The sequence below is a fragment of the Solanum stenotomum genome, chromosome 10, assembly GCF_019186545.1.
Source record: "Solanum stenotomum isolate F172 chromosome 10, ASM1918654v1, whole genome shotgun sequence".
Taxonomy (NCBI): domain Eukaryota; kingdom Viridiplantae; phylum Streptophyta; class Magnoliopsida; order Solanales; family Solanaceae; genus Solanum; species Solanum stenotomum.
The window spans coordinates 18679469-18751557 of NC_064291.1; the positions used below are offsets into that span (position 1 = coordinate 18679469).

At 38.1% G+C, this 72089-nt stretch overlaps 1 protein-coding gene across 1 annotated transcript; it reads right to left on the minus strand.

The window, feature by feature from the left end:
* Positions 1 to 3156: 3156 nt before the first annotated feature.
* LOC125842313 (chlorophyll(ide) b reductase NOL, chloroplastic) lies at positions 3157 to 33143 on the minus strand. Its single transcript, XM_049521597.1, has 13 exons — positions 32835 to 33143; positions 31198 to 31266; positions 22641 to 22702; positions 21727 to 21825; positions 17028 to 17095; positions 16905 to 16953; positions 16749 to 16834; positions 14811 to 14872; positions 12788 to 12834; positions 3903 to 3953; positions 3767 to 3808; positions 3465 to 3575; positions 3157 to 3350 (listed from the first exon to the last, which is right to left on the minus strand). Coding segments are annotated over exons 1-9 (762 nt in total). The 5' UTR covers positions 33100 to 33143; the 3' UTR covers positions 3157 to 3350; positions 3465 to 3575; positions 3767 to 3808; positions 3903 to 3953; positions 12788 to 12832.
* Between the last annotated feature and the right edge of the window lie 38946 nt (positions 33144 to 72089).

Below are 72089 nucleotides of genomic sequence, written 5' to 3' on the forward strand. Positions count from 1 at the left end.
ACGGGACACTTTGCTAATCACATTTGGCAATATCATTCAGCTATGTTGGGAGTTAGGCATGACAAGATCCCTTTGAATAATCTGATCACGAAATGGTGGACCATGGAGCATACAAATGAAGTCCAAAAACTCTTATATCATACAATGCCTATTATCATCAGCTGGAACCTTTGGAAGAACAGGTGCTCAGCTAGAGGGAAACAATCGAGCAGTGCAAGAACCAAGTTCATGATCTTCAAAGACACTTCACTGCTTCTCAATACTGTTTTTCCTTATCTGCAATGGCCTAATTCTTGTCCTGAAATGATTAGCTACGTGCAGCAATGCTCCCAGGAAATAGGAGTCAGGCAAGTCATCTGGAATACACCTCTTGTTAATTATTGCAAATTGAACACGGATGGGAGTGCTTTAGCTAACCCTGGCAGCATAGGGGGGGTGGCATTCTGAGGGATCAGGCAGGGAATCTAATTTTTGCTTTCATAGTACCACTTGGTACATGTCAGGCAGAGGTCCAAGCAGCAGTTTTTGGATTAAATTGGTGCCATTAACATGGCTATAGGAGGATCGTGTTGGAAGTGGACTCGGAACTCATCACTCGTTGGATAAACTTCAATATCAAGCCTCCCTGGAAGCTTCAAGAATACTTTAAGGAGCTTCAACTTCTCATTCAACAGATGGAATCAGTTCAATGCTTGCATACTTATAGGGAAGCCAACACTACGGCTGATTTTTTAGCCAAACTAAGCCACAAGAAAGACATTCCTCAATTTTTTTACACTCTTAGCCAACTTCTTGTTCCAATTAAAGGGAGCTACTTATTGGAGAAGATGGGCATGATCAACTTCAGAAGAAGGAAGCTGAAAAGAGTCAAAAAGCCTCCCTGATTTTTACTTTAGTCTTTTCAATTTGACTATGGCTAGAATAGGTATAGTTTCTTTGAATAGGCTCCTTTTATTTTACTTTCTCCTTATCTTGTAAGGGGAGAGTCTCCCTGGTTTACGCTTTCCTAGTTACTTTGTATGGAGAGGAGTCCTCTTCTTAGGTACTTAGTGCTAGGTTTTTTATCTCCTTGTAGTACAGGGATGAGTTGATTATCCTTAGTAGGAAAGTCAATTTTGATCCACCATAGGATCGGAGGAAAGGTTTATGTCCCCCTCCTTGTACTTATTTGTTTTTATTTATGCTAAGGCCTGGGGGTGTTGCTAAGCCCCTGACCCCCCCAAGGGTCGTTCAAATAAAAAAAATAAAAAATCATGGGATTGGGTGTTGATTTAATATAGTGGATATTGTGTTATGCTCTATTTTGTTGTTGTTCATACATGGATTTGGATTAATTAGCATGGGGTTAACTTATGCGTTAAGCTTAATTCCTACTCTCGATCTTTGATTTATGCTCAAAAGAGATTGATTGGAGTGGGTAATTAGTCTGATACTTGCAACTTAGGTTTGATGTCTGTAACTTGCTTGAAAATAGAGGTTATGGGTCAGATCTATTTGTCCTATTACTGCATCAAATCAAAAGAGAAAATCGTTTAAGGTATTGGGTTGTTCAATATAGCACATAGATGAGATAGAAAGGAAATTCTATGAAATGATGTTATGAGATTGAAAGACGATTAATATCATTGAAGATGACCAAGCCTATCCATGAATGTTCATCACTATTGAGAAACATAATTAGCCCTACGTGGCATTGATTTTCAATCCCCGCACCCCTAGATTACTTGTTACTTATTTGAATTTATTATTGAATCTTGGCTTAATTGTGAATTTTGATAACTAAATCCTTTTATTAAATTTGGTGGAATCATCCATCCACTTGTTTTTATTGCTGCAATTGAATGAATTTACACTATGGGATTTGAACCCAACTCTTAGTTGGGTACTTTTATTGACGACGACCACTTACTCTTTTAATTGGTTGTGAAGAGTAGTTTGAGCATTATTATTGGGCCACTTTAGGTAATTTTGTTATGTTGGTCTAGAAAAGTGGAAAAGAAATGTTATGGGATGTTAGCTGATGCAATTTTCCCTATAATTTTAGAATTCATTTTTTGGCTGTGATCAACGCAAGAGTGATGAAAGGTTTGGGTGATTTGACCATTAAGGTAAATAAGAAATGATCCATGACTTCGATGTCAAAAGTGAGTCTTATTATGTTTAGAATAACATAACATGGTCCAAATTAACTCACCATTGCAGTAGGACGAAATTTGGAGATATTTTAACCCCCTCTTGGTAGAAGCCCTAGTATGGAAACATGGAAAGTGTAAAAATTTCACAAAAGGGTTATTTGTAGTTTGTCTACGCCTGCCATGTATAGATGTGATCACAACTGAAGAATTTGGGAGATATTACACCACGAAAGTTGTGTTGCAATTGTAGTACATAAGGGTTAGACTTAGGACAAGTATGTTGCAATCATAGTATTATGGCAGTGATTGCAACCTTGTTAGGCTTGGATTCCAGTAGATACTGCTAGGAGAACACACGTCGTTGTGATCTTAGCACTTGTTAGGTTAGGGAGGTTCTTGGACTCCATGTTTGGCTATGATCGCATCAAGTGTGCTGAGATTGTAGATCTACTATACCCAAATCTCTACACTTGCTGCCTCAGTATCCTTCTTAGCTGTGTTTTTTGGCTGTCTACCTCCTTAGTGTTGTGTTGCGAGCACAACAACCTTTTTTGTGATCATAGAACAACACCACGCACATGCATTGTATCACCACGTCAAACACACACATTTATAGCCTTACAACTCAAAAACACCCACACTAAGCATTGTGAGAACTAAAGACATTCAAAAGAGCTCCAAAAAGTAATGTGCGTTATATTTTCCTCCAGAATAGTATGTAAAACAAGTCATGCAACTTGTGGCCAATATATTTGAGTACGTCACACGCAAGTGAATATACCTGCGTTATCTGCGAATTTTCTTGTTCATACTGGCGAACAACTTCTTTGAGGGAGAACTTAGTATTTTAGCTGGGAGGAGGATGGCATGCACTGGACCATGCATGATTTCCGTAATATAAAAACATGAAATAGCGGATGTACGGATGACAACTCAGATGGAAAAGCAAGATTGTATTAAAATACATCATAAGACTCACTAATTTCGGTACTAAATTGAATTTAGAGCTTCTAACTGGACATTTGGTGAAAAGAAAATTCCCTTGTTTATTTATCTATCCAGGTCAATAAGAAGAAAAATGGCAAGGTTTCCTTTGATATACACAAGTTGTGATCAGCAAAATGAGAAATAAATGTAGACCCTATCCATCCATTTGGACCCATTGCATCAATCTTCAAGAACATATCGATTCCGTCTAGCACCAAACGCGATCCTCTGTAGGTCAATACAAAATCATGATATCATTATATAGAAATCAGGTGTCACTGTGTCAGAGACCCAAAGGAAAGAGGAGAACGAAATTAGAGGAGCAAAAGTGCTCCACTTAACTGAAAATATTTGGGAATAGGCTTTTAATCCTGTGAGGAAACGTATGTAAGTAGCCTTCGTTGATCCATTGGTCGGTATTGATCTTATATTTGGGACTAAATACTCTGCAACCTGTAAAAATAGAAGCATAGATGAAGCCACGGGAAATAAGACAAGTGTGGTACGAGTGAGGACGCGACAAATTTCATATTCATTTAAGCTGTTCCTGGTGAAACTTTTCACCTGCCTATGATCAAGCAAATATTTCATTTCGAGGCAACAAATAGAGAATCAACTACTACTTAAGATATTGGAATTCTCACCACATCTGCTGGCTCTGCCAAAACGTTAATGAAGAACTTGGCCTGCATTAAGCATAAAGTTGTTTTAAAATTTTCATTTTCAGAACCGGCAGACCCCAAATGAAAGAACATAAGGAATAGTTAATCAGCATTCTACCTGCTTCGTGTTGGCACCGGACATTAAAAGATCAGTTGTGACCATTCCAGGCTGCAAGTGAGTGGAATGTGGGTTCAGATAATGGAGACAAATGATAGAGAAAGAAAGAGATGTCAAGCAGTCACATTGACAGTCCAAACAAAAACATTATATAAAAACAGGCCTTAATTTGCCAAAAAAAAAACAAACAAAAATAGTATATATATATTCTAGAATATATAGCAGAATGACTGATATTCAAGCATGATAGCTTCTTGTTCTAGATCTCCATCAATCTAGGAATATTCCCTGCATTGCATTATTTTGTCTACTAACAGGAACTGATATCATTTGAGATTATTCAAAAATGAAGGAAAAAAGCCCCATTACAAAAGCAACAACGTATTTGATGTATTTGTGCTCTCAATGTAAATAATTTATGAATCTCAACTGAAGTTAACATAGGTCCTCAGTCCAACTACCTCATATAGGAAATATATACATTTTTGCAATATAACTTTTATCTACCACATTTAAGTTCTTAAACAAAATAAGAAATTAGGTCAGTGGATCTTGCAATCTATCCATTATGGAAAATCAGCCGCCGACAACAATCTTTCACGTTCTCAACACAAAAGCTTTAATTTGCACCACCATTGAGACAATCAAGAATCTACAATTTATCACCTTTCATTAACATGCAAACCATTCAAGGAAGTTATCAAGGTGGCAAGACAGTAAGGGGCTGTTTGGTAGAATAGCATGCATTACATAATTATTTTTAAAAATATTTGTTTACCAAGATATCCTCCACAAATAGGGTAGAAAAGATGTAAAAAAGGTTTTGGGAGGCAATCGAGATTTTAACCATGTTAATGCATGCATTAAATCACCTTTCATTACTAATACTGTGAATTTCTATGTATTTAGTAATACTCTTCACTAGTTATACATAGGTTGAAAAAATGTACCAAACAAGGTATTATTAATACACAAAGTTATGCATGCATTATTTCTTCAAATACACTCTACCCAATGGCCCCTAAATGCATAAATTTATTGCTTGAGCACCATCAATAAACAATTCAGCCATAATATCTCGAGACCCTTCTAAACTTTACACCTTTAATTAGTGCACATCTACTAAATTATTTTTGGTCTTAATTTCTCCCCTTGGCTATTCAGTAGCTCCTTTTGGCTAGTACAACAACATTGTTAGAATAAGAATAAATATATAAATCCTACTTAGAATCGGAATTAGAATAGGAATAGGAATCCTAATTTGAAAAGGAATTCAATGTAGTGTTTATAAATAGGGTCCCAATGTAATAATGTCGATACACAATTTAATAATATATTTCTCCTAAATTTCTCACACATGATATCAGAGCAATGGTGAGAAAATTAAATCAGCCGTCACTGTGCAATTTTCTGGTGACCTAAATTGCTGCTCGAGAAGATAAATTTTCTGGCAGTGTTTTTCAGCAATTTTCTTTTTCCAGTGGGGTCACCTCCTAATTCCAAGGCTGACCATATAATTTTTTCCTGATTCTGATCAGTTTTTGGTGATCAGATCTCTTTATCCGGCAGTCAGATCTATTTCCAAGATCGGTTTTTGGTGATCAGATCTCTTTTTCCAGCAGTCAGATCTATTTACAAAAGTTCCAGTTCCGGCAGTCAGCCATTCCAGCAATCAGATTCCGGCCCCAAACTTCTTCTTATTTTATTTTTTTGGTGAGAATATTCTAATTTCATCATATGTCGTTCGGGATTGATATTTTTGGCTCCAAGAATATTGGAAGTTCAAGTGCTATGATCACTACATAACCCATTAATGGGAAGCTCAAACTATTTAGCTTGGGCTTCTTCGGTTGAGTTGTGGTGCAAGGGCCAAGGCGTCAAAGATCACTTAACCAACACTGCTTGTGTTGTAGATGAAAATGCTAAGGCTAGTGAGGCAGATAATAAAGCCAAAGCACTATGGGAGATGGTTGATGCTCAATTATGTAGTCCCCTATCACGATCTATCGATTCAAAGTTAATCACCTTGTTTCGCCATCCCAAACATGTTATTTAGTTTGGGAAAAGGCTCGTGCTTTATGTACTGATGATATATCTCGATTCTATGATGTGATATCTAGAATGACCAATTTAAAGAAACACGAATCTGGTATGTCTACTTACTTAGGACAGGTACAAGCAGTTATAAAGGAATGTGAAACGTTAATGCCAGTCACTACAAATGTGAAAAAACAACAAGAGCACATACAAACGTTGTTTCTAGTTCTTACACTTGTTGGACTTCCTCCTGATCATGATTCAGTGCATGATCGAATTTTAGCTAGTCCTGCAATACCTATGAAGGATGAATTATTTTCTCGTCTAGCCGTACCTCCCAGCAACACAGTAGTTTCATCATCCACCATTGACTCCTCTATTTTGGCATCTCAAACCATAGACAAACGAATGTATCAGCCTATGGAGAATCGGCGAGGAGGTCGTTTTGGAAGATCTCGATTCAAGTGTAGTTATTGTCATAAGCTTGGACACACTCATGACATATGTCATATTTTGTATGGTCCACCACCCAAACATTAATGATCCTACTGCTATAAAGGAATATAATGAGTCCCTTCGAAATCGCGCAAGTAAGCAAACATCTCCACAAGTAGCATCTGTTGCTCAGCCTGATCGACCACCCAATAATGCTCATATTGCTCAGGCAGAATATGATGAGTTCCTTCAATATCGAGCAAGAGAGCAAACAACTCCACAAGTAGCCTGGTTACTTAGCCTAATGTTCATGTTGAGGGTAATTCTTATGCTTGTGTGTCACAGTCTAGTACTCTTGGATCATTTGTCATGGACTAAAGCACTTCTGATCATATTTCTGGTAACATATCACTTCTGATTGATTTGTTTATTCACAATCTCTTCCCGCTATTACTCTGGCCAATGGGATCCAAACAAAATCAAAAGGGGTTAGAAAAGCCAAACCACTCACTTTTGTCCCTCTAGACTCTATTATTTATGTTCCTGGTTCTCTTTTTAATCAAGCATCTGATAGTCGTTTGATGCGTGCCCTACATTGTCGCATAACCTTTTTTGATGACTCTTTTCTCATGCAGGACCGTAGTACGGGACAAATGATTGGCAGAGGACATGAATCACAAGGCCTTTACTATCTTACCTCTTCAAATTCCTTCACCTCATGCTCCGTTACAGATCCTCCAGCCCTAATTCACAAACGTTTGGGACATCCGAGTCTATCCAAGATACAGAAGATGGTGCCTAGTTTGTCTAGTTTATCCACATTAGATTGTGAGTCATATCAACTTGGGAAACACATTCGTGCTACATTTTCTTGTAGTACTGAGAGTCATTAAAAATCTATTTTTTCGTTAGTTCATTCTGACATTTGGGGTCCTAGTAGGGTCAGTTCACCCTTAAGTTTTCATTATTTTGTTAGTTTCATTGATGACTATTCAAGATGCACTTGGGCTTTCTTAATGAAAGATCATTCTGAGTTATTTTCTATATTCAAAAGTTTCTTTGTCGAAATACTAAATCAGTTTGGTGTTTCTATTCGAATAGTGATAATGCCTTAGAATACATATCCTCTCAGTTTCACGAATTTATGACTCACCAAGAAATTATTCACCAAACATCTTGTCCGTACACCCCTCAACAGAATGGTGTGGCAGAAAGGAAGAATAGACATCTCATTGAGATTGCTCACACTCTCCTCATTGAATCCCATGTTCTGCTGCGTTTTTGGGGTGATGCAATCCTTGCATCTTGTTATTTGATTAGAATGCCCTCATCTTCTATTCAGAATCAAGTTCCACATTCCATATTGTTTCCTCACTTACATCTATACTCTATCCCCCTCGTGTCTTTGGGAGCACATGCTTTGTTCATAACTTAGCCCTGAGTAAAGATAAATTAGCACCTCGTGTTCTCAAATGTGTCTTTCTTGGTTACTCTCGAGTTCAAAAAGGGTACCGTTGCTAATCACTTGATCTTCGTCGATACCTTATGTCCACCGATGTCACATTCTTTCAGTCTCAACCTTATTATACATTTTCTGATCATTTTGATGTCTTTGAGGTCTTACCCATACCTCAGGTCTTACCTGGACCAACTTTTGAGGAATCTACAGTTACTTCTTCATCTCCCGTGGTAGTGCCACAACTTCTGACTTATCATCATCGTCCACGCCCAACACTAGTCCTAGATGATTTATGTCATGCGCCGGACCCTGCTCCTACTGCAGACTTGCCTCCTTCTAGTCAACCGATTGCACTTCAAAAAGATATACGATCCACTAGAAATTCTAACCCCACATTCTACTTTCTTGAGTTATCATCGTCTCTCATCACCCTATTATACCTTTGTATCATCTTTGTCCTCTATTTCCATTCCTAAGACTACAGGTCAAGCACTTTCTCATTCTGGATGGAGGCAGACTATGATTGATGAGATGTCTACTTTACATTTGAGTTGTACTTGGAGCTTGTCTCCCTTCCTACAAGTAAATCTACTGTTGGTTGTCGTTGGGTTTATGTGGTCAAAATTGGTCCGGATGGTCAAGTCGATCGGCTTAAGGCTCACCTTGTTGCCAAAGGGTATACTCAAATATTTGGGCTAGACTATAGTGACATTTTCGCTCTTGTGGCCAAAATAGCATATGTTTATCTTTTTCTATCTATGGTTGTCGTTCGTCATTGGCATCTTCATCAGTTGGACATTAAGAATGTTTTTCTGCATGGTGATCTTGAGGAAGAAGTTTATATGGAGCAACCACCTGGTTTTGTTGCACAGCGAAAGTCTAGTAGCCTTGTATGCCGATTGCGTAAGTCACTCTATGGTCTGAAACACTCTCCTCGAGCCTAGTTTGGAAAGTTTAGCACAATAATTCGAGAGTTTGGGCGTGACTCGTAATGAAGCTGATCACTCTGTGTTTTACCGACAATTTAGACCAAATCGGTGTATTTATTTGGTTGTTTATGTTGATGATATTGTTATCACTGGAAACGATCAAGATGGTATCACTAATTTGAAGCAACATCTCTTTAAGCATTTTCAGACTAATGACCTTGGCACACTGAAGTATTTTCTAGGTGCCGAGGTTGCTCGGTCTAGATTAATTATTGTTATTTCTCAGCACAAGTATGCCTTAGACATTCTTGAGGAGACAAGAATGATGGGATGCAGACCCATTGACACTCCGATTCCAGGATAGGGGGAGCCACTCAGTAATCTTGAAATGTATAGACGGTTGGTTGGAAAGTTGAATTATCTTACAGTGACTAGACCTGACATCTCTTTTTCTGTGAGTGTTGTAAGTTAGTTTATGACTTCCCCTTTTGATAGTCATTGGGAAACAGTCATTCGTATTCTGCGATATATAAAGTCTGCTCCTGGTAAAAGACTACTCTTCGAGGATCAAGGCCATGAGCATATCACTGGATTTACATACGTTGATTGGCAGGATCACCCTCTAATAGATGTTCGAAATCGGGATATTGTGTTTTAGTATGGGGTAATTTGGTGTCCTGGAAGAGTAAGAAACAAAGTGTGGCTGCTCGATCTAGTGCAGAATTAAAATATCGAGCAATGGATGCAACAACTTGTGAGCTAGTTTGGATCAAACAGTTGCTGATAGCTAAAATTTGGTGAAATCGGTCCGATGGAACTTGTGTGTGATAATCAAGCGACCCTTCATATTGCATCAAATCCAGTGTTTAATGAAAGGACTACGCACATTGAGATTGACTGTCACTTTTTGTTAGAGAAAAGATACTCTCAGGAGATATTGTAACAAAATTTGTGAAGTCGAATGATCAACTTGCAGATATCTTCACCAAGTCCGTCACCGGTCCTCGTATTAATTAAATCTGTAACAACCTAAGTACATATGATTTGTATGCACCATCTTGAGGGGGAGTGTTAGAATAGGAATAAATATATAAATCCTACTTAGAATAGGAATAAGAATAGGAATAGGAATAGGAATCCGAATTGGAAAAGGAGCCATAGGAATAGGAATCCTAATTTGGAAAGGAGTCCAATATAGTGTTTATAAATAGGGTCTCAATGTAATAATGTAGATACACCATTTCAATAATATATTTCTCCTATATTTCTCACAAATATAACTAGTGAAATTCCATAAGTGGAGTCTGGGGAAGTAGAGTGTATGCAGACCTTATAAATACATCGCGAAGGTAGAGAAACCCAAAAGACCCTAGACTCAAGTGCAACAAATCCAAGTAAAAGAAAAAAAAAACATCGAAGAAAGCATAACAATTACTTAAGAAAGCAATGCAGAGCCTACAAGAAAGGAACAATAACAAAATAATGGGATAATGAAACAAAATAAATAACATATGATGAAAGATATCAAAAGCAAAAAAGTACAAGAATACGACTAGTACTTCGATAGACACCAACAATCGTAAACCTTCTAAAAGCAAGTCGACACTCCACTACCTACTAAATTTCTACCCAAACAAGCAACCTCCACACCTAAAGTCATGTCCATGATAATATGAAGTTGTGTCATGTCTTGTATAATCACGTCTCCCCAATACTGTTTCTTCCTACCACTTCTCCTCGAACCCCCTAGACTCAACCTCTCGCACCTCCACACAACGACCTCTGAACATTTCCTCTTCACATGCCCAAACTATCTCAGTCTCGCTTCCCTCATTTTGTGCGCCATGGACATCACTCCGACCTTGTCCTCGATATCTTCATTTCTAATTTTGTTGCTCCTAGTATGCCCACATTTCCATCTTGAAATGCTCATTTCCACAACTTTCATCTTCTAAATATGAGAATTCTTGATTGGCCAACACTCCACCCCATGCAACAAAGACGATCTAACCACCACTGCATAGAACTTACCTTTAAGTTTAGGTGGTACCTTTTTATCACAAGACTCCGGAAGCAAGCTCTTTTTGGCTAGTAAGGTTGATAAAAGGTATTGATAAATTAGCTTCCAAGTGAAGTATTTTTCAAATGTTATTTTGTTTTGGGGAAAACGATTCATAAGCCTTCAACAGGATAAGAAACTTGAGAAGATCGACGAAGTTGAGAGCGTGATCCAGAATTTTAGGAAGCGACTGGAATTCCTGTCTTTAGAAGTAAATCCCACTAAACTAGACTTGTACGCTTGACATGAAAAGTAGAGGCAAGAGGAGTCAAAGGCCGAGCCTCAACCAACAAAGGGGGACAGCCATGCCAATCCAAGCACAATAAAAGTGTGCCCACTCTACCTTTCTTTCTTATCATAATCATATATAATGGTTCGTTTGTTCCAAGTGTGTATTTCTTTTTTAATATACCACATATTTTACCCCAACTTTGCATTTTTTTATTTCTTCTTAAAATGAGATGACTATTTATTCAATTGTATGCCTTCTCTTTTTCTAGCAAAATTTGTAAAACAAGATTACTAGAGCTCCATTACTTTTATACTAATAAACTTTTTTAGTAAATATAATGAATTTTTAACAGTGCATTTCTTTTTATATCATATTTAGATGCAATGACAAGTTGTTCAACCGTGTATTTCTTCTTTTGGGGCCAAATAAGTAAAAATAAAAACTAGATAAAACTTTTGTGTGGCCAAATAAAAAAATTTAGCCTAAATAATGGAGTTCCAAATATGTTTTTACAAGTTGGCCTGAAAATATGACCCTAAAAAGTCAATGAATTTAAAAAGGTTAAGAAATATATTTTATTTATTACAAATGCTACATGGACAAAACTAATTCATGTGGCAGAGAGTGCATCACACCTTCTTGTCTGAGGTTGTTCAGGGGGTGGAATCTACCAAATGGTCAAATATAAGAAGTTATAATTACGAACAAAAGTTGCTTTAAGTGTGCACTTGAATAACAATATCAAGTTCAAGGAGGTCCCAAAAGTAGTATGCTAACAATTTAGGGTGGACTATATAATAATCTCATGGACAGAATGCAGGTTTATTTTATCCAACATTTGGTTGGAGGTATTAGGCAGTCGTGGGATTATTTATCCCACCATTTATACCTTAGTGATAGATAAGTTATTTGTTATCCCATATATATAGTGGAATAACTTATCCCAGAATTAATAATCCCGGGATAACTTGTTCCCAACCGGACAATCCCCAAGTGAAATTGCACAATTGGCCCAAGGACAAACAAGATTCAGGCTTCAAGAAAGGTGGGGGTGAGGTACTTTCCTCGGCATACGGAAAGAAAATCCAGGATGACGGCTTTCAAAAGACGAGTAAGGGACGGGGAGAGGGTGACTGAAAAGGAGGCTCGACCTCTTTTTTTTTCTCCTTTCAAACAAAGAAAAGTGGTTGAAGTTTTTCTATTTGGAATCGTGTTAGGCCTAATTCTTGGATTCTTTCTCTCGTCTTACTACTGTTTATCTTAAAATATCTAAGGATGAGGTTCGTTTTATCCTTCCTTTGAGATGAATCTTCAAAAGTCTTTTTGGTCTGAAGCAGTGTTAACCTAGGTTTACCTGATTAATAGGGATGCTTTCCGTGGTAGTGAAAGGGACCTGTACAAGTGTGTTCATAAATCATGAACTAGTCATGATTATTATATTTAAAAGTAGATTCATAACATGTAAGATGGAATATTTTTTTGGATTTTCTATCTCAAATGTGACAACCTAAGGGATGATTTATCTTCATCATTATTAGGAATTTAAAATGCATACCAGAATCAAATCACACAAAAAGAATGTGTTCAATATTCAGCAAAAGAAATGTAAATTACACCCATTTCAGAATAACAGGGTAACAAAGTAATCATAACTAATTCAAATAAAAAAGACAAGCAATCGTCTCAATAATCCCAGACACTATAAGATCACAAGATAAATTAAAAAGGGCATACCGACAGATTATGCACTAAAACATTTTTAACATCCTGCATTTCCAATTCTGCCTGCAGAGAAAGCAAGAAAATCTATGCTGTAATGATTCATCAAGAAATTAAGACACATTTTAGGAGAATGAAGGCTATCTCAGCATGCAACTCTTCCAATTGCAGATTTAACGCTTCGTGAAATGTGGACAAAATTCTTATATAACAAAGTTGTATCTTATGATTTCTAGATTAATGGAATCCCACTTCTCTATAGAAGTGCAGCTGTAAAGGAAAATAATATTAAGATGTTATATGTATCTGTTCTAGTCCGTGATTTTTGTTGTCCTTAACTAGTCATGAGTTATCGATATCCTTCCAATCATTCAACATTAGGGCGCCATGTCCAAGCATGTAATGAAAACTTTCAGATTACAGGAAAACTTGATCATCCTGGGACTTCAGAATTAGCAAAATCAATGTCTCTTAATATCAAACAAACGTTGAATGATTCCAGTGTACGACAACCAACAACATAACCCAGGGTAATCCCACAAGTGGGGTTTACGGAGGGTAGGAAGTACGCAGACCTTACCCCTACCTTTGTGGGGTAGAGAAGTTGTTTCTGATAGCCCTCGGCACAACAATGCATGGTGTTCAACAACCAACAGGGGGAAAAGTTGGACGGAGTTCGTTGAATTGTGTGCCTCGTGTAAATGATTCAGCATAGAGTTCGACAAACACCAGGGGAGAAGGGGGAGGGAGTATGTTTTAATTGTTAGACCATCTCCAACCCACCTCTATTTTACTCTCTATTCTCTATTTTTAGAGAGTAAAATAGAGAATGAGTTCTCCAACCCCTCTTTAATTCACTCTCTATCATATTATCCATTTATAGAGAGGTGAATAGTAGTTCTCCAAATTTATTCACACTTTCTATTTCACTTTTTCATTATTATTATTATTATTTTGTAATTAACATATTATTTTTTATATCAGGTCATTAATTAAATATCTAATATTCGTAATTCTTTTTAAATTTAATATAATATTTTAAAAAATCTATTATTTAATGTATACTACTTTCATCCCAAATTAATAATACTTCAATTTGTTTTTAATTTTCATCACTTTAATATAATTTGATTCTATTATTAATTTTCACTATAAAGAATGCACAAAATTAAAATGATAAAATGAAAATTTTAATTTAAAATTACAATACATAACATAATAATTTAAATACAAGATAACGAAACAATACATAACATAATAATTTTATCACAACAATAATTTAGTAATTGAGTAGGTCGTTTCAAGATTTAACAAGAAATTATGGACAAAAGTGCTCATTTTGAACTCGTAATGCATTAATAGATTATTTATGGGAGAAACGTAATAATCTTGAAAGTTGAGTATTTATGTAATGTTGCTCATAATTGTATTTCATTAATGATTTCACTTTTATTTGAATTGTCCATTAATTTGTATATTATATAATATTTGCTTGCAATTTATGTTATTTAGAAGTTTAGATTAAATTATAATTTTATATTAAATAAAGAATTTGAAAAAATAAAATTTTATATCACATGAAAATTATATAAAGTGATTATTTGGAAAAAAGAAAGGAAGGACTTATATTATGAAATAAGAAAATAAGAATGAAATAGAAATAATAATATAATATGGAGGAGAGAGAAGAAGATTCTTTTTAGATAGTATAATAGAGAATTGGATTGGAGTTGGTTGTCTGAAAAAAATAGAGAACTCTATATTTGGAGTGTAAAATAGAGAATAGGGTTGGAGATGCGAGAGGAGAAATTTCTTTATTTTAGTTCTGTAACACGTCTTCTTATGAACGGGCCAAATTTTATTTTATTTTTTGCCCAAGCACATGGATATATTTTGCTGGTAGGTAATGGTGAGACTCGAATTCATGATGTCTGTCTATTCTAAAACAAAATTGAATTGTGTGAGCTCCTAATAAAAGCACAAACCATTAGAGAGGAAACATTTTTATTTATATATTTTAGGTCTGCAACCAGAGTACATGCCTGCAATGATTTTGTTAAGTGCACCACACTGCGCTTAGTTGCTCCGTATGCTGCAAACCTGAAGATCGAAAAGGAAACAAGACACATCACTGAGAAAGACTGCGAGAGGGGCAGCAAGTGAGACTAGGTGGCATTAACCTCACTAGTGACCTCCTGTATGAACTTGATAGAAATGCACTCACCAAAATTTAAAGATCTACAAGAGATTTCAAACTCAGAAGGATCAAATCTGAAACAAACAGAAGGGGCACATTTGAAAAGGAAAAACGGAAAACTGGAGCAACCAAAACAGAGAACAAATGAAGAAACGATCAGGAGCATGTCGATAATAGTTTAATACTCTAGCATGACACACTACCAATTTAGTTTCAAAGTGTGTTCCTTGATATGTTAACGACACAACATCATGTAATAAACAAAGAAGCAGGATAGACTCGGATTCTCTAGATGACATCACCTTGCTGTTAGATACTGCTGTAATATACTGGTAAACATTATAGCCACCAGTAATCATTTGCAGTCACAACGTTTTACAATTGGTCAGAGGATGTTTGTGTAGCAGTACGAGGATGATCATGGAATTGGAGCAGCTAAGATACTTTGAGCAGCAGGATACAAAAGTCTAAGTTTGCTCGAGCAAACAACCAAATGTGTGCAACTAGAAAAGAATATTAAATTGCATAGATGATTATCGTTTTATCTTTCTTGTCTTATAGCCAAAGATGGAACTGAAACAAACTTGAAGTTCGTCTCCCATGAATTTAACAGTTTAACTTAGTGATGCTAGGGTGAGGGAGCTGAAAACATGAAACATACGCTTTTATTTTTTTTCCCAATTTCCATTGCACTCTCACCCAATTTCTGAAGTGAAACAAAAATATAACTTATGATTCCAATTTCTTCTGCAGTCCCTTTCTAGAAACTCCGTTAGTAGTCTTGCCTTTCTCTGTTTCTCTCTTCCCTACAGATCATGAAAATAAAACTGCTAAAAAATTCTAATGAGATGCACAGAAGCAGGTCAAATTCCTAGCAAATCATAACACTATGGGCGTCAGAGGAGACGGGACTGTAAGGGGGATAGGGACGAGGCAGGTTGGACGGTTGGTCCTTCCCGTCCAGTTTGTTTTTTTTTTTAAGAAAAGGTAACCGTTGGGAGTCATTGCCCAACAGCTACATTGACCCAAAAACCACTATTTCAGCCCTCCCCTCTCCCAAAAAAACCCCTCCCCCTTCCCCAAACTTTTATTTAAACTCCCATGTTTATTAAATTACATCTTGACCCTATTTCTAAACTATAAATACCCCTCCATTCTTCTTCATTTTCCGACAATTCTCTCATTCTTTCTCTCCAAATTTCCTAATTATTTAAGTGCTGTCAAGTTCTTTTTGTGAATTGTTTAATTATTTGGAGCAACTTTCAAGCTTCAACATTTAGTTACGACTTATGGTTCAATTTTACCAACCACATCTAATGGTTCTGAGAAATACTCTTCTTATACAGATTTTCCAGAACTTTCTTATCAACTGATTTATAACCTGCATTATGGTTGAACTTAATGAGTTTAAGGTCCAGTTATTAACTGACAAACTTGATGTTTCCACCAAGAGGTTGGTAAAGTTAACAAAGAACTCCTGCAGTTCGAGAGGAAATTCTTTTTATTTTTTGATAAGGAAATTGCCAGTGCTACAGCGGACTGTTTTAAGTTCGAGAGGAAATTCTTAGTTGATGATGAACCACTGTCAACAGGAAGCAATTTGCGCATCACCTGAGATATCCATGTGACATTTCAAGATAATAGAGTAAAATGAGATACTTTTCTTGATAAGTTATTCACTTCTCAAATATCCCTCATGAAAATGTTCTTGCACTTGGCCCCACCTCTTCTAATACAATATGCAGAAGTTGAGTGCCACTGATAAAGGACTAAAGATACCTGGGGGTTGGTCTTCCATCTGAGCCAGCCCCATCAATATTAAAAATATGACCTCCTCGAGGCTGATTCTGCATCAAGTTTATAGCCTACAATAATAAATGTTAGCAAACAGAGGCAACCAACAAAGAGGAATGAACAACCTAGCAATGCTTTTACCTCACGACAACATATCATCAAACCAAGAGTATTTGTAGTGACAACTTGACTGCACACAAATCGAATTCATGAAAAACATCAATAAACAAAGACAGGACCCAAGTCAAATGCAAAAGAGCTCACATTAAATCTTCATCAGAAGCTTCTGCCAGGGGTTTGAAGCTATACGCATTCGATCCTGCATTATTGATCTGCTTCATTCTCAAGAATTTGTGAGAAACCAACAAAAATTAGAATATCAACATTTCAACATTATAGTTTCTCAATGACTGAAACAAAAATACAAGAATTACCACCTTGCGGTGGAGTGATAAAACAACACTTATATCACAACTTTAAAATACATGCACAAAGTTTTCCCATCTCATTTTTGCCAGATAATTGATGTGTTAGACTATCCAGATGGAAATCATTTGAACTATCAACATGCTAATATTTGGAGTTAATAGCTTAAATGGTCACCTAACTTACGGAAATAACTTACCAAATTCACTTTCCCTTTTTTTTCACATTCAGAAAAAAACAAACACCCATTTGGCATGCCATGTCATAATATAACCCCATTTTTAAAAAAAAAGCCGTAAACAGCCTCTCTACCTCCAACCTCCGGGAGGTAGTGTAAGGTCTGCGTACATTCTACCCTCCCCAGACCTCACTTGTGAAATTTCACTGGGTATGTTGTTGTTATTTTAAAAATAAAGTCTATTTAACACATGTACCTTATACACATTTAACCCACCCGATAAGAAAATGAGTCTACTTAAATGACATGAGAATGATCTAAACCCAGAACATCACTCAACACCCACAAACTTGGGCTCAAGTAACTTCACCTAAATACACAAAGTAACTACTACAGATTCAACACAAAGTATAATATGTCAAAATTAAATATTATGGACCTTTATAATTATAGGCACTAATTGATAAGTAGTAATTAAAATGGTAGCAAACATGTTACAATAAGTTACATATTACACTGATAACATAATGTTAAAAATTCAGAATGTTGTGTGTATATAACTTCAATGCAGAAAATATAAGACAACATACTCCCTTGCTTCTACTTAACCATTCTCTTTTGTTCCAAACCCTCATCTCCATTCCTTTAGCCTTCAGTCTATTCTCCTAAATCTTCCCTACTCTTCAAAAAACAACACAAAATTGGACATGTATGATAGAGAAATGCAGGATTTCATGAACATGGAATCCTTCTCCTAAATTTTCTTCATTCGTCCAGCACCAATAAAAGACAAAGCCATTAGGATTTTTGGCAAAGAACTAGATGGTGCTCATGACTCCACCACTACAAAGGGACCTGTTATAAAGAAAATTTAACAGGGCTGTCAAATTCTCTTTGCATGTGTACAGTAATGTGGAATGATTTAGTTGAGTGAAATTTACTTGAACTCAAGTTTATGGGTGTTGATTGATGTTCTGGGTTTAGAAGATCAATTTCGTGTCATTTAAGCAGACCCATTTGTTAGGGTCAGGTTTTAATGATGATTTAATGTATGCAGGAATATTATGGCAAGTCTAAGCTATTAATTACTCAAGATTTCCAAGGCATTAATCAAAGGCAGATCTTGGATGACTTCCAAGGAAAGAACCAAGACTCGCGGAGAACACATGGAAGCAGTATCAAGTACTAATCAAGACCCAGTGAAATTATAGAAGCAGTACCAAAAGGGATATTTGGAAGATTAGTAAAAATACTACAACAGCAGCCTCTTGGAATGAGTTGTCCCTTATTCTTGGAAAGGAAATCAATTTCCCTTTCCAAGGATCAAATCCTTAGGGTTGCCCTCTCTGCTAAGGAACCAACAGTCCTCATCAAAGTCTTCTATATAATCAATAATTGAAGAACATTGTGAAAAAGATCGATCAACTCAGAAGGTCTTTCCTATGGAATGGAAATAAAGAGCACAAAAGTTACCATCTAGTTAAGTGGGATACTCTTACTCTTAGCAGAAAGCAAGGGGGGCTGGGAATAAAAAAGCTCAATCTTCAGAACAACTATCTCCTTCAAAAATGGTTGTGGAGATTCTGCATTGAAGATCAGTCACTCTGGAAAAGAGTCATCACAATGAAGTATGGACTACAAAGCCATTGGATTACTGAGGAGGCTCTTGGAACTTTTGGATGCAGTGTGTGGAAGACTATTAGAAGATTATGGCCCCAATTCAAAGGCAACATCTCACTAAAGGTAGGAAATGGTAGGAAAATTGATTTTTGGAATGAACATTGGATTGGGGATGAAAGCCTGCAATCACTCTTCCCAGACCTGTTTCTGCTCACCACTCAAAACAAGGCCACAATCTCACAGCTATGGAGTCCTCAGGGTTGGAATCTCATTTTCAGGAGAGCTTTGAATGATTGGGAAATCGAGAGGGTCATTAATCTGTTTCAGATCCTCAATGCCTTCCCAGGCACCTCCACTGAACCTGATAAGCCTATTTGGAGATGGCAAAGCAAAGGTGTGTTTACAGTAAAGTCATGTTACTGCAGATACAATATTGGCCAAACACAGATCAGAAACTGGCCATGGAAGTTAATATGGAAGATAAAAATACCATTGAAGATCTCATGTTTTGCTTGGTTAGTGTGCAAAAGGGCCTGCTTAACACATGAAGTGCTTCAAAAGAAAGGCAGACAATTATGCTCAAGATGCTTTATGTGTGATCAAGATGCAGAAGTTAATAGTCACTTATTCCTTCATTGCAAAGTAGCTACAAGCTTGTGGAACATGTTTCTTGGTCTTCTTGGTGTATGCTGGGCAATTCCAAAGTCCACTAAGGATTTGCTCTACAGCTGGAAGGAGATAGGAAGAAGGGAGTCAAATGAAGATTGGTGGGAGTTAATCCCAGCCTGCATCTGGTGGTCCCTATGGAAAGAAAGGAACGGAAGATGCTTTGAGGATAAGAGAAACAACATCCAGAAAATTAGAATGAATTGTCTTTCTTTTGAACTTTTGGTGTAAACAAGATATGATGGGGGATATAGAACTTTTTGATGACTTCATAGGTAATTTGTAATCTCCCATAGGGTAGTTTGATATGCTCTGATGAGATTGTAAGTGACCTATGCTCATCATTTATTTGATGATGAGCCTTTTGTGAATACACAGTTACCTTTATCTCAAAAAAAAATAATTGAAGACCAAAGACTAACACACATTTGTCTAAAGCCTCCTCAAAGTCCCTTGTTCTACACTTCTACTCTTAACAAGCATTGTAATTCTTGAATGGTTTACTGTGTAATCAAAACAGAGAAGAGAGGAAAAATATAGTTGGTGAGGCATTGTATCAAGAGAGAAAAAGATCAGTGTAGACTAGGAACTACACCTTGAGGTGACTTGTACTCATCAACTATTCAAAGTACTTGCATTGAAAATCCCTTGCAACCCAAGGGGACTGGACTAAAATCCACATTGGATCCCAATCGGTATAAAAATACCCGGTGTCATTTACTTATTGTTTTATAACTTGCGTCATAATTTAATTGCACAGTCGTTACAGTTGAAACTTTATTTCAAGAGGGAACCTCTCAGACAAGGCCTCCCTACTTCAATGGGAAGCACTTCTCACACTAGAAGGTCAGAATGGAAACCTACATCAAGTCATATGATGTAATGGTCTGGAGGGTGATCAAATTGGGAGACATTCCCATACCCACAACTAAGAGTGATGATAAGGAATCTGGAAGCAAGGAAAAAACAACAGAAATTGAAGGAGCAATTGATCTATCAAAATTGGCCGACAAAACTCATGCACAACTGGAAGTTATTCAGGTAAACTCTTAAGAAATATTTACTATATAATGCAATCAGTGGTGAAGAATATGAAAAGATCTCAAGTGGTGAAACTGCTATAGAAATATGGGATAACCTAGAAGTAACCTATGAAGGAAATGGCAAGTCAAGCAGACTATAGTCAGCCTTCTAGTTTATGAGTATTATTCCAAATAAATGAAGGAGAGACTATTGAGGGAATGTTCTCCCGGCTGAGTAAATTCATTGGGGAACTAAAAGCCTCTGGAAAACCTATCCTACTTGTTAAATTAGGTATTAGGTCTTGGGCCTAACTCTCACCTCAAAAGCTAGCTCAAAGGGAGGAGAAGGATTGCCCAAGCCTTACAAGGAGTACACCCATCTCATTAACCACCAAGTGAAACTTTTGTCATTCTTTAACACCCCACCTCATGCCCAGTGCTTAACATCTGGTGCGTGGGCAACTTTTAATTTTGGGGGCTCAACATTGAGTGAGATGGGTCCGCTCTGATACCAAGTTAAACTAGGTCTTGGACCCTAACTCACACCCCAAAAGCTAGCTCAAATGGAGGAGGATTACCCAAACCTTATCAAGAGTACACCCGTCTCATTAAGCACCAATGTGAAACTTTTGTCATTCTTTAACACTACTATCGATCACACAAGGAAGGTACTCGGAAGCCTACCTCCTCAATGACATGCCAAAGATGTTGCTCTGGAAAGCATTAACCTCAAACAACACCCCTTATCTAAGAGGAGATTTGATAATTGAATGACTTTGTTGTCCCAAAATAATAAGTGACTTTGGTAGGTCATATCCATAAGTTGGGTGAGGAATTAACTCTAATATTTATCAAGGCTTTGCAGCAGTTCAAAAAACTAAATTTATGGATTAAGTACCAACACCAATTCTTGAACAAACTGTGAAATGAAAGGATTAAAAGAAAACATTTACAATCAAATAAGAAAGGGAATTGGACTTCTGATACAAAGAACATTGAGAGTGTTCGTGGCCTTATCATCTTAAGCAAATTGAGGGTCCAGATTAAATACCCATATGTCGATGTATTTAAGCTTTTCCTTTGCAAAGGCAACTAAGTTCTTCACGTCATCTCCCTCTCTAACATCACACTTGGTGCCCTGCATAGGGATCTGAATCAAGCATGTGAAGACTAAAATAATACTTAAGCTAATCATGTAAAAGAAAGGCCATAACACCTGAAAGGACCAGTAAGTATATTTACAGACCTTTCGTTTACTTTAAAGACATAATAACATATAATTCTAAACTACATATTAGACAAAATATGGCACATCTTCAGCTTACCGAGGACATGACCTTAGATAGGAGGGTATGGAGGTCACGGATAGAAGGTAAGTAGGTATAGTTGGGAGTTGTCTTATTACTAGCCCATTCATGTATTTTCTGGGTGGAAGTGTAGAGCTCCGTGCCGGTCGTAGTATTAGCATATTCATAAAGTCTTCGGTTTTTGGTATCCGAGATCATCTGTGGTTTACTGTGTTTATGTAACCGCAGCTTGTTATTATTATGGCTCCTTGCATATATGCTCTGCACTGCTTTGCTATTAACTGTCATTTTTTTTTATAATTAGTGTTTTATTTGCTTGAGCCAAAGGTCTTACAGAAACAGTCTCTCTACCTCGGAGAGTTAGTGGTAAGGCCTGCATACATTCTACCCTCCCAGACCCCACTTTGTGGGATTTCACTGAGTTTGTTGTTATTGTTTACTTTACAACCTTCCTTTCAACAGAACATGATTCAGGAAATCAAAAGTTCAAGTCAATTGGTAGGGCATGAAGCCCAAAGGTATGTTAGTCATTAGCGAAATAAAGTACTCATCAATCATCATAGAACCAACAGATTGAAGACGAAACTAGTGATGAGTACACAGAAAGAATCAAAGAATGACTAAAGGTCTATAAGAAATGAACTGAACATGGAGGTACCCACACATGCTGCTTCCCTGTTTCAACTCTTAACCTGTCGAGAGCAGATACAACTCTTTCATCTGTCAAAAAAAAAAATGGTCAACACTAAAGATATAATTACACTAATTCTAAACTACATATTCCATAGAAACTTGTTTCTTTTCCATTCAAGGGTAGGGAGATGAAGAGCTAACATAAAGATAGTGTGAGCTTTAAAGCAGTAAAATAAAAAAGAGAATGAGAACACATCCCCATGATTTACAAGATAACGAATGGAAAAGAGAAAATATCACTGTATCAAGGTACCATGCAAAATCATCAGTCTTATGTTATTGCAATTATGGTAAGTTCAGGACTCGGATAAGATTCATCAAGGTACGGGAGCAGCAATTATTGATATATGACTCCATAGAGATCAAACTGGATCATGAATATGCCATCCCTCCCAATCTTCAATTCAAACTTCAGCAGATTCACCTCCTTCCTTTGTTTTCTAACTTCAGCAAGCTCTGTTCCTTTCAACCCATATTATTTCCAATTAAGTAGCCAGATTCCCATTTGCTCTATTCTAATAAAATTGCATCCATTGCTTTTCACTATTTCCTTAATTTGCATGTGTGGCACTTAAAGTCTCTAGAGATCACTGACCCAATGCCTGCAACTTTTTTTTTCTTCCCACAAGCTGTAGCTTCTTAGTGTAACATTCCGAAAGTGACCATTGTCATCCTTAACAGAAGTGGATAAAAATATGGGATTAAACATTCATATTTAGCTACTCAAAAGTAAAATTTCTCCAACTACTCTGTTTACCCCCTTACGCTAGCGTGCAGGTACAAATTCACTAAGGCCAAATACACATATTGGTTTCCGATCTTCTTCTTCTATTTGATGGGAAGGAAAACTACAACAAGCTGATTCCAATAATAACCATAGAGCAGTGCAAACTGTCAACAAAATGATCCCAACATCCAAGTTATACTGACTACTGAGCCTTTTACAATTTCATTTTCTTTCTTATAGTATTGTGGCAACCAAAAGGAACCAACTATAAAGTAGTTAGTGTTCATCTGTTCCCATCATATCTCTTGATTTGTGAATATGGAGAACAATGAAATATCTTTCATTGCATAGTACACTCGAGTTGGATCACTGTAGCAATTGGACATCACACGCCTACATCATATGATTTCCTTGATTTTTTTACAATACAGTGATGTATGAATCAGTTTAATGTGCCTTGACTATTCCACTGAGTACTTGCTACCTCCAATCAGTATAGCTATTCGGTAATTCTGTCCATCAAGGCTTATGCAGATGGGAAGTAATTACATTTACCCTCCTTTTCAATTTATGTGTCGTAATTTGACTAAGCACAAAGTTCAGAAAAATAAGGGAGACTTTTAAATTTTGTGGTCTTAAACTAAACATGTATATTGTACCAAAATGCTCTTTGAATCTTGTGGTAGGGATGTTCTAATTAAAGCGAGTACTAAACATAGAATGTGGCTTCTCTAAAAAAAAAAACTGAAACAAAAAGTAGGATACATAATAAAAAATTGAGGAAAAAGGATACAGATACATAAGGAGCAATGTTTTTGTCTCTGTTGGATTTAAACCCTATTCTCTGAGGTTTCTATCTGCCTCATTGACCATTAGGTCATACTCTTGAGTGCAAAATGATTTCCTTGATTATGATGGCGCCATTAGAGGCCATTGTAGGTTTAACAATGATCTACCAGATTATGGAGATATATGAGTATTTAATTGAGTAATACATTGACGATCAATCTATACTAATACAGAAATAGAAACCTCAAACCAAAATGTAAAGAGATCGAAACATCCCTCTAAAGTTGACGGACTTTATACCCCTTCAAAAATCAAATTATCCAACAATATTAATGTAAAAAGGAATAAGACCAAGAGATTTCTGTAGGAATTCTAAAGGTTACATGGAAATTCTCAAAAGGACAAATAATGATGCATGTATCTAAAATCTACATCTATTATACTTCTCAAAAATCTCAAGCATAAATAATGTTTTCTGATGAACTACATTATATTTCTTTATGAAACAATAATTTTAAAAAGAATACCTCAAACATTAGGAATAGACAAGTTCCTTAAACTCAAACTTAAAGAAAAATCATTCTCCACGTCTAAAACGTGAATTCAGATTAAATTGACTAGTATTTCGAGAATAATATAATTTTGAGTATAAGTGAGTTTTTTCCCCAAATAGGGATTAAATAGACAATTATAAATTTGAGAGGACATATTGTAACACAATTATTTCGGTAAAAATCTAAAAAAAGGAGTTCACACAAGCCATTTTAAGAAGGTGGTAGATATTGTTCCATCTTCCTATAACTGTAAACATTTAAGCTTGAATTTTGAAGTTGTTTCTGTTAGAATAGAATAGGTATACACAATCCTACACAAAATAAGAATAGTTTATAGTGTCTATAAATAGGGTTCTCTATGTAATAATCAGAACACAATTCAATAATATTCTTTTCATATATTTCTCACATGGTTCATAGCAATTGTGAGAAAAAAAAATATATCGCTGCCAAATCAGCTATCTGTGCAGTTTTTTCCAGTAACCTAAGTGGCTGTCTGGGTAATTAATATTTTCCGTCCCAAATTTTCAAAAATCAACACCACCACTAGGTGCGGAACTTCCCCGCGAGCAAACCCCAATCATACTCGCCAAAAACAAGTTCCACACGCGCCGCCGGAAGAATTTCTCCAGCAAGTTGTCAATCCACGCGCCGGCGCATGCTCCCTGTTCCGGCCAGTTTTTTTGAAAAAAAAATTTCTACCTGGGTCGCCTCTTCATTCCGAGGCTGTCCATATATTTTTTTCCTGATTCCGACCAATATTTGGATATTTGATTCACTTTTTCAGCAACAACCTTTTCTTTTCCAGATTTCGAACAAAAAATATAAAATAAAAAAATCCAGATTCTGGCAACTCATTACAGATTATTTTTTATTTTTTTCGGCTGCTTATTCTAATTTCACAACATGTCTTTCGGGATTGATACTTTTGGCTCCCAGAATATAAGAATTGGAAGTTCAAGCCCTATGATCACTTCAGAACCGTTAATGGGAAGCTCAAACTATTTAGCTTGGGCTTCCATGGTTGAGGGTGTCCAAGATCACTTAACGAACATTGCTTCTGTGGTAGATGAAAAGGAAAAGGCTAGTGTGGAAGATGCAAAAGCCAAAGCACAATGGGAGAAGGTTTATGCTCAATTATGTAACCTCCTATGGCGATCTATTGATTCCAAGTTGATGCCCTTGTTTCGTCCATTCCAAACATGTTATTCAGTTTGGGAAAAGGCTCGTGCCTTATACACTAATGACATATCTCGATTCTATGATGTGATATCTCATATGCCCAACATAAAGAAACAAAATTAGGTATGTCCACTTAGTTGGGACAAGTACATTCAGTCATGGAAGAATTTGAAACATTGATGCCAGACACTACGAACGTGCAAAAACAACAAGAGCACAGGCAAACGTTGTTTCTAGTTCTTACACTTGTTGGACTTCTAATTGACCATTATTCAGTGCATGATACTTTAGCTAGTCCTACAATTCCTACGATTGATGAATTATTCTCTCGTCTACTTCGTCTTACCGCGCCTCCCAGCAACGAAGTAGTTTCATCACCGACCATTACTCCTCTGCTCTCGCCTCTCAAACCATAGACAAACGAGTATATCAATCTATGGAGAATCGAAGAGGAGGAGGTCGTTTTGGAAAACCTCGATCCGAAGTGTAGTTATTGTCATAAGTCTAGACACACTCGTGACATATGTCATATTTTGCATGGTCCACCACCTTATTATGATCTTGTTGCTCTAAAGGAATATAATGAGCTCCTTCGTAATCGTGCAAGTAAGAAGACATCTCGACAAGAAGTATTCATTGCTCTGCTTGATCGACCATCCCATAATGCTCATATTGCTCAAACAAAATATGATGAGTTCCTTCAATATCGAGCAAGTAAGCAAACGTCTCCACAAGTAGCTTCGGTTGTTCAACATGATGTTGTTGTTGCGGGTAATTCTTTTACTTGTGTTTCACGTCTAATACTCATGGATCATGAGTCATGGACTCAAGCGCTTCTGATCATATTTCTGGTAACAAATCACTTATGTCGGATATTGTTTATTCACAATATCTTCCTGCTATTACTTTAGCCAATGGGATCCAAACAAAACCAAAAGGGGTTGGAAAAGCCACACCCCTATCTTCTGTCATTCTAGACTCTGCTCTTTATCTCCCTGGTTCTCCCTTTAATCAAGCATATGTTAGTCGTTTGACACGTTCCCTACGTTGTGACATAACCTTCTTTGATGATTTCTTTCTTTTGTAGGACCACAGTACGGGACAGATGATTGACACATGACATGAATCACAAGGCCTTTACTATCTTAACTCTTCAAACTCCTTCACAGCATGCTCTGTTACATATCCTCCGGACCTCATTCACAAACATTTGGGACATCCGAGTCTATGCAAACTTAGCAGATGGAGCCTAGTTTATCTAGTTTATTCAGATTAGATTGTGAGTCGAGTCAACTTGGGAAACACAGTCGTGCCACATTTTCACATGGTACTAAGGGTCATTCAAAGTCTATTTTTTCATTAGGTCATTATGACATTTGGGGTCCTAGTAAAGTAAATTCCACCTTAGGATTTCATTATTTTGTTAGTTTCATTGATGATTATTCGAGATGTACTAGGGTTTTCTTAATGAAAGATTGTTATGAGTTATTTTCTATATTCAAAAGTTTCTTTGCTGAAATACAGAATCTGTTTGGTGTTTCTATTTGTACTTTTCGTAGTGATATTGCCTTAGAATACTTATCATCCCAGTTTCAGGAGTTTATGTCTAAGCAAGGAATTATTCACCAAACATCTTGTCCATACACTCCTCAGCAAAAAATAGGCATCTCATTGAGACTACTCGCACTCTCCTCATTGAATCCCATGTTTCGCTACGTTTTTGGGGCAATGTAGTGCTCTCATCTTGTTATTTAATTAATATAATGCCCTCATTTTCTATTCAGAATCGGGTTCCACATTCCATATTGTACCCTCAGTCACATCTCTATTTTATCCCTCCTCTTGTCTTTGGGAGCACATGCTTTGTTCATAACTTATCCCAGGAAAAGATATATTAGCCCCTCGTGCTCTTAAATGTCTTTCTTAGTTGCTCTCGGGTTCAAAAATTGTATCGTTGCTATTCACATAGTCTCTACCGATGTAACATTCTTTGAATCTCAACCTTACTACACATATTCTAATCATCCTAATGTCTATAAGGTCTTACCCATACCTCAAGTTTTGCCTGTACCGACTTTTGAGGAACCTACGGTTACTTCTCCATCTCCTATTTTAGTGCCACCACTCCTGACTTATCATCGTCGTCCACGTCCAGCAATAGTCCCAAATGACTCATGTCATGCGCCAAACCCTGCTCCCACTGCGGCCTTGCCTCCTGCTAGCCAATCGGTTACTCTTCAAAAAGGTATACGATCTATTCGAAATACTAATCCACATTATACTTTCTTGAGTTATAATCGTTTATCTTCACCCCATTATGCATTTGTATCATCTTTGTCCTCTATTTCCATTCCTAAGACTACAGGTCAAGCACTTTCTCATTTTGGATGGAAGCAGACTATAATTGATGAGATGTTTGCTTTACATTTGAGTGGTACTTGGAGCTTGTCTCCCTTCCTACAAGTAAATCTACTGTTGGATGTCGTTGGGTTTATGCGGTCAAAATTGGTCCGGATGGTCAAGTCGATTGGCTTAAGGCTCGCCTTGTTGCCAAAAGGTATACTCAAATATTTGGGCTAGACTATAGTGACTTTTTCACTCTTGTGGACAAAATAGCATATGTTTGTGTTTCTCTATCTATGGTTGTCGTTCGTCATAGGCCTCTTCATCAGTTGGTCATTAAGAATGTTTTTCTGCATGGTGATCTTGAGGAAGAAGTCTATATGGAGCAACCACTTGGTTTTGTTACTCAGGGGGAGTCTAGTAGCCTTGTATGTCGATTGCGTTGGTCACTCTATGGTCAAAAACAGTCTCCCCGAGCTTGGTTTGAAAAGTTCAGCACAGTAATTTAGGAGTTTGGCATGACTCGTAGTGGAGCTGATCACTCTGTGTTTTATCGGTATTTAGCACCAAATATGTGTATTTATTTGGTTGTTTACGTTGATGATATCGTTATCACCGCCAATGATCAAGTTGGTATTGCTAATATGAAGCAGTATCTCTTTCAGCATTTCCAAGCTAAAGACCTCGACGGATTGAAGAATTTTCTAAGTATTGACGTTGCTCATGCTAGATCAAGTATTGTTATTTTTCAATGCAAGTATGCTTTAGACATTCTTGAGGAGACAATACGATGGGATGTAAATCCATGGACACTCCTATGAATCCGAATGTTAAACTCTTTCCAGGACAGAGGGAGAAACTCAGTAATCCTGAAAGGTATAGACGGTTGGTTGGAAAGTTGAATTATCTCACGATGACCAGACCTGACATCTCTTTTCCTATAAATGTAGTAAGTCCGTGTATGACTTCTCCTTGTGATAGATGCAGATGTTGGTATTCTGCAATATATAAAGTCAGCTTCTGGTAAAGGACTACTCTTCGAGGATCAAGGCCATGAGCATAACACCATATATACAAATGTTGATTGGGCAAGATCACCCTTTGATAGACGTTCTACATCAGGATATTGTGTTTTAGTAGGAGGTAATCTAGTGTCATGGAAGAGCAAGAAACAAAGTGTGGTTGCTCGATCCAGTGTAGAAGCAGAATATCGAACAATGGTTGTAGCAACTTATGAGCTAGTTTGGATCAAACAGTTGCTGGGAGAACTTAAGTTTGGAGAAAGCAGTCATATGGAACTTGTGTATGATAATCAAGCAGCCCTTCATATCGCATCAAATCAAGTGTTTCATGAGAGGACTAAGCACATTGAGATTGATTGTCACTTTGTCTGAGAAATGATACTCTCAGGAGATATTGTTACCAAATTTGTGAAGTGCAGATATCTTCACCATGTCCCTCACCAGTCCTCGTTAATTACATTTGTAACAAGCTAGGTACATATAATGTGTATGCACCAGCTTGAGGGGGAGTATTAGAATAGAATAGGTATGCACAATCCTACACATAATAGGAATAGTTTATAGTCTCCAATTTGGTAAGGAATTGTATTATAGTGTCTATAAATAGGGTTCTCTATGTAATAATTAGAACACAATTCAATAATATTATTTTCCTATATTTTTCACAGTTTCCTCAATGAAGTATAAAAACAATAGAAGGTCAAAAACATTGTGGGGAGCAATGTAAGTATAGGTTAACTCATTATATTACTCAAGTTAACACAACCCATATATTGAATTACAATAAGACATTCGAGGACTTTTGTGAAGCCCGATGCTTTTTCTTTATCGAGTTGATTAAATAGGATCACCATTTATCATTTTTAGGAACTTACATTTTCTTTAACTTTATTTCCTTTATCAATAATTACATCACTTTACAGACTTTGAGTCAAGGGTCTATCGAAAACAGTCTCTCTACCCCCACAAAGGTAGGGTAAGGTTTGCCTACATCATTCCCTCTCCAAACCAAGTTGTGGGATTACACTGGGTATGTTGTTGTTGTTGTTGTTGTTGACACGGAGTAAGGGTGTTCCAAGAGACTAGTGAACATAAAAATATGCACTTAAGTAGTCGCATAAATTCTTAATTATAAAACAAATTGTAACACGGAGCTCAAAATAAAATCAGCAATACAATTTTCTCAGTCTTCAATCTTCATTGGCTCAAAGCTTTGAATTTCTTTTCTATTCGAAATGAATAATCAAGATTGGTTGTCAGACAGTCTCACACTGCAATCGGTTTTTGGAGAGCTTTGCATGTCGTATTCCGTTTATTCTTTTTTTTTTTAAATTGATAGGTCAATAAAAGTTCATTATTCATATTTAATCCTAATAGAACAAATATTTGTCTTCATTATCAAGATCTAGGGATGGCTTTAAGTTTTCTAGAAAAAATATCAAAAACATTTCTCGAGTCCAAGATAAGTTTGGGCACGACATCTTTCTAACAGGAAAGCTTGGCAAAAACTACACTTTCTTTCGGTTTAGCAAGGGAAAGAACCCCCAGACATTTAAACTAATGTTCAGTGATGACTTGGCAAAATCTCAACATCCCCCTTCCCCTCAGTGGCAGAGTTTGAATCTCAGCCTTGCATTTTGGGACAATTCGTCACCTATGATGTATCCAAACTCCTCCTATATCATCATGACTCTCGAACTATGGTACACCACTAATGGCACATCTATTACCGTGATCCCACCATATATTCTGCATATTTCATTTTTACACAATTGACTACCTTTTTCACAAACTATAAAATAAAGCAAAAAAATAGAGGAACTGAACAATGAGAAAACCAATAAGTCTATTGGTTAATGACATCATTGAAGTCAAAAGGTATTGTCACTTGTGATATGAAATCACCTGATCTGGAGCAAATGAGGACATTATCACCTGCCTTGAGAAATTCTTTAGCTAATGCATAGCCTATTCCTGAAATAATAAAATAACGTCAATTCTTTTTTTTTGAGAAAGTTAACATTAAAATAACGTCAATTCTAGTTAAGTATAAACAAAATAGAACCAGTTGCATATTTTAGAGCGACTTGTTTTGTGTCCATGTAACCACTTTGTGAAACAAAGTAAGCAAGATTGAAATATAATCCACGAGCACATGTTGTTAGCTACAAATATAATGGTTTTGCTAGAAGGTAAAGAATTCTATTAAAGTTGCCAAGCAACAGGAGATTGAACATATTATATCCCTATCTAATACAAAGTCATATCTTCCAGTGATTACACAAAAACATGGTTGAGTTTCAGCATACAAACACCCAGTCACTACACAAATGATCAAAATGAAAAAAAAAGATGTGAAGAGAGTCGTAATACATTAAAAGAACAATAAAATCGAGTTACAGGAAGGTTCACGTGACCACCTATGATATAAATAGGCGTTGGCGGCTGTTTCAACCATGAACCAAGAAATTAAACATTTTAATAACCAAACCGTTGCATTTTTTGAATTATCAGGGAAAAGGAGACATTAAAGTCCCTCAAAGGAACTACAAATCCAGATGCATGTTATAGCACTCCAGCTAAAGAAACTTGGCCTTCTTCAGTATAAAGCTATAAAGTTAACTTAATTCACACCATCAACAGTTAAGCTTCATCATTCCACCATGATAAATAAGGTTTGGCCTAGTGGTTTGGGCTTGGGACTTCTATGTTGGAGGTCTCAAGGTCGAAACACCTTGCCGAGTTGCCAGCAAAAGCAAGGGGTTTGCCTTCAGGGTCGAGCTCGTTGCACCGGGCTTGCCTAGTGCGGTTTACCTCTCCTATGTGGTTTGCGAGCAATTGCATAGGAGCGGGGGTTTTACCTTGTGCGCACCCAAAGGGTAGCGGCTACGGGTTTCCCTTGTCATAAAAAAAAATAATAATAAGGTCTTCACCACTATGAAAACCATATTTCCGCTGCCATTTAGGTGATCCCTCATATTCTTTTGTTTCAGCAGAAGAAACTGCACGACCCTTGGGAACATCTTCAAAAACACAAGTGACAATGAACCAATATGAAGTTGCAAAAGGGAGACCAAGGAGTACGTCAAACATTAAGACTAGTCATGTTGTTTCAAACATTAAAAAACTAACACTTTCTAACATTAAACTTTTTCATGTTGTTGTATACTTCATATGACTAGTCAGAATATATATAAGACATCACCATTGTCCTAGTGAAATGTAGTTCAAACCGAGCCTTTAATAATCAACTTCAACTCAGAACATAAAAATGTTGGCAATAAGGTCATTATATCTGATTGTACACCATATTCAATCTTGTTTGACTTTTGGCAATGGTATTGACCCCTCTGGCCATACATTTTCAAGTTCGTCAGTAGCTTTTCACAAAGATAAGTTGCAAAAAGAGAAGTTAGAGATAAAATGAACATGTTTAACATCAACAGAACCCTAAACAAAGACCTAAGTACACTAAGACAGGGATCCGCAATCAAGACAAAATTATGATAACCCATTTGTACATTGAAAAATATTGAACTAACCTTTGGAACCACCTGTAATTAAGACATTGTAAGGAGGAAGCATTGGGTCCTTTGTATTTGCGTGTGAAGGAGAAGCAGCCTTCACAACAGCAGCAGAGAAACGAAACGAATTGTATTTAGATATTAAGCAAAACCTGGGAATGGGAGATACAATAGGTGAAGGATGGTAAGAAGAGTTAAATTTTGTGGTTGAGAGAGAGCAGAGAGGTGATTTAGGAAAGGATTGAAGTGAAGCGGTGGTATTGGTAACACTCATTTCAGCCATTGGACAGGAGAACGAGGGAGTAGTGGGGAAGGCGATATGATGATAAATATAATTAGTGTCGTATATGCTCTTTCCAATTCACTTTGTTATGGCCACACATATATGAGTTAGAGTCCGTTTGGATGGGCTTAAAAAAAATAACTTTTAAGTTAAAAATAAAAAGTCAAATTGAAATGATTTTTAAGTTAAAAAATAAAAAGTAGGGAAGACCTACTTTTGATTTCTGACTTATATAAAGTCATTTTTTATATTTGCCAAACATTTTCAAAAGTCAAAAACTGACTTAAAAATAGGTTTAACCGACTTTTAAGTCAATCCAAACGGGCTCTTAGTGATGGTAATGGGCTGGTGTGGGGGCGGGTTGAGTTTAACCTGCCCCATTCCGCATAACATTTTTTCTCATTCTCAACCCCCCACCCCACATAGACACGCCCTGCATGAACCGCCTCGCATGATTTTTTAAATATTTTTTTTCTAATTAAGTTTGATATTAAAAATAAAATTAATAAAAATAAATTTATTTTTTCATTAAGGTGTGTTAATTTAATAGATAATGATATAAAAAAAATATTTTTTAGAGGTCAATTGGGAAACAAGTAAGAAATTATATTATTTTTTATTAAATCATTTTCATTTACTATCTTGAATATTTTAGTAGGTTAAAAGAAATTATATTAATAAATAATATTCTATCACTCTTATAATATGTAAAATGTTAAAATAAATTTGAACCCGCATAGAATAACATATACGTACAACCCGCATTAGTTTTTTAAAAAACCAACTTTGACCCACCCCGCATCACTTTTGCCCCGCACAACCTTAAACCTGCACCGTCCCGCATAGCCTTAAACCCACCCCCCACCCCCACATCCGCCCTCCCCATTGACATCCCTAATATGAGTAATATTACTTTGAGGGTTATTTAGTGATTGATTTTGTGTTCGAGAATTCGAGCATTCCTACTAAAAATTACTTGATTTTAGAAGTATGTTTTTAAAATAGGTATTTAGAAAAGTGTGTTTAAAACAATAACAATTTGTGTTTGATTAATTCATTTTTTTGGTTGAATTGTCAACTTTATCAAAACCAAAAAAGCGTAATTAAACAAGTAGATGTTGCCCATCTACTTCTCAAATTCTACAACAAACCATTCTAGCCAGGATTAAAGACTACTATCATAACTAAAGATTCACTTAAACAAGACAGGAGAAGACTTCTAATCAAAAGATAAACAAACAGACGCAGATGATATATCTTCTTCAATGCCTCCTTCCACTTCTTTAGGTTTCTTCCTCTAATATGAATGTATAAGCTAATCTCATTGCTTACACTATCGCATTGGTATGGTGTATCCTGAAACGTGGTAGTATTTCTTTCTCACCATATAACATAGACCACCATTGCAAATACACAATTGATTATTGCTCCATTAACATTACTCTTTGTTGCCCATCCATTTTACCATGCAAGCTCAAGCTTCCAGCTTCATATTTGTCTGTTTATGCCCAGCCATTTCACTAATCTAGCCCAAAAGGCTCTAGTTGCAGGACACTCGAAATAGAGATGATCAAAAGTTTATATGGCATCTGCATAATAGCTGCATTCCAGGGGCACATTTATGTCAAACTTTTGTAGTCTTTCTGTTGTAGCCAATCTTCTCCAAGCTGCTAACTAGAGAATAACTTAATGTCTAAGATGGACAATGCTCTTCCAACTTACTTTAGGATGTTGTGGTGTTAGATTGATGTACATTTGATGGATAGATAATTTACTTACCACCACTCCATTAAACTATGATCCTAACTTGGTCCCAATATTTGCCTAAGGATCTTTCTGGTCTCCAGAATCTTCTGTATCACCCAAGTGGCATTTGATGAAATAGAGCAGTGCTCCACCTCCTCACGTTTTATATAGTAAGTATGTGTCCATTTGATCCAAAGACAATCATTTTTCTCATGCACTGCCCAAAACAACTTCAAGATGGCAACATTATTCCAAACTTTAAGGTTGATTATATTTTGACCCCCAGCTGACTTTGGAAGGCAAAGTTTCTCCCATGAAACCAGTGCTTCCCTGGAACTCAAAGTTGAACTTGTCCATAGACAATCTTTGCAAACCTCTTCAATCAATTTCAATATGTTTTTTGGTAATACGAAGATTTGTGCCCAATAAGTTTGCATCTCAAACACTAGTGACTTCAGTATCTGGATCCTTCGTACATAAGAGAGTAATCTAGTTGTCCAGCATCTTATTCTTTCAGTTATCTTCTCCACCAAAGGCATACATTGAGCTATAGTGAGTCTCTTAGAGGATATAGGCACCCCTAGATATTTGAACGACATCTCACCTTCAACATAGCCCAAAGTAGCTAAAATTGTTTTCTTCATATCAGGTTTCACTCCAGCAACATATATGGAGCTTTTCTCAGTATTTGCATGTAATCCAAAACCTACAAAAAATCTATGAAAAACATCTTGCATCAATCGTAGAATCAATGTCAGTCTTGCAAAACTTCAAGAGATCATCTACAAAGCAAATATGCATTTCTCCAAATTGCTTACACCTAGGATGAAACTTTAAATGAGGTATCTCCTTCAACATACTCAAATCTCTTTGAAGATACTCCATTTCTAGGAAAAACAAGTAGGGTGACATTGGATCTCCTTTCCTGATTTCCCTTTTTCCTTGGAACAATGGTGTTAACCCTTCATTAATGATTAATGAGTATGAAATTGTGGATACGCCACTCCCTTACCTAATTCACAAACTTGAAAGGAAGCCCAAGCCTGTAAGCAACTTTCTTAAAAATTCCCACCCAATGGAATCATAAGCCCTTCTTAAGTCTACTTTCATGGTGCATCTAGATAAACCTTTCCTATTGTACCACTTCAAAAGTTCATGACTAAACAAAATATTATCAATAATACTCCTTCCTTCTATAAAGGCAGACTAAGAAGGGTTTAGTAGTGTGCCAATCACTAGTTTTATCCTATTGGTGAGAACCTTTGTAATGATTTTATAGATGGTCAAACAACATACAATAAGTCTATAATCATTTATTTGGTTAGGTGTAGTTACTTTAGGGACTAAAGTAATAGTTGTACTACTAACTTCCTTTTGCAACTTGCCAGTGTTAAAGAACTCCATCACATCACCCGCTACATCCTCTTTGACAATCTCCCAGTGCTTCACAAAAAACTCCATTGGATACCCATCTATTCTGGGTGTTTTATCCTTAGACACTCCCCTTAGTGCATCACCTATTTCTTGCTCAGTCATTGGAGCAATTAGACTGCATTTCTGGTCATAGGTTAAACATGGGACTTTTCTAATAAGCTCTATATATGGGCATGACAGTTGTTCTGTTGTTGTTCCCATAAGCTTAGTAAGAAAAGATATAAACTCGTTCTCCATCAAGTTAGGGTCTTGGAGCCTGTTTCCATTTGCATCATGAATTGAAGTAATGGTATTTCTACTACTTTTCAGCTTCATTTGTGCATGAAAGTATTTCGTGTTTGCTTCTCCATGTACTATTCATATGAAAAAGTGTTTGGATAAGCAAATTGTGTTTGGTTAATCTTTTTAAAAAAATACTTTTGAGAGTCAAATTATGAAAGAGGATAAGTATACTGTACTTTTTATATTAAGATTATTTTATAGAGATAAATCATTTTATATATTTATTATAAGAAAATTAATTAAATTTTATTTTTATTAAATTAAAACGTACAAATTTAAATTTTCAATCAATATTATAAATAGATAAATAAAAACTAAATTAAATATTGATATAATATTAACATGATGATTTAAATATAATTACAAGCATAATAAATTTGAAAATTATTCTACAAATTAAAGCATTAGATACGAAAAATTCACCACAAAGATAAATAAATATAAGAAATATATTGGTAAATATGTATATATGACAAAAATATGTTAGTCTTGAAATAAATAACTTCTTGCTTTTTCTTTTGTTTCTGCTTTTGTCTTTTCCAAGAAGCAATAATTTTTAGCTACTTCAAATTGCAGGAAAAAAATATTTCTACTTTCATTTAAAAGCAATTTTGCTAATTAGTCAAACCCCTTAATTTTCTTTAAAAGGTGTTTTTTTCCTTGAAAATTAGTGTTTTAGGCCTCCCAATAGTAATGAACAGGCTTGAACTCATTTATCTTATGTGGTTATAGATTTGGTGCTTGTTTGGTTTCTTAATTGGAGGTTTAAGCTTTGATATAACTATTATTGTCAATTGATTCCTTTACTTATGTTTATCTCCTATTCTTTATCTTATTTCTTGTTTTTAGTGTTAGAGTGTCGTTTTCCATATTTATATATTGTATTATTTGATATCAGAGCTTGGAATAAATTTGTTCCTACCAATCTAACAAAAATGACTCATGAAAAGCGAGCCACGAAATGACTTCCGCTCGAGTCGTCGACTTCTGCATAAGCTAGTGGCTTCCACTTTCTAGCCACCTCCAAGCGGTTTTCGCATTAGCCTCCTCCAACTAGTAGCTTCTGCTCCTCCTTCACGCTTCAGAGCCTCCTGTCACGACCCCAAAAATAGAGGGGATGATACTCGTCTTATCCCACCAAGACAAGTCAGCCTAAAACTCAACCATAACAATAAAGTGTGGAAATAAAATAAAAATAAAAGTTTAATAACAATTAATAATGCGAATAACAAGTCAACTTAACTAAATCTCCAAAACATGGTTGTCACGTGTACAAGTCTCTAATGTATTACAATAGAATTGAAAGAAAGTATGTAAGTCTCAAATGATTTCTTTGAAGTAGAACAAAATCATAAATAGGACTAAGAGGGTCCGCTAAGATGACAAGCAACAACCTCACAAATTTCCACAAAAAGCCTCAGAAAAAGAAGAGAAGAGAGAGTATCAAGGGGTGTGTACCAAACCACACGATATTCAACAAGCAAACTCCTAAACACAAAGTTAATAGAATATGGGTATTCCTTACACGCCAACTGAACCTCCACAACTACAATTTGCATAAAAACCAGTCCAACCTAATATTAAACAATTTACTGTTTACATAGCACATAGTTCAACAATATCACTTCAACAATTACTCACAAGTTCCATAGAAAAGTACATGCAAGTTCACAAATGATAAAGATACGCAATGTAACGAAATGTAATGTCAAGTATAGTGATGCATGTCTGACCTAATGATACACACCCATTGTCTTTTAATCTGGGACCCATAGGGAACTTATCAGTCCATGAATCCATCACGGAGTGCGATACAATGTTGATAATAGAATCTGTCACAGCGTATGACACATCCCTTGAATTATAATATCTTTCGCGGCGCGTGACACGTCCATCAAAATGGCCCATCTTCTTTAATTTGTTATTCTTCCTCAATTCACATAACACTTGATACAACCATGCCTCAAAACTAATGCAAATGACATGTTCACACAATTAATGAGGAGATGACCATTTATATATCAATGCATAATTCACAACAACACAATCGTAGTACAACATCAATTATGAATCAATAAATCTTTCCAATCATTCTCAACACATGACACGTCAATGTATAATCAAGTTGCATTTTATTGCCCCCTTTTCCTCATTAGCATTATCCAATATGAACAAGTCAACTCATCACCAAATCCCATTATTTCCAACACATAAAACAAAAATATGCACGATAAAATACACTTAACAAGGGTCAAGATATCCATTTGCCTCAAACAATAGAACAATTACTTCGGAACTTGAGTCTTCTCCTTTCCTTGGGCTTCCAAATCAATTCAATCTATTCACCTAAATAATCATAATAAGGTTTTGAAACTAACAACTCCCACATTACTATATGTTTAGCCTAGACTCAAAAACTCACTCAAACCTATAATCAAGTTCCTAATCTTGGTACCAATTAACAAGTCAACTCTCATATTTTCTAAATTTCATGCCTAGAGTTGAGTCTTAATTCTTTCAAAATCATAATTTAATGGCATTCATATAATACAATGCACCTAATAATTAATTACACATCCCAATTTATCAAACTTGAATCATAATATAATAAGAAAATCCAAAATTGAAGCTAGATACACCATCTGCAACCCTAACCACAAAGGGAACAAAGAAGCCCACAGTGTGTATTGATTGCCAAACAATGCATTGATTAACCTATAACATGACAATCATTACATAATACTTATATTTTGAAAATTCTCTTAAACCCTTTTTAATAAATCACGTCCAGTAACACCCTGAAGGACAACAACTCTAAACCCAATTAGATAATCATCCTAGGATGTCCTCCAATCAATATCATATAATTAGTTGTATAGCCATTTAGGAGTAGCAACACTTTATGAATTTTTATCTGTAATCTGAAGTGCGAAGCCTTTTTCAACCTATCATTCACAGAGGTAACTTTCTGCCTTTTTCTCTTCTTAAATAATTCAGTATAAATTGTGACATTCCCTACTACTTATTTTAATATATATGAGCCAAAAGATATAGGGTATTAAATAAAATAATAATTTAGTCCATCAACCATTAATTTAATTAATTAATTATTTCATTAATACCCATTAATTAAATAATCATAGTCATCGAATAGTTTAAAATTTCCAAATCAACTTCACGGACTGATCGAACATGACTCAGGGCTACTATCAGGAGGGGTAATACGGGAAATTTTTACAAAAAAATTTCAAAAATGACCTGAGTTATTACATTATCCACCACTAAAATTCATGTTCGTCCTCGAACATATGGTGAAAGAAAGTACCTAAAACTTCAAAAATCTTAGGATACCTAGTACACATGTTGGACTTCGTCTCCCAAGCCGCCTCCCCCATAGAATGGTGCTTTCTTTGCACCTTTACTAAAGCAATCTCCTTGGTCCTAAGCTTTCAAGCCTACCTATCCAATATAGCTATAGGCTCCTCCTTGAATGATAAGTCTGGACCCCACACCACGAAATCGAGTGAAAGCATATGAAACTCATCCGGCACATACTTCCATAGCATAGAGACATAAAACACCAGATGCACAACTGGAGCATAGACATATGCCTTGCTTCCAAAATCCATGCATTAAATGACTGTGAAATTATTGTCAACCGTGATATTTTTACATTGAGTATCAAAGTACGCCCGACACCAAGTTTGAGGTTTATATTTCACCAGGTCTTTAGCAGCTTCTTCATCTATGTCTCCTAATTTTCTCAATTGATCTTCAAAGTCCTCAACATAAGTGGCCCATGCACACCACCACATAAGTTTCTTGGCTTGTCCACTCCTCCTCTTTTTACACCAATTAGCCTCACCATGCCTTACACGATATCTGTACTTAGCTTCAGGAAACACACTCTTCTTAGCATCAATTAACCCTATAAAATAAAAAAATAGTCAACATCATTATTAGTTTTAAAATTGAAAGAAAACAACAGTATATTTGTTTAGCTCAAGGATGACAATTTTAAATATCAATTAATATACTTAACTACAAAAAAAAAAGAACTTGCAAACTGAAAAACTAAAAAAAGAATTAAAAACTTGAAAGGAAATGTCTTCTTAGGTATTATTTTAGTTATCAATCACTTAAAGCGGTTTAACTTTAACTTTATCATGTATAAATCAAATGCTATAAATAATTCATTTCAAAGAAATGAAAGAAAAAAACATAAGGAAAAGACGCAAGTTTTACCTTTTGCATATCTGAGATGAATGTCACTTCATATCCATATTTAAGATTCAAAAAACACTTCAAAAGCTCCAAAAACCACTCCCATGTCCTGCCTGTCTCCTTATCTACCACTTCCCATGCAATAGGATAAAAATGGTTCATACAATCTTGACCCATAGCAAGTAATAGTTGCCCCTTATATCTTCCCTTAAAAAAAGTACCATCCAGCCCAATAAGTGATCTCAAACCACTTTTCCATCCATCTTTCAATGCTTTGAAACAAATGTACATCCTTAAGAACTTCCTCTTTCCTTGTAAAAGAGCTTCTTTTGATATATTAATAAAAACATCACTTCTCGGATTAGAAGTTCTAAGTTCTTGTCCATATGCTTCAAGTTTGTTATAGTCATCAAGAAAACTCCCTTCTAGCTTTTCAAGAGCCAACCTCTTAGCCCTTTTAACCTTAGATGTAGACACATTCATGTTAAAAATAGTATCTAACTCTTAACGCATGTCTTTTACCTTTAAATTGAGGATTATACTGAACTTTTCTCTTGAATAAATATGCTAGTGTGTTAGCATTAGCCCTCAGATTTTTATAAGTAATCACATGTATGTACTGAATTCAACGTTTTGCTGGAACAAGTACTACTTTTCTTATCCTTTAATACTAAAACTTGAAGGGGCAGCCTTCAACGCATTTATACCCGACCCTAGTTGTACGATTTTCTTCACCCTTAGTCCATAATGATTGGCCATTGCACAGAAGCTTATTATCCTTCTAGCTTCTAGGATATCCTTAAATGTTTGCCCTTTCTCCAAAACTTTATAATTCTCCAAAGTATCAGTACATCTCTTCTTTTTTCTTGGCTAAAGACCTCAAGTTCTTCCTTATTATAATCATTAGAATCTGATTCGTCGAATTCACTAGAACTACTTTCTTGGTCAGAAGCTACATCATCATCCACGGTATATGTCTCAGTATGATATGTGATGTTCTGAGCAAAAATACTCAAATCAAAAGAATTTACAGTAAAGAAATTTATCACTCTAAACTTCTTACTGAATAAGTATTGCAAAGTTCTCATACCATCATCGTTTGTCACCAAATAATACCTTCTAGAAGGTCCAATTACTAAAAGTTGATTTACTTTAGTGAACCCTAAATTCTTTGTGAACTCTTCGCAAACATCAGCAAATCTAACATTATTGGCTTCATACCCAGGCATAACATGCACTAAATTCTAATTATATAATAGCTTAGGAGAAATTACCCAGGGGTGTTGATGAGTCCAAGATTTGGACTCATTTAGGGATTTATTTGTATAGATTTAGTGTCCTCAAATTCTTATTTTGTGCCAATGACTGATGTAAAATCCTTGTTTGTAATGAGGAACAAAGCAAGGACACTAATTTGCAAAAAGGAACGAAGCGAGCTAAAAGAAGGAAGAAAAAGAAGCCTGGTAATTGCCAAGTCTACTTGGCGAGTCGCCGAAGGGTTTCTTGACTGCCAAAGTTCCAGTGTGCCGAGCTCTGAATGGGAAAATCAAGTCGGTGAGAGAAAGGAGCAGTTGGTGGATCACCCAGTAGGTTTCGCGATGTAGTGTTAGTTCACCCAAGGTTACAGACCTGGAGGATGCTGAAGGCCAAGACAATAAGGCGATGAAATTGGCTAAAGGGCGCATTGCCAAGTGGATCAGTGTGCCCGACTTACTGCGCCGAATGGCTCTTCGCAACATATTTTTAGCGACTATAAATACGTTTTTGCACATTTAGTTTAGAGCTTTTATCATTATCAAGTATCATATTTTTGAATATTTCAAATTTTGAGTATTGAGGCAAGTTTTTCCTTAGCTTTTAAGAATTGAAGTTTTTCACTTTTGAGAAATTGGAAGTGGGTCTTTGAGATTCTTCAATTTGGACCTTTGTAAAGACAAAATTAATCTTACCGAGTTGATGGAAACACAATTTGGTAATGATTTTTATCTTTTTATGATCTCTAGCTAAAACTCCAATTCTTGGGGTATGATTATGGGCTGATTTAGCTTATGGGTATTGCTAATTGTTAGTTTAAATTGTAACACCCCTCAAAATGAAGTAGGATAAAGTACAACCTCCATGGGTTTTATGCATTAATAACTTGTTAAAATAATGAGGAATAGCCATTTTAGTCAGTTTAAAGAGTTTGGAAGTCAAACGTCAAGGGACGACCAAGACATTCGAAAACTAGTATGTTACGTGTTGGTGTGTTCTAGTATGTTGTTCATGTTTTTATGTGTTGTTTGGAGTCTAAAATCAGTGGAGGTGATCCTAGTGTCTTAATAAATGTTTTTAGGGTCAAAACGTTTAGATACGACGTCCCGGGGGCCACCCTAAGGGTCCTCGAGGAGGACCCCAACCTTGGCCAAGCAAGCTGCCAAGGCAGCTTATGTTGTGCTTGGAGGGAGCATGTCCGCGTCGCGGACTAGTTCCACCAAGGGCCAAATGTTTGGTCCGCGTTGCGGATGTGTCGCAGACTCTTCTGTCTCAAAATTTAATTTTCAGAAACTTATGGGAACACCTCCGCGTCGCGGACTTGTTTCCCGATGAAATCTGCGAAAATAAAACTCAAGTTAGACTTGTTTAAAAAGGTCCAACTAAGTGAGGGGTAGTTTAGGTAATATGTGAGTTATTGTTTTAAGTGTTTTTTTAAAAGTATTTTAAAGGTATTTAAACTTGTATATTGTATTTTAGAATTCATTCTTCCAAATCAAACCCCTTCACTCCCCAAAATTTCTCTCTAGAACTCCATTGGAGGCTAGGTCAAGTTAAAGCTAGAGTTGAAGGTTTCAAGTGTTTTCTTCTCAAATTTCTTGGGATTCATGAAGGTTAAGGTATGGGGATCCTTTATCCTTGATTCCTCCTCCATTCAAGGAGCCAAATCAAAGTGTTTTCAAAGTTCTCCCAAAAACCCTAATTTCAATTCTAGCATGGGTTCTTGCATGAAAACCTTTTAAATGATGTTTTATGTTGTTATTAATGATTATTGATGGTTTTAAGAAAGAAATCTTCATGAACCCATATCTTCTCAAATTCTCTAAATTTGGTCTAAAGTGGGTCTATTGATTTTGAGTAATTGATGAAGGATTTTTGAGTGGTTTGATGTGGACTTTTCTTATATGATCTTAGCTATGTTGAATTGTTGGAAATTGTTATTGAATTGTATAATGTGAGGTAGTAGCCTTTAGTGGTCATAAATTGGGACTTAGCCTTTATGTTGGTTATTGGATATTGTTTAGCTTAGCTTGTATAGTTGAATGTTGTTGTTATTATCATTATTATTGTATTGTTAATTGTTGGAATATGAGGATGATGAAGATAGCCATGGAAAGAGGGTAAGTTGACCTAACTTGATGAATATTGTATAAGTGGCATGGAATTGAGTATTGTGCCTTATGGCCTTTGAAAGGTGGTAGGATGGCTTGATCTCTTAATATTGCTATAATTGCTTCTTAGATTGGATCCACCTTTGGTGGAAGTGTTGCTTGTTGCTTTTGAATTATGATTGTGGCCGTGAAGGGCATTATATGAGTATTGTTATATTATTGTGTTCATATATAAATGAAGCTATAGGTAAAGTTCTATATGAAGCTAATAGGTAAAGTTCTATATGGAGCTATATGTAAAGTTTTATGTGAAACTATATGTGAAGATATGATATGAATGAATTTATGTGATCTTGTAATGATCCGTAAAGTGGATAGCATTGTGATTTAAAGTAGATTTCTCATGATGTATATATGTGATGATGTTGGATTATGAAGTGTCCTCAAATGATAATGTTGTGACTTGATTAGTAGACTAAAGTGTCTCTTCTTGTTACTTAAAGTCTTGAATGCATGAATGTGTGAAGTGGGATAGAACTAAGAAATGGTTCCCTTTCTATAAATGCTAAAAGAGGAACTCTAGGCCAAGACTTGAATCGGTAGAACTAAGAAATGGTGCCCTTTTATAAGTCTATCTTTCCTAAGTAAATGTATAACCTTGAAGGATGGACCTTAGAGCGATGTTCCCTTCTTGAGTGAAATGATAGAATTAAAGATGGATGGAGCCGGAACGACATGAAAATCCTTATCTAAGAAAGTTAAATGAGCTATCCTTATGAACCTTGATTGGATATGACTAAGAAATGGGGCCTTTCTTGGGAAGAGGTACTATGAGTTGGTTGAACTAGAAAAGGAACCCTCTCTAGTACATATGTGATTGAATATTCTATGGGAAACAAGGCTAGCACCGAGTGGATGTGGTTAGGAAGGTGGCCTAGTTGAGTATGAGATTAGGCACAATGAACTTCCTTGGACATCCCCCAAAACATGTGCCTACATGGGTTGCTTACTAGTTCTACCCTTGGCAAGTAGAACAACCTCCACAGAGTAGGATAGACTCCGGATTCCATGCCTAGCTAGTATGATCTATGTCGGTTGTGCCTATTCCCATCATGTGGGATGTGCACTATAGTTATTGGATAGGTTCTACAACGTGTAGGTAGTAGTATGTGATGCTATCTATACATGACACGAGTAGACTTTGACGATACTAAAGTGAGTTCCCTAAGTCTAACGACTATTATGTGAAAGTCCCCTTATGTGCTTGAAGGTCTCCTAAGTGGTTTCTTAAAGAATGTTGGTCTATTGATATTATGTTGTAAAAGAAATGTCCTTATCTAAGGTAATCTTGAGGAACACTTAAGTGTGGTTGAAGAGGTTGTATGGGTGGTCACTTGTTGTCTCACTCAAGCGTGTCTTAAGGTTATATTAGGTAGAGGTCCTATGGTAATGAAACGGCATGTGCTCTTCTAAAGTTAAGCATGAGTTGGATATGGATATGTTGAGTATGTGTATGGTTGGCTATGGTCTTATATGTGAATGTTGACTTGTATTATATCTCTTATACTTGTGAAGTGAAGGTTTTATCAAAAATGATATGAAAGCATATATTCCCTGTAAATGTCTATTGAAGCATGTTTTTGCATGGTCTCCATACTTAGTACTTAATTGTAATTGTGCTAACTCCTTTCTTTCCCTTTTTGACTAAAGTGTAGGGATTGAGAGATGGTGACATGTCATGGCTACTTGATAGGTTTCTAAGTGTTGACGATGAAGACTTGGTGAGTCCTCATAGATTCGAGGACAATACCCTACATGTTCCTTTTGATGTATTTCTAGTATTGTGTTTAAGTCTTGCATGGGCTTAGTCCCATTGTTGTATTCAAGTATTAGATGGTTTTGAGACATCATGTATAAAGTCTAGAAAGTCTTTCGCTTGCTATTTTTAATGAAATGTCTTCTTTGTAAGGAAAGTTTTTAAATTCTTAGTGATTTTTATGATCTATGCGATGAATGAATGCTAAGGCTTGTATGAGACCTCCGAGAGGTCGAGTACGCATGTAACAGCTAGGGGTGCTCTCGGGTCGTTACATAAATACTGTTTAGAAGTGATTTCAATCATTAATTGTGGTTTAATTTAAAGAATTGTAGTTGCAAATGCAGTTCTACCTTCGTATTTTTTGCTTGCTTGAGAGAGAGGTTTTAAAACTAAGATTATTGATTGATGGTCTATGGGTATTGGGTTGCCATGGGTTTAGCTCGAGAGAGTGAATCCTAAACCCTTTTCTACACATTCAACTCGAGAGAGTGAATGGACTAAAGTGTAGGATGTTCTTATTTTGCATGCTTGTTGATGTTTGAGAGAAATCAACTTGATTCGGGGTAAATTGTTCGAGAGAAAATTTACCTCCTCTATAGTCTAGCTTAGTCACTAATTTACAGCTATTTTCTAACAGTTGCAATTACCCATTTGTCTATATTAGCCTATAATGGAATCACATCCCAAGAACCCGTCTCATTATTGTCATTTTCATGTTATTTGTTGTTGCTGTAGCTGTTAATTAAAACCTAAACCCCCTTATTTGACATTCGTGTCACCCCTGATTTGAATTATGTTTTTATTCGTTAATGTCTATTCCTATTGCTGATTTGAGCATATTCGTACTTTCCTATTGAATCTTAAACTCGTACCACTTCCTGTGGGATTCGACTCCAACTCATTTAGTTGGGTTATTATACTGACTAGCGATTGTTGACACTTAGAATTAGATGAAGTGTCCTTGAAATGTTAGATCAAAATGGCACCGCTGCCATGGAGTGGTGTTGGTTAAGATTCTTTAGTTAAGTTGAATTTTGTTCTTTTTAGTTATAGTTGAATCTACTTACTTTCAATTTTGGTTTGTGTATTGTTGTTTTGAACAGAAGAAATGAGTGTGAACGGAAGCAATGGTAGCCAAGTGGGCAACCAAGATGACATTAGAAACCTCAACGATGTCAATGAGCCTAATGTCAATCACCCTCATCTAATGGGTGGAATTGGTGCCATTCTCTTGCCTTCGGCGTAAGGGAACGTTGTGTTCCATATTACAAGTACCATGTTGCAGCTCTTGCAATTGAAAGGGTTGTTTGGTGGGCTGGCTCATGAGGATCCGCATAAGCACATAAGAAACTTTGTTGATGTTTGCGGGCCATTGTCCTTCAAGAACATATCCCAAGAGTCGGTCCGGTTGAGGTTGTTCCCATTCTCTTTAATGGGTGAAGTATGTAAATGGTTGGCTGAATTGCCAAGAGAATCAATCACTTCGTGGGAAGAGATTATCACCGCATTTCAAGTGCAATTTTTCCCTCCTTCAAAGATGATGACCCTTAGGGACAACATCCAAATCTTCAAGCGTTTGGAGGGTGAGCCAATTCATGAGACTTGGCTACGATTCAAGAAGTTGGTGCTGCAATGCCCAAGTCATGCTTTGCCCGACAACGTTTTGCTGCAATATTTTTACCGAAGCCTTGATTCGGTGAACAAGGGTGTAGCTGACCAACTTTCTCTGGGAGGTTTGATGCAACAACCTTACATTATAGCAGCCTGACTTTTGGATGGTATGACCACACTTAATTGGGCATGGTACACCCACGAAGATCAGGACTCCCCTCTCACATTTAAATTGACCAAGCAGCAACTTGAGAAAGATCAGGAGAAGGACCAAAACATGGCAAAGATCATGACACAACTTGACATTTTGTCCAAAAATGTCATGGGAGCTGGTGCTAGAAGTGTCAATGCTGTGTGTCGGGTGTGTAAACCCCGATGAGGCCAAGTTTGAAGCATTGTACAACGAGGAGGTGAATTTCCTAGCTAACCAAGGAGGTGGTTATCGTGCAAACTACCCAAGGCAGGGTGGTAACCAAGGTTGGAACAAGGATGAAGGTTGGAAAGATCGTGATAGAGAGTGGAGGGATCGTAACCCTACTTGGAAGGAAAGGGATGGGGATAAGGACAAGTACATTCCTCCCCACGAGCGTCAAAAGCAAAAGGATTTCGAGGGTGGCCGGTCTGAGGATATGCTGTCTGGTATTCTCAACGAGGTTGAGGGGTCATACACGATTTTGAAAGAGATGAAGGAAGATGTGTCGACCCTTAGCCAGACGGTTACCTCTCATTCCGTCTCTATCAAATAGTTGGAGATCCAAATAGGTCATATTTTGTCTCATTTAAACCCGAGACAAGAAGGGGGGGGGGGTTGCCTAGAAACACTATGGCCAACCCTAAGAATGAAGTTTGAGTGAGGACTTGCGTCGTGCCACAACATTAACTAAGGCTCTGCTTGAGAAGCATCCCATGTTTTATTTGCTTTATTTTTTATTTTGAAATAATGGTGTGTTGATTGTGCAGGTTAAAGTGTGGAATGTGTTTGAAAAGTGCAAATTGGTGAGCTAAATTTCCAGTCAGCGACTCGCCAAAAAGGTCGGCGAGTCTGACTTAGACCACCGTTGGAATCAAGAAATTCTTAGGTTGGAGTCCGTAAAACTCGGCGAGCTCAGAAGCAAATCGGCGTGTCGTCGAACAGGTTGGCGATCACGACTTTGTCCGTCGTTTGGACCCCTACATTAAGTGGAGGTCCTGTAAAACTCGGCGAGGTAAGTGCTCACTCGGCGTGTCTCCGAGTGGGTTTGCGAGCAAAACTAATGTTGCCGAATGGGCGAGAACTGGACGGTTTTAAAGGCCAAAGGTTTAAACTTTCAAACTCTTTCACATTCCCTCACTTTTTAACTTCCCAAACTCACACCTGCACTATAATTTTCCATATTTTTGCATTATTTCCACTTTCTTGTCGTCAATTATGTGTTCGGAGTTGGATATATTTGCCGCCTAGCATTTCAACTTATTTATTTGGCATAAAAGGTTGGTTTTCAGAACCCCGAACTCATACTTAGCGAGTTTTACTCATTTGCAATTGTTCTTATCTTAGTGGTGTGTGCTGGGCCTCTCTGAATCATAATTGTTTGTTTGTATGCCCATTTTAATTTGAATATCATACCTATATTGCCTATATGGTTGATTTCCCGAAATTTCATGCTTAAAATTGATCAAAATTGTTGGGTTGTGTTTTGTTGTTGTTGGGTCTAGTCGGGTGAAGTCTAAGTAACCCGCATTTGTGCTAAATGACATGCTTTGCCCAATGATGGAGCGGTTGACGACATTCTTAAGGGCTTAAGTCGTTAAATGGCCAAATTTGGCCAAACCGGGAGAAATTTGAGTATCTCGGGGGAATGGGTGTAATGGGTCTAAGCCAAATTCAAAATAGTGTATGTTTTGATTTTGTTTTCGGGGGCTGCAGGGTTGAATTTGGAAGATGGGGTTGAAAGTAGGCACGTTGGGCAATTTGGCGAGCTGGGTCGAGCTCGTCGAATGATGTTTGCGTAATCAAGACACAACTTCCAATGCAAGTGTCTACGATCGTACAATGCAAGTGTCTACGATCGTGTCCCAAGGGAGTGGTTTTGAGAATTAATAGAAAAATAAAATTTAGTTCTAATTAGTCATAGCTAAAAACATTATCAAATATAAACATGTTAAATCTAAGGGGTGACGCAAGCGTCAATTATCAATGGGGGTTTGTCACAAGTAAGCAAAAACAACAAAAATGCAAAGGGTACTAATCAAGGAGATGGGATTCTTGGGATGTGATAGGAATATGGGATAAACGAGATTATTGGGTATAAGCTTTTGATAGAGAATTCATAGAATATTTGTGACTAGGATAGACTTTAACGGGGATAAGCTCTCTCTCGAGCAACTTACCCCGTTTCAAATGGGTTTCTCTCGAACACCCACTTGCCGCATCAAGAACAACCTCCGCCTTAGCCCACTCACTCTCTCGAGCTGAGTGTGTGGGAATGAGACTAGGATTCACTCTCTCGAGCTGGACCTCATGTCGACCCAATCCTACCGGCCATCAATTTAGTAGTCTTAGTTTTACGACCTCTCTCATGAGTAAGCCGAAAACACTTATATGAAATCGTATTCGCAACTACAATTTCATTAAGTTCATCCACAACTACTAAACAAAATCACATTTAAACTTCGATCAAACTATCAGCAAGCAAGACCCAACAACTAATTTAACCCATATTCACAAAATCACACCCCAAGAATTGGGGTATTAGCTAGACATGTATAAGAGATACAAATTTATATCAAAATGAGTTTGCATTCAAATGGGTACGAAGATTTAAGTCACAAAACAAGAAAAAAATGAAGAATCCACAAGACCCAAGTCCAAATTCTTGGAGTTGAAACCTTTTGAATCTTCAAGTTCTTCAAAGCCCTCTCCAAACTTAGAACTAAAAATTCTATATTAAAATATATGATATACAAAATTGGATAAATAAGCTACAACTCTCAACGAGTATTAATAATTTTCAAAAATCTGTGCTACAGCAGATCATTCGGCATCGTTAGTCGAGATCGCCGATCAATTCAGCGATCCGCCGATGTTTCTTCATCTCGCCTTCTATAGGTCATCAGCTCTTGATCTAAATCACTATAACTTACAGCGAGCTTGATCGGGGGTCGCCGATTGATTCAGCGAATAGCCCTCTTCCTTGCTGCTTCGCCCATCAGCACTGGCTTACAACCTTTATCAGCACCTTCGGCGACTAGGTCATCTGATTCCGATTGGAGCGGTGACATGCCGAACGAGATTGCTACTCGCCCTCATTTTTATCATTTTTTGCTCCAGCTTTCTGTAACTTTCGGAAGTTTGGTAGCCTATTCAGCGTGTCACCGAATGATTTCGGCGATCTTCAGATTTTTATTCTGCTTACTCTTTTGTATTGGCACTTTTGGAACATCTAGGCGAGCCGATGGTCACATTGGCGTATCGCCAAATAGGTTAGGCGAGTATCAAGTTATCTTTTCCTCGCTCTTTCAGCTGCTAGTTCCATGTTGGCTAAGTAGTATCCATGCTTTCCCTCAAACTCCAAATACGTGAAACTTAAGGGTTTTCATCAGATATTGAGATAAAATATGTATTTGAGGACACTAATTGTATCAAAATATAGCCCTAAATGAGTCCAATTTGTGGACTCATCACCGAACCTCTCGGTGGTTCACCGAATCCCCGTATATCACCTTTAATTTCAAGCTTAAATTGAGTTTGCATTCTATAAGTTTCGGTGAGAAGTCTGAGTTTGCCGAGTGCACTCGACGACTCGTCGAATGTCCTTTTTGATCGTTTTTTCTGCGCCCCTAACCCTTAAAATGCACTGTAACTTTCGGCGGGATTGTCCTTGCTCACCGATTGCTATCATCAATTCGTCGAAATGCCCTTCCTATCGCCGACATGCCAATTTTTCTGTGAAATTTTTAGCCAATCATTTTGGCGTGCCTGATTTGGCTCGCCAAAGCAATTCGGTGACTCGCCGATCGGTTCGACGTGTCTGTCTGAAACTGTTTTTCTACAACTTTTTTGGAATGAATCTAACTCATTTTGATGTTTTTGTAGATATGGCTAGAACCAATCTTGACATGCCACCTCGTAAAAGAGCATGGGGTATAGTGATAAATGAAAGGGGAGCCAATCCTCTTAAGAAAGGAAGGACAGAACCTCCAAAGGGAGGCAAGGGTAAAGGAAAAAGGCCTGTATTTGAGACCCCAGAGCACAACTCCGACAGGGAAAGAAAGTATGCTGACTCCCAAACTGCATTATCTGAGCCGGAGGATGACCAGCCACTATAGTCCCGGTAGGCAGAGATTAATGCTAGATCTCACCCAGACTCATCGAGGGCCCCAACAGCTACTTCTCCTACAACAGACACAGTGCCAGCTCCGGCACCACCTATGATCCCAGTGCCACAGTGGTTCCTTCTCCCCGGCTACTCAACAGATTGAAAGTCGACGGTTTGAGGACTATTCTAGATGAAAAACTGCTATCCACAAAGGGTTTAGTGGGTAGATACTCCGCGGTGAGGGACACTCTCCAGTTCCACCGATTCGAGCTATTCACCAGGCCCCGAGGCCCATATATTCCTTCACGGGTCTGGGAGTTCTACACAACATATAGTGACTTGGTACCCAAGGGAATGAAAAAGGCCAGTGCTTTGAGACCAGTGAAGTCTATATGGTTCGAGGAAAGGAAGTAGGGTGTAGCAGTGAGTACATTAATACTGTACTCAACAGGGCTCTAGGTGCTACATTTGCATATGAGAGCTTGCCTATTACTCAGTCCTTAGATGATTTAAAGGGCTGTCTTGTACCTTTTATTTCTGATACCACCTGAGGTGGATCGAGGCAAGAGCCCCCAGAAGAAGAACCTGAATGTTGTTGCTTGGTACTAGTTCAGATTCATCAACAACTCCATCTTTCCCTCTTAGAATGAGTACATCCTCCGGCATCCGAAGGCGGCCTAGCTTGGGTCGATCATATCCAGGAGGAGCATCAACATGGGACTCCTTATAGAGCAGGAGATGACTATGAGGGCCAAGCAGAGTCAGACGTCCTTTCCATTCCCGATGCTGATTATAGAGCTGTGCTGGCGTGCTGGAGTCCCTCTTGATGAGACAAGAGATATTGAGTTCACTCCCACATCCTCCACATATATCCGCCGTATAAAAGCCGAGTACACTTGGGAGGAGGCTGACAGGAGGAGAGCAGCCCTGGTAGATGCATCCCCAGAGGTGGACATTGACTTTATACCTTCAGAGGCAGCTTTGTCTTCTCTGGCCTCCGTTCCTTCAGGTACTTCCACTTCCTCCCATATTCCTAGTACTTCTACTGCTCCCTAGCCGACCAAGATCACTCAGACCATACTCCTGAAGATAGGACACTTAGCCCATTCTGCTGATGTGAGGGCTACTCGATTGGAGGTTGCGGTACCATAATTGATTGAGAGTGCTATCCTAGCTGCACTGACTCCCCTATGAGAATCCATTGACACTCTCACAACGAGAGTTGAGGCTTGGTAGCTTTCGGCGGTTTGGTAACCTATTCAGCATGTAGCCGAATGATTTCGACGATCTTCAGATTTTCATTCTCCTTACTCTTTTGTATTGGCACTTTTGGAACATCTAGGCGAGCCAATGGTCACATTGGTGTATCGCCAAACAGGTTAGGCGAGTATCAGGTTATCTTTTCCTCACTCTTTCAGCAGTTAGTTCCTTGTTGGCTAAGTAGTGTCCATGCTTTCCCTCAAACTCCAAATACCTGAAACTTAAGTGTTTTAATGAGATACTGAGATAAAATATGCATTTGAGGACATTAATTCTATCAAAATATAGCCTAAATGAGTCCAATTTGTTGACTCATCAACACCTCAACTTAAACTTTTGCTTGTCCTCAAGCAAACTCAAGTTCAGCCGTTCAGAAAGGGTATCTCGAACAGTGCTACACAAGACTCAATCATGAATGCACACAACAAGACTCAATTTACTTATGCATAGATCAAATGGTCACTCAAAGATTCAAGTTGTGATTCACCAATACCAAAGAATCTCATGCTCAGAGTACATGCTTCAAATGCAAGTTCAAGCTCAACCAAAGTGTTCAAATGCCCTCACACAAGGAATGATTCCATATTCACACAATGATTCACACTTTAAGGTTTCGAAATCAGATGCAACACTTACACTCACAAAGAAGAACACAATGCATAATTTCACCCACAGGTTTGCCTGTATTTTCCAATCAACACTTGCTTCAGCTCACTCAAGATCAAGAAGGTTTTTTCAAGGTTTGTAATGGGGCTGAGTGCAAATGTGTGATCATTTAGGCTCAATGACTTTTATCCTCATGAAATGTGGTACTCTCCTTTCCTCTTCCTTCATCATTTTCTTTAGTGCTCATAAGTCATCCTATTATTCACTTTCCATGAATTGTTTGGAAACCCCATTTCTTTTGTACATTATTCCTCAACTTTCTTTTTAATTTATACATATATATATATATATATATATATATATATATGTATGGAGGGGTTCCATTTTTCTCAACACCATGGGTTAAATGAGACTTTCCTTGCATTTCTTGACTTTCCATTTTCTTATCACCACACCCCCAACTTAGGCTTTTAGCCTAAGTTGAGTATTCAAACAAATCACAACTTCATGAGGATTATGGGTAATGGATAAAGAAAGGTCATTGTTTTCATCAAGTTTCTTCCAAAGAAAGGTAAGGCTCAAGGGGTGTTCAAAAGAGGTTCACACACACTCACAAGGTAGGCCACAAAAGAGGTATATGTCAAATTGGCTCACACTCTTAGAAGTTGCCTAATATTATATCAAGAGATAGCATCACTTAGTTGACCAGACCAATAGGGAAAATTATAGGATCCATCATGCATAGTTCACAGGTAAGCTTATCACACTAGGCATTGACATTATAAGTCAAACAAGACTCCACACGTTTGCTAGTGTGCAATGATCATCACAAGAGACTCAGTTCGATACTAGGCTAGTCATAACGAGATGCAAAGAGTTCACATATTGTCTATGCAACTTCATTTGGCCTTATCGTAGCTGCGCATTCATGTTCGTTCGATTGAAAGCACTATTCAAGTCTTTGGTATTGATTTAACCGAAACTTTAATTTACAAAAAGGCAATCATATTTAGCATACAAGGGAAATGGTAAGAAGAGGGGGAAGTTCTACCCAGTGCTACCCAATTTCCACTCCCCACCAAAAGAATCGACATTGCCCTTAATGAGCTAGCAAAACCGCAAAAAGACATTGACATAAATAAATAAATTAAAACATAAAAACATTCAAGAAAAATATGTAAAGTGTGAACAGGTGGAGGAAGTGATGAGGAATTTCACTAATGGGCGAGATAGGTCGTGTCGCCGAATTGTATTAGCGATCCGCCGACTAACACAGGCTTCTTGCTAAATGTTACAGAGCCTCATCTTCAGTTTTAATTTCCCCATGGAAAATCACATCAAACACGCCAAGCAGGTTTGGCGATTTGCCAAGAGTTCTTCCTCCTACAAAAATCACAAACATTATATCTAAAAAATCTAGTACTTGGGTTGCCTCCAAGAAGTGCCTTATTTAACGTCGTGGCACGACATGGAAGTTCCTTCAAGCATCCTCCAGATACACCACTTCAACCAAAGAAATCTCTTGACATTCCCCAAAATAAAATTTCAAACGTTGACCGTTCACTTTAAATAAGGGTCCTTCTTGATCTTCAATTTCTATGGCACCATTAGTGAACACTCGTGTTACTTTAAAAGGTCCAGACTGTCACTCCCCAGATTCAAGGGCGCAACTGGCTCCTAATGCCAGAACTCAGGCACGAGCTGACACTGCTAAACCATTTGGTAGTAGCGCATGGCAGCCACAAACAGTCAAGAAAACAAATAAGTATATCTTGGTTTAAAATTAAGCCCTCGGCCGGCAAGGCCCCTGTCAACTGATCTATAAAGGAAACAGCTACTCCCAGGAAATCATATAAATAAATAACCAACTAGCATAGAAGTCCTGATTGGTCCGTCGAGGCCACCATGATATCTATACCAAAACTAAAAACAGGTAAACATCAGTACAATACATCAAACAGCTCACAAGCTTCAGCAAACCAACAACATAGGCCAGCATGGCCATAACGTAGCTATAAACCCCACACACTAGTTTGCAAGCCTCTAAGAGTTGTAAAGATTGGTGGGACAGGGACCCAGCCTACCCATGAGAATATATACAACAAAAGGTAACAAACCTCCCAACTCTGACAGCTCCGGAGGAAAGGGGCTGACCAATCGGATAAAAGTCAATCCTACTGATAAGGAGGTCTACTCGGTCGTCTGTCAGGACTTGCATGCATGAATGCAGCGCCCCCAAGGCAATGGGGCGTCAGTACAAAATAATGTACAGAGTATGAAAGACAATAGACTATGATGAGGTATCCTGATATACTGGAATAATCTAATAAATAAATTAAGGATAAGATAATTGTACTGACCTGCTTCTAAATCTAAATTTATCAAAAATAATAAAACAACAACCTAAACAAGCCCCCATAAGCTCGGTAGGTACAAACAACGCACAAGACCACCTACTCAGGCCCCCATATGCCCGAAAGGTGCCAATCAACATGTTTATCCCTATCGGTAGTCCCCTAGCCCCGCAGACAGTCTCATAGCCCTCTTAGGCATCCACATAGCTTATAGACAACTCATAGCCCTCTTAGGCAACAACATGGCCCTGTAGGAAGCACATAACGTTCTTAGGTGTCAATATATATCCCTGTAGGCAACTGATAGCCCTTCTAGGCATCAATATAGCCCCGTAGGCAACTCATAGCCCTTTTAGGCATCCATATAGCCTTGTAGGCAGAACATAACCCTATTAGGCATAGATCACATTCCTGCAGCTAACCATAATAGCCCAAAGGCAACAATAACAATCCAACGGCTAAAAGTGAGCAATTTAGTTATAGGCAGCCTATACAAATAGCCTCTAAGTCGTGTCCAACATACGAATGTTATTACTGAATAAGAATCCCGATAAGAGAGGATTATACCCACTCGAGCAGCCAACAATCAACAATAATGGCTACAAGTATAACAACGATAACAACTCAATTACATTGCTCCTAAGCTTTAAGGAAACATGCCATAGGAAGTGAACAACCTTAACATACCTTTTTCGCTAAATTCACGTGGCCTAAAGACTTTAACTCATAACTCCCTCGATACTACAACAAGATAGGGCCATAATCAACATAAAAAATAAAAGATACCATGACAATACGATAAAAGATATGTATTTTCGTCGCAAATTGCTATTTGCTGCTTATAAAAGCTAGAGTCGATGAAAGAAGGGTCTTACCTCGATCTTAGGTTCGTAATTCACCTCAAAACCTTCAAATATATTCAAACCCCTGCTGTCGCAACACTAAAGTGTGGTATGCTACGGAATCGATAAAACAAATTATACCACGATGATGAGCCCAACGCGTAGAACAACTTTCGTCAAGGACTTAAGTCGAGAAAATCTATACTTCATTTGATCCTAGAAATGGGTTTCTCTAATTTCTCTGGTTTTTAGCTTAAAAATGAAGAAAAATGTCGAAGGAGAATATATATGTAACATTCCACCGACTTAGGGCCCCACCTCACGTGCCTGCTTGTGCAGTCCCACGAAAATTCGAATATCTCTCTATTCTGAAGTCGTATGAATGAACGGTTTGATGCGTTGGAAACTGGACTCGTAGACCTTCGATTTCATAGCTTGCGGGGACCACAACTCTTAATAGATAGGGAGAAAACATCCAAGACATTTGACTCAAATTTCAGACAAATCTTTAAAAAGGAATTTACGGTAACTTTCGCCACCTTTTATTTTTCCACTTATCTAACTTCAAAACTTGAGATACAACACTTGAACACTTTAAATATCACATAACACATCCTTTTTAATTTATTACTCACCCTCCTTGTCTTTCCACGAAGACACGAGTTAATTTAGACGTTTTGAAAAGTCGGGGTGTTACATTCCTCCCCCCTTAGAAACATTCGTCCTCTAATGAAAAATCTGAGGCACACTGTTCAGTCCTTAGGACTTGCCAGAATTTAGGCAGTTTATCCTTTGTAAATGTCACTATCCAGGAATTTGAAATGCAAAATTTCTAACCTAGGCGTCTCACATGACAACATAAATAGCTAAGCGTTATAGCTCCACCACAACAGTGCGAGCAGACATACAACGACAACCACAATAATAATAAGAAATAGTATATATATATATATATATAGGTATCTTACCTTACTGCCCTAATATAAATTGATATGACATCACCCTGGGGTATGAAACAAGTGAGGATATTTGGACCTCATGCCATCCTCAGCCTCCCAGGTCACTTCTCTATTTTTATTCCTCCACACTACTTTAACCGAAACCACATCTTTGGTCCTCAATTTACGGACCTGCCGATCTAATATAGCAACTGGAGTTTCCTCGTAGGACAACTCTTCTGTGATCTGAACATCCTCAATTGGGACAACCCGAGAAGGGTCATCTACACACTTTCGTAGCATCGATACATGGAAAACTGGATGAACAGATTTTAGCCCTGAAGGTAATTCTAACTCATAAGACATACGTCCTACCCTCCGAAGGATCTGGTATGGCCCAATGAATCTTGGACTAAGCTTTCCTATTTTTCCAAATCGCATAACACCCTTCATAGGCGAGACTTTTAAGAATACCCAATCATCGACACAAAAGTCTAAGTCTCTTCGTCGTACATCTGAGTATGAATTTTGTCGGCTTTGAGCTGTTAGCAACCTCTCCCGAATGAGCTTAACTTTCTCCACTGTCTGCTGGACTAAATCGGGTCCAATCAACCCTGACTCACCTACCTCAAACCATCCAATAGGGGATCTGCATTTTCTCCTATACAAAGCCTCATAAGGTGCCATCCCGATGATAGAATGATAACTATTATTGTATATGAACTCAATAAGAGGCAAGTGGTCATCCCAACTTCCCTTGAAGTCTAGCGCGCACGCCCGTAACATATCTTCGAGTGTCAATATCGTTCGCTCAGCCTGGCCATCTATCTGAGGGTGAAAGGCGGTACTAAGATTAACCTGTGTCCCTAATCCTTTTTGGAAGGACTTCCAGAAATTAGCGGTAAATTGTGCTCCTCTATCAGAGATAATAGATACTTGGACACCGTGTAGCCTAATAATCTCTCTAATATAGAGCCTTGCATAGTCTTCGGCCGAAAAAGTAGCCCTGACTGGTAAGAAGTGGGCTGATTTTGTTAGTCTATCAACAATTACCCAAATGGAGTCAAACTTGCGACGCGATTGAGGTAACCCTGTAATAAAATCCATATTAATTGCTTCCCACTTCCACAAAGGAATGGCTATCTCCTGAACTAGCCCACCGGGCTTTTGGTGCTCAACCTTCACCTGTTGGCAATTAGGACACTGTGCCACAAATTCAGCAACGTCCTTTTTCATCCCGTGCCACTAATAGATCTCCTTAATATCATGGTACATCTTCGTCGAACCAGGGTGAATAGAATAACGGGAATGATGTGCCTCTTCCATAATTCGATGTCAAAGCCCTGCAACATTTGGAACACACAATCGACCGCTATATCTGAGGACTCTATCTTCTGATATATCAAATGCTAAAGACTGTGGATCCTGAGCCTTGGCTCTAAGCTGCTCTAAGCTAGGATCCTCTTGTTGCCGTGACTTTACTTCTACAACTAGAGATGATACGGCTGTGTCCTGAATTGTTACCCCACTATCTTCTGCCTCTAACAATCTGACTCCCAAGCTATCTAATTGATGCAGCTCTCGCACTAGCTCCCACTTCTCAACACTTAAATGGGATAAACTACCCATAGATCTTCGACTGAGGGCATCGGCTACCACATTTTCCTTTCCTGGATGATATTAAATATCCACGTCATAGTCTTTCAGTAACTCAAGCCATCGACGTTGTCGCAAATTTAACTCCTTCTGTCTAAATATATATTGAAGACTTTTATGATCTGTGAATATGTCAACATGAACACCATACAAATAGTGTCTCCAGATCTTTAATGCATGCACAACTGCAGCTAACTCTAAATCATGGGTCGGATAGTTCTTCTCATGTTTCCTCAACTGTCTTGAAGCATATGCGATAACCTTACCATGTTGCATTAGAACACATCCCAACCCAACCCCAGAAGCATCACAGTACACCGCATAGCCTTCTGAACCCTCTGGCAATGCTAGAACTGGTGCTGATGTCAACCTGTCCTTTAGCTCCTGGAAACTATGCTCGCAAGCCTCAGTCCACTGGAACTTAGCTGCTTTTTGAGTCAACTTCGTTAATGGTGCTGAGAGTGAAGAAAACCCCTTTACAAACCTTCTGTAGTACCCAGCTAACCCAAGGAAACTACGAACCTCAGTTGGAGTCATAGGTCTGGGCCAAGTTTTTACGGCCTCAATCTTTTGTGTATCAACCGCAATACCTGCATCTGATACAATATGGCCTAAGAAAGCGATAGAGTTCAACGAGAACTCACACTTGGAAAACTTTGCATAAAGTTCTTGATCTCGAAGAACCTGAAGGACTGCTCGCAGATGATTTGCATGCTCAGCTTTTGAACGTGAATACACCAAAATATCATCAATAAATACAATCACAAACAAGTCTAAATACGGCCTGAATATATTATTCATCAGGTCCATGAACACTGCTGGGGCATTAGTTAATCCAAAAGACATCACCGAGAACTCAAAATGTCCATATCTAGTTCTAAAACCTGTCTTTGGAATGTCTTTCTCCCGAACTCGTATCTGGTGGTAACCTGATCTTAAATCAATCTTCGAGAAGCACTCAGCACCTTGTAACTGATCAAACAAGTCATTGATCCTTCGAAGGGGATACTTATTTTTTATAGTCGCCTTATTCAGCTGTCGATAATCGATACACATTCTTAGTGAGCCATCTTTCTTTCTCACGAATAACATTGGTGCACCCCATGGTGAAGCACTAGGTCTGATAAAGCCTTTATCCAGCAAGTCTTTCAGCTGATCCTTCAACTCTTTTAGTTCAGCAGGAGCCATTCTATAAGGAGGGATAGATATGGGTTGTGTACCTGGTAGCATATCGATAGCAAAATCAAATTCTCGTTCTGGAGGGATACCAGGAAGTTCGTCTGGAAATACATCTAGAAACTCATTAACTATCGGAATAGACGGAAGCGTCGGTGGTTCTGCATCTATATTATCAACATGAACAAGATGATAAATACAACCCTTAGTAATCATCCTCCTCGCCTTAAGATAGGAAATAAACCTACTTTTTGGTGTTGCTGTAACGCCTTTCCATTCCCGAACTGCCTCTCCTGGAAAGTGGAATCTAACAATCTTAGTTCAACATTAGCATAACAAGACGCTAACCAGTCCATACCCATAATGACGTCAAAATCGACCATCTCTAACTCTACGAGATCTACAAAGGTCTGACGGTCGATAATTTCTACCGTGCAACCTCGATAGACTCTCTTGGCAACAATAGACTCACCAACTGGGGTAGATACAATAAAGGGTCGATCTAATGACTCTGCTACTATACATAACTTCCCCGTAATAAATAGAGTCACATAAGATAGAGTAGATCCAGGATCTATCAAAGCATAAACACAATGGGAGCAAACAATCAATGTACCTGTCATAACATCTGGTGATGACTCTGAGTCCTGTCGGTCGGCTAGTGAATATGTACGATTCTAGCCACTACTAGAACTCGATGCTCCCTCTCTGCCTCTGCCTCTACCTCTACCTGCTGAAGTCTGGGGTCCACGCCCTGTAGACTGTGCCGATGAAGAGGAACTTACTATTGACTTGGTCGACTGACCTATACCACCCTGACCTATGGTCGGGCAGTTTTTCCACACATGCCCCTCCTGTCCACAAGAATAACAACCTGTGGAACCCTGTTTACACCTCCCGAAATGCAGCCTACCACAAGTTGCGCAACGCGGCGGTGCTGTCCTAGCCTGGCCTGAGCCTCTCTGCTGATGAGAGTCTGATGCTTGTGAGCCCTCACCTAGGCCTGACTGTCCTTGACTATAAAATCTACTACCCTGGAACTGCGGTGGTGGAGGTCTAGGTGGCCTAATAAAATATCGGGGTCTGGGACCACCCTAAAATCTCCCTGCGAACCAGTGGGCCTAGCCCTCTTCTGTCTCTCTCGACCCTCTCTCTCGTATACTGTAGATGTCGGCGATCCTCTATGCCCTGTGCAAAGGCCTGAATTCGTGAGATATCCATATTATCATTTAGCGTAGCGGTAGAACAAGCCTCGATATAGTCTGAGTCAAGCCCTCCCATAAATCTATGCACCCTGTCATGCATCGTATCAACAAATGCTGGTGCATATCTAGCCAATGAATCAAATCTCAGCCCGTATTCTCGGAGACTCATGCCACCCTGTCGGAGGTTCAGAAACTGGTCCACCCGGCCATCCCTAATCTCTCAAGGCAAATAGTGATCTATAAAAGCATCTGTAAAGCTATCCCAAGTGGGTAGAGATGTATCTTTTTCCCTAGATCTCTCCCAACTTTCATACCACAATATTGCAACATCACACAATCGAAATGCTGCTAACTCAACTGACTCAGTCGCTGAGGCATGCATGACTCTGAAGATCCTATGAAGCTGATCAACAAAGTGTTGAGGGTCTTCTCTGCGATCTGTCCCTGTAAACTGTGGAGGATTCAAGGCAAGAAATTCACGAACTCTCGAACTTCCAGGCCCTTCAGAAGGTCCAACAATATCTGGCGCAACTGGTTGGTACTGTGCAGCTACTAACTGTGCTAACATATATACTGCACTTTTGAAATCCTGATCAGATGGAATAGGAGGAACTAGAGGTGGTAATGCTGGTGGAGCCGGAAGTCCTGTAGCCCTCGGAGGCTCCTGAAGCTGTGGAGAAGCTATAGGGGGCTGAGAAGATGTCTCCCCCTAGGTCTCACAATGGGCCACCTCCACCTGTGGTACTTTGTCGGTACCCTTGCTTGCAGTTGTATCTAGCCCCTGGCTAGTTGTGGTCTGTCTAGTGTCAGTCATCTCTATCTGCATACAAATATCAATTATAAGCCAGAAACCTCAACCCTTAAGACACTGCTCTATAGCACGATGTGAGCAAAAGAAGGATAGTCATTATAACATGCCTGACAGCTTCTTGCTTATCGAATGTGGTGCACAACACATTTATAAACAAGACTCTACTAGACATGGCTTGCAGACTCCCTAGGATACGACGTTGCTCTGATACCAAGTTTGTCACGCCCCTGATTCAAGGGCGCAACTGGCTCCTAATGCCAGAACTCAAGCACGAGCTGACACTGCTAGACCATTTGGAAGTAGCGCATGGCAGCCACAAACAGTCAAGAAAACAAATAAGTATATCTTGGCTTAAAATTAGGCCCTCGGCCGGCAAGGCCCCTGTTAACTGATCTATAAAAGAAACAGCTCTCCCAGGAAATCATATAAATAAATAACCAACTAGCACAGATGTCCTGATTGGGCCATCGAGGCCACCATGATATCTATACCAAAACTAAAAACAGGTAAACATCAGTACAATACATCAAACAACTCACAAGCTTCAGCAAGCCAACAACATAGGCCAGCATGGCCATAACGTAGCTATAAACCCGACACACTAGTTTGCAAGCCTCTAAGAGTTGTAAAGATTGGTGGGACAGGGCCCCAGCCTACCCATGAGAATATATACAACAAAAGGTAACAAACCTCCCAACTCTGGCAGCTCCGGAGGAAAGGGGCTGACCAACCGGATAAAAGTCAATCCTACTGATAAGGAGGTCTACTCGGTCGTCTATCAGGACCTGCATGCATGAATGCAGCGCCCCCAAGGCAATGGGGCGTCAGTACAAAATAATGTACAGAGTATGAAAGGCAATAGACTATGATGAGGTATCCTGATATACTGGAATAATCTAATAAATAAATTAAGGATAAGATAATTGTACTGACCTGCTTCTAAATCTAAATTTATCAAAAATAATAAAACAACAACCTAAACAAGCCCCCATAAGCTCGGTAGGTACAAACAACACACAAGAACTGCTACTTAGGCCCCCATAAGCCCGGAAGGTGCCAATCAGCATGTATACCCCTATCGGTAGTCCCCTAGCCCCGCAGGCAGTCATATAGCCCTCTTAAGCATCAACATAGCTTATAGACAACTCATAGCCCTCTTAGGCAACAACATGGCCCTGTAGGAAGCACATAACGTTCTTAGGCGTCAATATATATCCCTGTAGGCAACTCATAGCCCTTCTAGGCATCAATATAGCCCCATAGGCAACTCATAGCCCTTTTAGGCATCCATATAGCCCTGTAGGCAGAACATAACCCTACTAGGCATAGATCACATTCCTGCAGCTAACCACAATAGCCCAAAGGCAACAATAACAATCCAACAACTAAAAGTGAGCAATTTAGTTATAGGCAGCCTATACAAATAGTCTCTAAGTCTTGTCCAACATACGAATGTTACTACTGAATAAGAATCCCGATAAGAGAGGATTATACGCACTCGAGCAGCCAACAATCAACAATAATGGCTACAAGTATAACAACGATAACAACTCAATTACATTGCTCCTAAGCTTTAAGGAAACATGCCATAGGAAGAGAATAGCCTTAACATACCTTTTCCGCTAAATTCACGTGGCCTAAAGACTTTAACTCATAAGTCCCTCGATACTACAACAAGGTAGGACCATAATCAACATACAAAATAAAAGATACCATGACAATACGATAAAAGATATGTATTTCTGTCGCAAATTGCTATTTGTTGCTTATAAAAGCTAGAGTCGATGAAAGAAGGGTCTTACCTCGATCTTAGGTTCGTAATTCACCTCAAAACCTTCAAATATATTCAAACCCCTGCTGTCGCAACACTAAAGTGTGGTATGCTACGGAATCGATAAAACAAATTATACCACGATGATGAGCCCACGCGTAGAACAACTTTCGTCAAGGACTTAAGTCGAGAAAATCTATACTTCATTTGATCCTAGAAATGGGTTTCTCTAATTTCTCTGGTTTTTAGCTTAAAAATGAAGAAAAAATGTCGAAGGACAAGATATATGTAACATTCCTCCGACTTAGGACCTCACATCACGTGCCTGCTTGTGCTGTCCCACGAAAATGCGAATATCTCTCTATTCTGAAGTCGTATGAACGAACGGTTTGATGCGTTGGAAACTAGACTCGTAGACCTTCGATTTCATAGCTTGCAGGGACCACAACTCTTAATAGGTAGGGAGAAAACGTCCAAGACATTTGACTCAAATTTCAGACAAATTTTTAGAAAGGAATTTACGGTAACTTTCGCCAACTTTTATTTTGCCACTTATCTAACTTCAAAACTTAAGATACAACACTTGAACACTTAAAATATCACATAACACATCATTTTTAATTTTTTACTCACCCTCCTTGTCTTTCCACGAAGACACGAGTTAATTTAGACGTTTTGAAAAGTCGGGGTGTTACACAGACCATTTGGATTTGAGTTTTCTGGGAAAGAATCTAAGTTGAGAGTTGTATAGTAACGCCCAATCTCGCACCTTGAAGTCCCTCTGGAGTATTCGAGCATCATGCCATTTCTTCATCTTCTCTTTGTAAATGGCAGAACTTTCATAAGATCTGAGTCAAAATTCATCCAATTCATTCATCTTCTCTACCGTTCCCCTTGAAGTTTTTGACCAATCCAAATTTAAGGCTTTCAGTGCCCACAATGTTTTGTGTTCCAACTCGACGGGCAAATGACAATCCTTACCAAAAACCAATTGATATGGGGACATACCAGTAGGTGTTTTGTAAGCGGTCCAATATGCCCATAGTGCATCATCGAGCTTCCTAGACCAGTCAGTTTTGTTGGCATTCACTGTCTTTGCCAATATGCTTTTGATCTCCCGATTTGATACCTCGACTGGGCCACTTGTTTGGGGATGATATGGGGTTGCTACCTTGTGTTTCACCCCATATTTGCTTAGTGCCATTGAAAACCACTTATTACAAAAGTGGGATCCCCCCATCACTAATAATTGCCCTAGGAGTGCCAGATCTTGCAAAGATGTAACGTTTTAAGGATTGGACAACGCTTCTTCCTTTGTTGTTTGGGAGAGCAATGACTTCCACCCATTTGGAAACATAATCTACAGCCACCAAGATATATTTATTTCCAAATGAGCTCACAAATGGGCCCATGAAATCAACCCCCCCATACATCGAATAGCTCGACCTCTAAAATAGGAGTGAGAGGTAGTTCGTGTCTTCTAGACACTCTGCCTTGTTGTTGACATTGGGAGAATTTTTTCTCAAATCCATGTGCATCCTTGTAGAGGGACGACCAGTAATATCCACTTTATAGAACTTTAGCGGCGGTGCGAATACCACTATGGTGACCTCCCACTGGAGATGTATGACAAGCATGTAGAATTTCTACCGCTTCTTCTTCAGGAACACACCTTCTAATGACATGGTCAGCACACTCTAGAAATAGGTATGGTTCATCCCAAAAGTATTTTCTTACATCGAACATGAACCTCTTTTGTTGGTAAAAGGTCAACTCATCCGGCATCAGTACACTCACAATGTAATTTGCAAAATCTATATACCATGGTGTATGTTTGAGAGATATTGCAAACACCTGTTCATCGGGGAAGGAGTCATCTATGTCGACCTCATGCTCAACATCTTCCCTTCCTTCCAACCTCGATAAGTGATTAGCCACTTGATTTTGGCAGCTTTTTCGATCTTTTACCTCAAAATCAAATTCTTGTAATAGTAGCACCCACCTTAGCAAATCTTGGTTTTGCATCTTTCTTTGCCATCAAGTAACGGAGTGCAGCATGATCAGTATGTACGATTACTTTGGTGCCTAGCAAGTATACTCAGAAATTTTCAAATGCATAGACTACCGCAAGAAACTCTGTTCAGTGATCGTATAATTTTGCTGGGCACTATTTAGAGTCTTGCTTGCGTAATAAATTGGGTGAAATAATTTGTTGCGCTTTTTCCCCAACACTACCCCCAATGCCATACCACTAGCATCACACATTACTTCAAAAGATTTGAACCAATTAGGGCTGATGATAATCGGGGTGGATACTAATTTCTCTTTCAGACACTGAAATGCAGCCATACATGCGTTATCAAATAGAACTTCGCTTCCTTCTCCAAGAGTTTGCATAGTGGGTGTGCAACCTTTGAGAAGTCTTTAATGAACCTTCGGTAGAACCCTGCATGCCCCAAGAAACTGCGAACACCCTTCACTAAAATCGACGGAGGTAGTTTCTCAATAACCTCAATGTTCCATAAGGGCAAGTAAAAGTGCTTTTCTCTTGGTCTTCAGGCGCAATAGAGATTTGATTGTAGCCGGAGTATCCATCTTAAAAACAATACCACCCCCTTTCCGATAACCGATCAAGAATCTGGTCCATAAAAGGCATTGGGAAGTGGTTCTTTTCGGTCCATGAGTTAAGCTTTCGATAATCCATGCATACTCTCCACCCATTCACTAGTCTAGTCGGCACAAGTTCACCCTTTGCATTTGGGACTACAATGATACCTCCTTTTTTGGTACATATTATACCGGGCTTACGCATTTAGTATCTGCAATCGGGTAGATTACTCCCGCATCTAACCACTTGATAATCTCATTTTTCACTACCTCTTGCATTGGTGGGTTAAATCTCCACTGATGTTCCACACTAGGTTTACATTCATTATCAAGCCGAATCTTGTGCGTACAGATACCAGGAGGAATGCCCACTATAACAGCTATGGTCCATCCTTTAACTTTATATGTTTCTGCAGTACTTCAATGAGAAACTTCACATGCCTTCCAAGCAAGTTAGCTGCAATAATCACGGGTAACGTATTATTGGTTCCCAAGAAAACATATTTGAGATGAGAGGGTAGTGCTTTCAACTCCAGATTTGGCGGTTCATCGGTTGATGGCTTTGCAGGAGGACTTTCTTTGTTTTTCAGGTCGACATCCAGCTTGATTGGGTTCCTTGAATATACTCCTAATCCCGATAAGGTAGCTACCACTTCATCATAGCTCTGAACTTTGGATTCATCGTAATTAGCAAACACAGATTCAAGGGGTTCATTCTTTCGCATCAAATGGCTCACACTTTCCATCGCTTCATCTATAACATCTTCATTTGACACCACATGGATATCGCTTGGCTGTTTCATGGATTTGCAAATATTGAAGGTTACCTCATCATTGTTCACCCGAAACTTTAATTTCCTGCTTTCGACATCTACCAATGCCCTCCCGGTTGCTAAGAATGGTCTTCCCAAAATAATGGAGATTTCAACATCGATCTCACACTCTAGAATCAAAAAATCAGCCGAAAAGATGAACCAATCTACTTTTACCAAGATGTCATAGAGTATCCCTACTGTATGCTTGATTGATCGATTAGCCATAAGGAGTCTCATTGTGGTTGCCTTTGGTTCACCCAAACCCAAATGCTTGTATATTGCATATGGCATTAAGTTGATGTTTGCTCCTAAATTGCACAAAGCTTTAGTGAATTGGAGCATACCAATGGTGCATGGGATGGTGAATGCTCCAGGATCTTCTCTCTTAGTGATTAGCTCTTTTGTCATAATTGCGCTGCAACTATGGGGTACTTCAATAGTTTCATAATCCAAGCTCCTTTTCTTTGTAACTAGCTCTTTCATGAATTTGGCGTATCCTGACATTTCCAGCAATGCTTCAACCATAGGGAGGTTAATGGATAATTTTTTGAACATTGATAAGAATTTTTTGAACTTCTCGTCTTCATTCATCTTTTTCAAGAGTTGGGGAAATGGTGGAGGTATCTTGGGTAAAGGGTGCATGACTTTTGGAACTTGAACTTGTTGCTCCGCTTCCTCCTGTGGTTCTTTGGCAAGGTTTTGACGACTAGGTAATTCTTGTTCCTCCATACCTTGACTCTCTTCATGCTTTTGAGGATCCTCATCTTCCATCACATTCCCTATTGCCACCTTTCCGCTATGGGTAACTACAACCAGCTCTCTTTCAATATCTTCCATCTGTGTTTTGGATGTTAATTGAGTTGATAATAGCCCCAATTGACCTTCCAGCATTTTGATGGCATCAGCATGAGAATTCACTTTACTTTTCAATGATGAAAATTCATCTTTCATCCCTTTTAGAAAATCATCAGAGCCCTTAACTTTATCGAGTATTCATAACAATAAATCATTTACCCGAGGACTACTTGCACTCTCTTTAGATTTCGAGCTTTCACTCAAGTGAGTATGGTCTTCCTCATGATCATCCTGCTCAGCCCAATCTTGCCAATATCTCCTTGGTTCTTCACCCCTATAATAGTTCCAACCTTGATTTTTCGCCCCGCTGTTGATAGGTTGGGTGGAAACCCTCCTTGTATCTTCTGGAGTTCCAACCTTGATTCTCCTCTGGTCTTGAGTAATCGTAAAAAGAACCCTCCTCAACTCGAAATACTCCATATGTCCCCTTCATGTGTTCTTGTAGAATTTCCATTTGAGACATCTTTTTGATGTTTTCGTCCCTCTCCCTTTCCTTATCGAGTTGTTCTTGTGTTAATCTGAAGCACATTAGGGAAACTTGATCATCTTTGGTGTACCATTCCTGGTTTACTTTAGTCATACCATCTAGAAGAAATGAGGCTACTTCAAATGATTGTAACATTATTCCTCTTTGCACCAATTGATCAGCTATCTCTTTATTAACTGAGTCTAGACTACGGTAAAAGTATTAGAGCAACAATTCACCTCGCAGTCCATGCATTGGCTACTTACGCAAAAATCTCTTGAACCTTGTCCATGATTCGTGAATTGGTTCACCCTCATTTTGCTTAAAATTTTGAATGTCGTCCCTTAGTTTCATCATTCTTGATGGAGGAAAGAATCTTTCGTGAAAGGCCATAACCAGCTCCTCCTATGATTTGATGAAGTTGTTTGGAAGCTCGACCAATCATTTAGTAGCTCCCCCGGTCAAGGAAAATGAAAATAAGCGAAGCCGTATGGATTCTTGAGATAACTTCTTGAACAATAAAGGGATGCACACTTCCACAAAGCTTTGTGTGTGTTCGTGAGAATCTTCATGCTCTAACCCTCCAAATAACCCTCTTGAATGTATGAGCTGGAGTGTCGCGCTAGTAACTTCAAACATTGCATTTCTGTCGACTTGTGGCATGCAAATTGCACCCATCTCACCCACGTGGGAAGGGTTATAAACACTATTAACATCATCGATGTCATCTCGATGAAGAGCACCACCCGCTGAATGACCCGCTTGGCAGCTATTCTCCCCATTTATACTCATATGTCCTATAGTGACACACAAATATTCAAACCAAAACTGAAAATTAAGTGAGTAAACTATGATTAAGAAGAACAAAAATTCTACTACTCTAAGAATTCTCAAATAACACCACTCCCCGGTAGCGGCGCCATTTTGATGTTTGCGTAATCAAGACACAACTTCCAATGCAAGTGTCTACGATCGTACAATAGTAAAGTAACCCAACCAAGGGTTGGAATCGTGTCCAAGGGAGTGGTTTTGAGAATTAATAGAAAAATAAAATTTAGTTCTAATTAGTCATAGCTAAAAACATTATCGAATATAAACATGTTAAATCTAAGGGGTGACACAAGCGTCAATTATCAATGGGGGTTTGTCACAAGTAAGCAAAAACAGAAAAATGCAAAGGGTACTAATAAAGGACATGGGATTCTTGGGATGTGATAGGAATATGGGATAAACAAGATTGTTGGGTACATTTTTTTGATAGAGAATTCATAGAATATTTGTGACTAGGCTAGACTTTAATAGGGATAAGCTCTCTCTTGAGCAACTTACCCCGTTTCAAATGGGTTTCTCTCAAACACCCACTTGCCGCATCAAGAATAGCCTCCGCCTTAGCCCAATCACTCTCTGGAGCTGAACCTCATGTCGACCCAATCCCACCTGCCATCAATTTAGTAGTCTTAGTTTTACGACCTCTCTCTCGAGTAAGCCGAAAACACATATATGAAATCGTATTTGCAACTATAATTTCATTAAGTTCATCAACAACTACTAAACAAAATCACATTTAAACTACGATTAAACTATCATCAAGCAAGACCCAACAACCAATTTAACCCATATTCACAAAATCACACCCCAAGAATTGGGGTTTTAGCTAGACATGTATAAGAGATAGAAATTTATACCAAAATGAGTTTGCATTCAAATGGGTATGAAGATTTAAGTCTCAAAAACAAGCAAAGAATGAAGAATCCATAAGACCCAAGTCCAAATTCATGGAGTTGAAACCCTTTGAATCTTCAAGTTCTTCAAAACCCTCTAACTTAGAACTAAAAATTCTATATTATAATATCTGATATTCAAAATCTGATAAATAAGCTACAACTCTCAACAAGTATTTATAATTTTCAAAAATATGTGCTGCAGCGGATCATTCAGCATCGTTAGTCGAGATCGTCGATCAACTTGGCGATCCGCCGATGTTTCTTCGTCTCGCCTTCTATTCGTCATTATTTCTTGATCTAAATTACTGTAACTTACGACGAACTTGATCGAGGGTCACCGATTGATTTCGCTAATCACCCTCTTCCTTGCTGCTTCACCCATCAACACTGGCTTACAACCTTTATCAGCACCTTCGGTGACTATGTCATCTGATGCTGACTAGATCGGCAACACGCCGAATGAGATGGCTACTTGCCATCATTTTTCTTTTTTTTGCTCCAGCTTTCTATAACCTTCTGTGGTTTTGTAGCCTATTCAGCGTGTCACTGAATGATTTTGACGATCTTAAGATTTTTCATTCTCCTTACTCTTATGTATTGGCACTTTTGGAACATCTAGGTGAGCCGATTGTCACATTAGCGTATCGCCAAACAGGTTAGGCGAGTATCAAGTTATCTTTTCCTCGGTCTTTCAGCTGCTAGTTCCTTGTTGGCTAAGTAGTGTCCATGCTTTCCCTCAAACTCCAAATACTTGAAACTCAAGGGTTTTCATCAGATATTGAGATAAAATATGCATTTGAGGACACTAATTCTATCAAAATATAGCCCTAAATGAGTCCACAAATTGGACTCATCATCGAACCACTCGGCGGTTGGCCGAATCCCCCTATATCACCTTTAATTTCATGCTTAAATTGAGTTTGGGTTCTATTACTTTCGGTGAGAAGCCTGAGTTTGCCGAGTGCACCCGACGACTAGCCGAAAGTCCTTCTTCATCGCCCTTTCTGCGCCCCTAACCCTTAAAATGCACTGTAACTTTCGCCGGGATTGTCCTTGCCTGTCGAATGCTGCCAGCGGTTCATCGGAAGGCCTATCCCATCGCCGACATGCCAATTTTTCTAAGAA

Coding starts and splice junctions, on each gene's coding strand:
- LOC125842313 (XM_049521597.1), bottom strand. CDS start 33,099: ATGGCTGAAATGAGTGTTACCAATACCACCGCTTCACTTCAATCCTTT. Junction 22,703..31,197: donor CCTCATTTGCTCCAGATCAG/GTGATTTCATAT, acceptor TTTTTTTGACAG/ATGAAAGAGTTGTATCTGCT. Junction 16,954..17,027: donor GCTTCTGATGAAGATTTAAT/GTGAGCTCTTTT, acceptor ATTTGTGTGCAG/TCAAGTTGTCACTACAAATA.